Source organism: Ziziphus jujuba, chromosome 2, assembly GCF_031755915.1.
Source record: "Ziziphus jujuba cultivar Dongzao chromosome 2, ASM3175591v1".
In the NCBI taxonomy this organism is placed as follows: domain Eukaryota; kingdom Viridiplantae; phylum Streptophyta; class Magnoliopsida; order Rosales; family Rhamnaceae; genus Ziziphus; species Ziziphus jujuba.
Genome location: NC_083380.1, coordinates 30,114,308 through 30,186,396, shown reverse-complemented (window position 1 = coordinate 30,186,396; position 72,089 = coordinate 30,114,308). Strand labels below are relative to the sequence as shown.

Sequence of the window (72,089 nt, the reverse complement as noted above, 5' to 3'; positions counted from 1 at the left end):
AATTGGGTTCATGCAACTTGAATACATTCCCTGATTTTCTTAGGCATCAGAATGAACTCAAGGTGTTGGTACTTCAAAATAACAAGATAAGGGGTGAAATACCTGAATGGATGTGGAATACAAGTATAGACACTTTTCGTCTCTTGAACATTGCCAACAACTTCTTAACAAGCTCTCAACCTACAGTTCTTCCTTGGGTTAACTTGCAAGTATACATTGTTTCATTTAACATGTTGCAAGGAGTACTACCAATTCCTCCCCCATCCATCTTGAGTTATAATGCATCAAATAACATGATAAGTGGAGAAATCTCACCTATGTTCTGCAATCCAAGCTATCTATACTTGACTTGTCTGATAACACCTTGACTGGTACAATTCCAAAATGTTTGGGAAACTTAAGCTATTCTTTGGATGTGTTAAGTTTAAGAAACAACTTCTTTCAGGGCACCATTCCTAAAATATGCAGCAACAGTGCAAGGAACTTGAGAATAATTGATCTCAGTTACAATAAGTTGCAGGGGTAGCTACCACGAACACTGTCCAATTGTATGATGCTTGAAGGTATTTTTGTCTCGAACAATCAACTTAGGGATGTTTTTCCATCTTGGTTGGGATCTCTTCCGGTGTTGAAGATTCTCATATTGCAGCATAATGGGTTCTACGGTGTGATTGGGCAACCCCAAAACTACTTGGAGTTCCCCAAGTTGCAAGTAATTGATATCTCTTTTAATAATTTCACAGGTGAATTGCCATCAGATTACATTTTCAGCTGGAATGCCATGAAGGGTATCAATCCCAGTCCTTTGAAATATTTGAGTGTAATGCTGAACTATACTTTTGCTGAAATTGGTTTGACCCATGTTGAAAATCGTTATACAATCACAATCATCTCCAAAGGGGTAAAGAGATACTATGGTGCCATCCTAGATATCTTTACTTTTATTGATATGTCAAGCAATAGATTTGAAGGAGAGATTTCTGAATTGTTTGGAAACCTAAAAGGCCTTTACTCGTTAAACCTTTCAAATGACAGTTCTAGAATCATTGGACCTCTCTCAAAACAAGCTCTCATGGCATATCCCTCAACAACTAAAGGAACTAGGATTTCTTGAACGCTTCAATGTTTCTCATAACAATCTTATGGGGCCTATACCTCAAGGGAAACAGTTTAGTGCTTTTGAGACTAGTTACTTTCAAGGAAACCCAGGATTGTGTGGTGATCTACTGCTTAAGAAATGTGGTGATTTAGATCCCCCATCACTGACACCTTCAGTGTTTGAAGAAAATGATAATTCAGAGTCTTTATTTGAATTTGAATGGAAAGTTGTGTTGATAGGACTCATAAGTGGGCTAGTTGCTGGAGTGGCTCTTGGTGATATGGTGATCATAACGAGGCATGGATGGCTGGTTAAGATGCATTGCACAAGGAGACAGCGGAGGACATATCGAAGAAATTGAAGATAGAAAGTTGTGGAATTTTCTCTGCTATGCTTGTTAGTTTTCTTTTTTCTTGTTTATTATATATGTACATATGTTTTAGTTTCGAACTTGGTCTCTTTTTTTTCCTTCTCTTTTTTGCCTTTCTTTTCTATGCTTGTAATCTTAGACTTGAATAAACATGGTAGAAGAAATACTATAGCTTTAATTTACTATTTCAGAATATTTCCAAAAGCTCTTACAGTACTTGCATAACCAGCTCTATAGCTTACGACCAGGAACTAAATAGAGACATAAACAGAGGCATGGTAGATGTACTGAATATAAATATAGCTACTACTGAAATCATAAAGCCAGTTACAAACCCAAATTTGTAAGAATCATCCAATTCTCTTTCATGGCGATGGCAGGATTCCAAATGCCCCCAGCAACATAGTTGTGCATTGTTTGTATAGCCCTCAGGCCTAACTTTAGCTGTAATGAAATAAGGAGCTTTAGCTGTAATGAAATAAGGAACTTGTCTTGTCATATGCTATTGTTTAAGCATAGGATGATTTTTTTCAACTGCCAATGCAATGGAATTGACAATGTCTTATAAAAGATCATGATTTGAACTACTAAGAATAACAGGGGAATTTTAAAGTGAATGCCTTGAAAAAATAATCGTTGATATTGTTGAATACAAAACATCCATGGTAAGTTACAATATTCTCTATTATATATGTTTACTGAGTTTGATGAGTAATGATCCTTGCAAGAAATTTTAATGCATATCTTTTTACAAATATATATGTGTTTTCATACATGAAGAACATTTAGAGGATATAATTTGTTCCAAAGGATTGTGATTAAATCACCCCTCCCCAATTTATTAAAAAAAAAACAATTTAAAAAAAAAAGACTAAAAATCCAATGCGAAATGTGAATCAATAATAGTAGTCAATTTAAATTGTTATGTCTATGTGTTTCCCAGTAATAATAATAAATAGCATTTTTCTATATTTTATGTCATATTGATTTGCTGTAGTCTTTTTTATGAGTTCTCTATTTGTTAAACTATATGGGGTGTAAACTTTTATGTGTTTGTTTAATGGATCCTTGATGAAATCGTGCAGATGGTAGATGTTTGATATATTGTCTCTCTTATCTTTTGTACCACATCATATAAATATATATATATATATATATATATATGTATAGAGAGATTCTATGGTCAGGTCCGACTTGATCAAAATGGTGCGGTCTAAAAACGTGAGAAAAATGACCAGCCATTAGATTTTAACTTATTCAATGAACGGCTTAGATACTTTCTTGTCACACATGAAAAATTGCAACTTTAAAAAAATTTCCTTCAACCTACCTGCTTCAAAATATCATTTTCTTTCCCGCTTGCACCACTTTTTCACACAAACTTTACCATTTCAAAATTTCCAAATAAAATTCACCATCTCTCACCATTTCAAAATTCCCAAATAAAATACACTATCTCCACCATTCCAACCCCAGATATCCTTCTATTACTTCCACTGCCTAGGTCTTCTCCTCGACAATCCAAAATCCATTTAGAGCTTGGGTTAAAGGTTAGTATTTTTGAGCCATTGGCTTTTTTTTTTTTTTTTTGAGAGCCTTTGGTTTTCTTTTTTTTTTTTAAGTGTGAACAAAAAACCAAAAAAAAAAGAAATAAAAAAAAATGACATCGATAACCTGCAAAACGCCACCGGCTTATGTACCAAACAAGTAGGCATTTTCCTTCAGATTAAACGCTGCTCTTACTCGGTGGTTCAAACTAGTCTCGATGTGGCCGAGAGCGAAGTCCCAGTGGTGATTGTATCGCTGTATAGAGTAGAAAGGGTGTCTATGGCCTTGATCATCGAGTCTCATTTGGCTGGGTTATTTTGAGCTTTAAGGCCCCGATCTTGATTGAATATGAGGTTGATGAGTTCCTACTTGGAGAGTTTCGATTAAGTTGTGAGAGACGAGTAGGCGATCATAGAGGAGTTAGAGTGGTGGGGTTTAAGAAAACAAAAATTGAAATGGTGGTGTTGTGGTTTGAATTGAATATTGGAAAGAATGAGGTTTGAGGACGTAGAGTTCTGGAAAATTTTTTTTTTTAATTCCTTTGTAACTTTTTTATATTTTTGCAAGTATCATTCAAAATAATAAAATTCAAATTTAACAAAAACAATTGAGGACCAATTGAAAATTATAAAATTGAAAAGATAATAAAAAAAAATTGGGAGACCAAAGCCAACGCTATTACATCATAGCGTTGGCTTTGGTCCCCCATTTTTTTTTTAATTTTGTATTATTTTTTTTTAATTCCTTGGTAATTTTTTTTTATATTTTTGCTAGTATAATTCAAAATAATAAAATTCAAACATAACAAATAACTCAAAATTATAAAATTCAAACATAACAAAAAAAATTGAGGACCAATTGATAATTACAAAATTGAAAAGATAATAAAAAAAAAAGGAGACCAAAGGCAACGCTATTACATCCCAGCAGTGTTGGCTTTGGTCCACTAATTTTTTATTATTTTTTTTTCTTAATTCCTTTGTAATTTTTTTTTATATTTTTGCAAGTATCATTTAAAATAATAAAATTCAAACTTTACAAAAACATTTGAGGACTAATTGAAAATTACAAAATTGAAAAGATAACAAAAAAATATTGGAGGAAAAATTAAAAGTATTGGCTTTGGTTTCCCAATTTTTTAAAATTTTTTATTATATCTTTTTAATTCCTTTGTTATTTTTTTATATTTTTACAAGTGTCACTCAAAATAATAAAATTCAAACTTAGCAAAAAAATTGAGGACAATTTGATAATTACCAAATTGAAAAGATAATAAAAAAAATTAGAAGACCAAAGTCAATGCTATTACATTCCAGCAGCATTGGCTTTGGTCCCCCAATTTTTTAAAATTTTTTATTATTATTATTTTTTTAATTCCTTTGCAATTTTTTTAATATTTTTGCAAGTATTATTTAAAATAACAAAATTCAAATATAATAAAAAAAATTGAGGACCAATTGATAATTACAAAATTGAAAAGATAATAAAAAATAAATTCGGGGACCAAAGCCAACGCTATTACATCCCAATAGCGTTGGCTTTGGTGTCCCAAATTTTTAAAATTTTTTATTATTTTCTTTTTTTTTTAATTCCTTTGTAATTTTTTTTTATGTTTTTGCAAGTATTATTTAAAATAATAAAATTCAAAGTTTACAAAAAAGATTGAAGACCAATTGAAAATTACAAAATTGAAAAGATAAAAAAAAAATATTGGGGGAAAAATTAAAAGCATTGGCTTTGGTCCCCTAATTTTTAGAAAATTTTTATTATATTTTTTTAATTCCTTTGTAATTTTTTTATATTTTTACAAGTATCATTCAAAATAATAAAATTCAAACTTAACAAAAAAATTGAGGACCAATTGATAATTACAAAATTGAAATGATAATAAAAAAAATTTGGGGACCCAAAACCAACGCTATTACATCCCAGCAGCGTTGGCTTTGATCAGCAATTTTTTAAAATTTTTTATCATTTTCTTTTTTATTTTTTTAATTTTTTTGTAATTTTTTTTATATTTTTACAAGTATTATTCAAAATAATAAATTCAAACTTAATAAAAAAAAATTGAGGACCAATTGATAATTACAAAATTGAAATGATAATAAAAAAAAATTGGGGGACCAAAACCAAAGCTATTACATCCCAGCAGCGTTGGTTTTGATCAGCAATTTTTTAAAATTTTTTATCATTTTCTTTTTTATTTTTGTTAATTTCTTTATAATTTTTTTTTATATACTTTTACAAGTATCACTTAAAATAATAAAATTCAAACTTAACAAAAAAAATTGAGGACCAATTCAAAATTACAAAATTGAAAAAATAACAAAAATAAAATTGGGGGACCAAAACCAATACTTTTACATCCTAAAAGCCTTGGCTTTGGTCCTCCAATTTTTTAAATTTATTATTATTATTTTTTTTAGTTTCTTTGATAAAAATATGATAATGAACAAAAAAAAAAAAAGGGATTTGAAAAAAAACTTTTGATGAAAATATGATAATTAACAAAAAAAAGGGGTTTGTTCTCAAAATTGGACCAAAAAAAAGAGGAAATTTTTTTTGATGAATGGTAACATTTTGTGTTTTTATTTTCCAGTCCAATTTTAAACACAAACCCTCTTTAATTTTTTTCATCATTATATTTTCATAAAAAACAATTTTCTCTTTTTTTTTAGATCCAATTTTAAAGATAAGCCCTCTTTTTTTTTTTTTTTTACCCATCTTTTTTTGTTCATTATAATATTTTCATCAAAAGTTTTTTCCTCTTTTTTTTTGTCCAATTTTCATCAAAGGAATTAAAAAATAAAAAATAAAAAAAGAAAATAATAAAAAAAAATTTAAAAATTAGGGGACCAAAGTCAAGGCTTTTAGAATGTAAAAGTGTTGGCATTGGTCCCCTAATTTTTTTAATTTTTTTATTACTTTCAATTTTGTATTTTCAATTGGTCCTTAATTTTTTTGTTAAGTTTGAATTTTATTATTTTGAATGATACTTATAAAAATATTAAAAAATTACCAAGGAATTAAAAAAAATAAATAATAAAATAATAAAAATTTTGAAAAATTGTGGGATCAAAGCCAACATTGCTGGGATATAATAGCATTGACTTTGGTCCCTCAATATATATATATATAGTTTTTATCTTTTCAATTTTGTAATTTTCAATTGGTCCTCAATTTTTTTTGTTAAGTTTGAATTTTATTATTTTGAATGATATTTGCAAAAATATAAAAAAAGTAAAAATAAAAAAGAAAATAATAAAAACTTGGGGGACCAAAGCCATCACTACTGGGATATAATAGCGTTGGCTTTGGTCCTCCAATTTGTTTTTTTATTATCTTTTCAATTTTATAATTTTCAATTGGTTTTTAATTTTTTTTGTTAAGTTTGAATTTCATTATTTTGAATGATACTTACAAAAATATAAAGGAATTAAAAAACAAAAATAATAAAAAAAATTTAAAAATTAGGGGACCAAAGTCAAGGATTTTAGGATGTAAAAGTGTTGACTTTGGTTCGTTAACTTTTTTATTATTTTCAATTGGTCCTCAATTTTTTTGTTAAGTTTGAATTTTATTATTTTGAATGATACTTATAAAAATATTAAAAAATTACAAAAGAATTAAAAAAATAATAAAAAATTTCAAAAATTGTGGGATCAAAGCCAACGTTGCTGGGATGTAATAGCATTGACTTTGGTCCCCCAATTTATACATATATAGTTTTTATCTTTTCAATTTTGTAATTTTCAATTGGTCCTCAATTTGTTTTGTTAAGTTTGAATTTTGTTATTTTGAATGATATTTGCAAAAATATAAAAAAAGTATAAAGGAATTAAAAAAATAAAAATAAAAAAGAAAATAATAAAAACTTGGGGGACCAAAGCCATCACTGCTGGGATATAATAGCGTTGGCTTTGGTCCTCCAATTTGTTTTTTTATTATCTTTTCAATTTTATAATTCTCAATTGATTTTCAATTTTTTTTGTTAAGTTTGAATTTTATTATTTTGAATGATACTTACAAAAATATAAAGGAATTAAAAAACGAAAATAAAAAAAATTTAAAAATTGAGGGACCAACGCTAACGCTAGTGGAATGTAATAGCGTTGGTTTTGGTCCCTCAATATTTTTTTTTTATTATCTTTTCAATTTAGTAACTTTCAATTAGTCCTCAATTTTTTTTGTTAAGTTTGAATTTTATTTGTCAGGACCCGTCCAAAATTCCTCACTGGAACCCTAAACAAGCCCTGATTCTAGGGAAACCCTACCGGACCCTCCAATGGAAAATCCGGCAGAACCTCCCCTAAGGGTTGGACTTACCACAAATTTCCTGCACTGAAAACACACTTCTATATTCATCCCCTTATGCCTCCCACAATACTACAATTTGATTCCACAAATTTACAGCCCTCCAATTGAATAACAATAATCCAGTGCATAATTAATGCATAAATGTCCGAGACCGTATACAGAGCCTCATGAAGTACTATTAAGTATAGAAATTACACAACAAGGATGAAAGGAATATTACAATAAAATAAATGAAGACGAGGAGGACTTCTCGATTTACGACAGCGATGAAGATCAAGTTCGCTCCGGATGAATTCCGACAAAACCTGGTACCTAGAGGAACAGAATTTAAAAAAATATGAGATACTAATCATCTCAGTGAGTGACCCTATCTACTGTACAATTATAATACCACGATAATTAAGTAGATAAATAATAATTACTTGAAAATAATATTTTCTCTCAAAACCCTTACGATTCTCTCGGTTGGAAAAGTTCCCCTTTTAAAACATTTTCACAAAACCCTTTATTCGTATTCCCCGAAAACCAAGAAATCAATTTATTCAACTAAATATCAAATAAAATATAATAAATCAAGCATTCAAAATTTATAATTAAAAGAAATTAATTTATTGAATAATTAAGTAAAGGGAAAATTAAATCAATTTAAAATCCCCATTCAAATAAATAATAAAAACAGCATTAATTATATTCTTAATTCCAATACAATTTCAAATATTTATTTTAAAATCCCAGTTCTGAAAATCACTTGATGCACCCATTATATACCAGTGGCGCCAATAGTACACAGCATGTAACATCCCACATCGGTTGGAGAGGGGCACAAAGCGGTCTTCATAAAGCTGTGGATACCTCTCCCTTCAAGACGAGTTTTGACAAAACCTTGAGGCCAGGGGGGAGAGAGGGAGTGAACCCTGGGCTAAAGAGGATAATATCTTGATGCGGGTGGTATTGGGCCGTGACAGTGGTATCAGAGCCAGACCCAGATCGGTGTTCCAGCGAGGACGCTGGGCCCCAAGGGGGGAGGATTGTAACATCCCACATTGGTTGGAGAGGGGCACGAAGCGGTCTTCATAAGGCTGTGGATACCTCTCCCTTCAAGACGCGTTTTGACAAAACCTTGAGGCTAGGGGGGAGAGAGGGAGTGAACCCTGAGCCAAAGAGGACAATATCTTAATGCGGGTGGTACTGGGCCGTGACAATATCACTGCCCAAAGCAGAAAGGGTGCCTACGGCCTTGATAATTGAGACTCGTTTGGTTGGGTTCTTTTGAGTCTTAAGGCCTCGATCTTGATCAGATATGAGGCTGAGGAGTTCCTACTTGGAGAGTTTCGATTGAGCTATGAGGGATGAGCAGGTGAGCATAGAGGAATTAGAGTGGTGGGGTTTCAGAGAATAAGAATTGAAATGGTGGTATTGTGAGTTGAATTGAATATTGGAAAGAAAGAGGTTTGAGGACGTAGAGTTCTGAAAATTTTCTTTTTTTAATTCCATTGTAATTTTTTTATATTTTTTCAAGTATTATTCAAAATAATAATGTAACACCCCGTCCCAAACTACATCGAAATTCTTGCACGTTGACCGAGTGGGTCAAAAGTTAACTTTTTGTTCCGGTTGAAATTTCTAGTTGACCGTGATGCCGTGGCGAAGTACATGATGCCCCGAGTTCTTAGACTAGTAGCACGTTGAAAAGGAGCTACAGTTTGAAAGTTATGGGCAAAACAAGTCAAGGTACAAACTGTCCAAAAGGTGTCGGGAGTTGGCTTTTTATCATTGTAGAATTTTGTTTTGACTTTCATATGGTTGTAAAGTACTCGTCAATACGAGTTCATAGACTAGCGGCACGTTTAAATTGGACATTTGGTTAAAAAGTTATGAACATGTGAAATTTTCCGAATACCGTAATATTTTATTATATCTGGCTTAAGTGCACAGTGACGCCACATGTCGACATTTGAGTGGTCCACATGGGTGAACAGTGTTGCCCACGGTGGCTTTTATTTGGCAAAACGATGGGGGAGGAGAGAGAAAGAGAGAGAGAAGAGAGAGAGGGAGAGAGAGAATCACCGGCCACCGAAGTTGTGAAATTTTCCAACCGATTCTTGCCACACGCACTGGCTAGACTGGAGCGCCTCCCCATTCCTGGCCAAACCCCAAAATTTCAAGGCCAACCGACCGGCGACGGGCCCGGATCGGGGCTTTTTCTAGCGGTGGTGCCGATTCCTTCAACCACCGAGATCTCCACATTCCGGCATCCATTTTTGTCACCGCCAGTACCGTTGAGACCCTCTCCCTTCAAGCTACAAAACCTCCAAAAATCTCGGCCATCAGCCACCGTACGCACCGCTCGCGGTGACGGTTGCCGGTGACCGCGATGGCTCGCTGGAGAAATCCTTATTCCGGCAAGTACCCAGTCCCGTCTCCGGTCCCTCCCCACTAATTCCGACCCCCTGAATCCAAATCCGGGATCCTTTTCCTCCAATTCATGATGGTTTGATGGTTTGAGACAATCGAAGAGTTGAATCCCGAAAACTTTCCGGCGAGATTCTGGCCACCACCGGTCCGATCTCCAGGAAGTAAGACTGGATTTGTAATCCTCGTCGCTCAAGCTTCGATTCGATATATTACTCATCAATTTTGGTTGTCGTTTGTGTTTGCTCCCCGGGAGCCCATTTGGGAGTTACCCGATTAAAATATTAATATAATTGGTTTGGTGTATTGTGGATGTTTTAGGTGCATGTGTCGGTAGTGGAGTCGATCCTGCGGAGGATCGTGATTGATATACGTGCTTAAAGTGAGTGACCCACCTTTAAATTATTTTGGGGTGATTAATTATATTTATTTTGTATTAATTTGATATCCAGAATTATGCTCATGTGGTGGAAATTGAATTTAATTGTGGAAAAAATATTATTTTATATGTATACATCTGTTTATTGCTGCTAAATGAAAAGTTGGGTTAGAAATGAATTTCTAATTTTTATTGTGATTTAATTGTATTTATCACGCATGAGCAAGGTGGTTTCAATTAATTAATTATATTTGGAGTTTAATATTATTTCTGGGCATGATTTGGTTTTCAAATATTTCAAGGAAAATATTTGTTTAAGTTGGTGGCTTCAATTTTTATAATTATGCCCATGGAATATTATGTGAATTAATTTATTATATTTCAAAAATATTTATGTCATTGGAAAAATTTGAATATTTAAATTGGTGGAAATTGAGAGCTGGTGGATTTGAAAATTATGGTATTTATGCGATGAATTTATGGCGATGATTATAAAGGAATTGTGGAAAATTTACGAGTTTAATTGGATGGAATAAACCCGGTATGTTTATGGAAAATCTGAGATTTTTAGATATAAAATAAATATGTGGGTTTTATGATTTTTAGATGCACCATACACGTACTGGTGTTCTGTATATATGGATGTGATTAGTGCACACATGGATATGATTAGTGCACAGGTGGGTGTGAGTAGTGCGCAAGTGATTTATGGGATTGTCTTGTGTGTGCCATCGGATGAGGGTAGGCCGCCCCTCCATGGCCGGGACACCTGTTTGCAGCGGCGCGATGGGACGCCACGCGACCGTATGCCGGTTTCTCTCTATAACCTCCTGTCTGGCGGTACCTCGGGATGTTGTGTCACGGCCCAGTACCACCCGCATCAAGATATTGTCCTCTTTGGCCCAGGGTTCACTCCCTCTCTCCCCCCTGGCCTCAAGGTTTTGTCAAAATGCGTCTTGAAGGGAGAGGTATCCACAGCCTTATGAAGACCGCTTCGTGCCCCTCTCCAACCGATGTGGGATGTTACAATCCTCCCCCCTTGGGGCCCAGCGTCCTCGCTGGCACACTGATCCGGGTCTGGCTCTGATACCACTGTCACGGCCCAGTACCACCTGCATCAAGATATTGTCCTCTTTGGCCCAGGGTTCACTCCCTCTCTCCCCCCTGGCCTCAAGGTTTTGTCAAAACGCGTCTTGAAGGGAGAGGTATCCACAGCCTTATGAAGACCGCTTCGTGCCCCTCTCCAACCGATGTGGGATGTTACAGATATAGTCACCACTAGGACTTCGCTTTTAGCCACATCAAGACTACTCTGAATCACCAACATAGGGAAGCCCTTAATCTGGAGGAAAATCCCTACTTGTTTGGTACCTAAGCTGGTGACGTTTTGCAGGATGTCATTGTTTTTTTTGTTTTTTGGTTTTTTGTTCACGCTTAAAAAACCAAAAATAAAGCTCAAAAAAAAAAAACCAATGGCTCACAAATATTAACCTTTAACCCAAGCTCTAAATGGATTTTGGATTGTCGAGGAGAAGGCCCGAGCGGTGGAAGCAATAGAAAAATGTCTGGAGCTGAAATTGTGGATTTTATTTGAGAATTTTGAAATGGTGAGAGATGGAGGATTTTATTTGGTAATTTTAAAATGGTAAAGTCTGTGTGAAACAGTGGTGCTAGCAGGAAAGAAAATGATATTTTGAAGCGGGAAGGTTGAAGGAAATTTTTCTGAAGTTGCAATCTTCTCAAGTGTGATAGAAAAATATCTGAGCCGTTCATTGGATAAGTTGAAATCTAATGGCTGGTCATTTTTTCACGTTTTTGGACCGCATCATTTTCGTCAGGTCGATCCTGACCATAGAAGGACTCTATATGTGTGTGTCTATATATATATATATATATATAGTGCACGTGAATTTTAAGTATTACATGTTCTTATCTGTTTCTTAGATCATGAAATTATTATGTCAGCGAATTGACAGAAAACTTTAAAATAATATTCAACATATATTTATTGTTGAAAAAGATAGTACGATGTTTGCTCTGTTATTTCAGACTTTATTCTGTGACTACTGTAACTTTTTTTGGTTTTGGAAAATTTGTGTTTTTGTTTTTGTCTTTTTTTAGCCTTTCCAATATATAATTCAAGAAATTTGAGAAACCTAGGTCCTTCACATAGAAAGGTGCAAATGGCTTCCAAAATGGGAAACCATGACGTGTGACGTTGCATGGTGAATTAAACTTTGGTAAATAAGTCTCTCACATATGTTCAACATAGCAAATGAAAAAATTGCCCTATCAAATTCGTTATTGTTTGTTGTTCGCTTTTTTGGAGATCATATTTTTGTTCAAGTGTTGGCATTTTTTCCTAGAGACGACTTGACTTAATAATTATTTCGTTCAACTAAAAGTGCATGTTAGATTTATCAAAAAGAAAAAGAAAAAAGTGTAACTTGGGAAACGAAAAATATATGTCACAAACACTATACTATTCTGTATATAATCATATGTTTCTCTCATTCTATCTCCGAAATACAAGAAATATATACATTTTCTACTATACAAGAAGCTTTTTTACTATACTAGAAGAAATATTACATTTTTTCAACTATTCTACACATATGCTGCTGATTTAAGCATAATTTGTTGTTTTTCAACTACCAATGTAATGGAATTGACAATGTATTATAAAAGATCATGATTTTAACTGCTAAGAATTAGAGGGGAGTTTTATGGTGAATGCGTTGAAAAGATAATCAGTAACTGTAAATAAAATAAATGAGTAATTGAAAAGTGGAGAAAAGGCAGCACCCTTTTCTGTTCTAGCTGCTCTCCAATTAATTCCTAGCTAGCTAGCTAGATGACTCATTAACCTTAATTTTGTAATCTTTATATGCGTGTTTTTTGTTATTATTATTTTAAAAAAGTATATTCAAATGAACTTGATAGTTGATAGTCCATGGTTGTCTTTTCTTCCATAATTATTAAGTAATTAAAACGAGTAGTACTAACTTTGACTACAAAATTATACTTAATACAACCAATGACGAATTATCATTTATATTATTTTATACATATTCTACTTAATATTTTACTTAAAAGATGTTTTCATTCTTGAGAGCCTGAATTCCATCCATGAGGAAATTTTAGAGGATATAATTTGTCACAAGAGATAGTACTAATTAATCCTTTTATCTTTAGTTCACTCTTCATATTCCTTTGATGAAGGCAACTTGGTCATTTTCTTGGACCTGACTTAGCACATAAGCTTTGTCTTCTCTATTGATTTCTCTGTGGAATTCAAGACAAAGGTGGGATTTCTTCTTGTTCATTTCTCTGTTTGGTAATATTTTGTATCTTGTTGATTTGATGCAGTTTATTTCTGTGCTCTCTTTTTACTAAACTTTATCCGGTGAAAATGTGCTTATTTGTTAGATGTTAAGTGGTCCTCACTAAATGTTTGATATAGTTTTCATTTGAAGGGAACCAATTTAATGCATTTGAGAGCATCTCGTTTGAAAGAAATCCAGGATTGTGTGGTGATCTGTTGCTTAAGAAATGTGGTGCTTTAGAGGCCCAATCACTGCCACCTTCAGTTTATGAAGAAAATGATGATTCTGAGTCCTTATTGTAATTAGATTAGAAAGTTGTGCTGATAGGATTCATAAGTGGGCTAGTTGCTGGAGTAGCCCTTGGTGACATTGTGATCATAAGGAGGCATGGGTGGTTGGTTAGGATGCAGTGTAAAAGGAGAAGGCGGGGGTCATATGAAAGCAATTGAGGTGGAAGACTAATGAACTATTTATATATGCTTGTCGGTTTGTTTCCTTTTTTTTTATTATATATTTTTTTATCCTTTTCAGCTACTATATATGTAATTTATATTTTTACCCCTTTATCTATTAGTACCATAGTAATCTCTTTATCAGTATCCAACATCTATAATGTCTGTCAGGAATAGCATGGTAATTTTCTAAGGCCTCAATGCTGGCATTTTTATTTATTTACCAAACCAGCCTTTATGATGCATGTTCAGGAATTACAGTAATTCCTAAGACTGGAAATTAGCAAATTAAATTTATTTATCAATATCCATGATACCTTTTGGGAATACCCACAGTAATTCATTTAAGCTGGAGTATTAGTAAACAAATCTAAAGAGTTAATTTGGAAAAAAAAAAGAAAAAAAAAAGAAAGAAATGTAGAAGAAAGAAGATAATCACCTTTTTTTCTTATATATATATATATATATTTTTTTTTTTTCCATCTAAAAACCCTCTCTCTCTCTTTTATTTTTTTTATTTTTTTATAAGCTTCTGCACTTTCCTCTTTTTTCTTTTTTTTCTTTTTTTAGTCTTTTCTCACTATTTTTCCGGCCTCTTTAAACTTATTAATTCCCTAGCTATTTATAGAAGAGAGGAATCCAGATAAAACAATTTGAATTTCAATTTGTATCTGAAATTCAATTTTAAACTTTAAAATTTAATTTATTTTTGAAAATCAATTTTGATTTTGAACATAGATAAAGACTTTGATTTGGGATTAACTGATTTCCACAAATGTCTCTGATTATCTATTGCCTTTTTTTTTTTTTTAAATTTATTGTTCAACAATTCACATAGCAAAAACTTAAATACAATCATTCTGTTGGTGATATAGTACAATATACTATTCATAAATAGACATTCAATAAATATTTTGTAAAGTCTACATTTTTTGTCATCAATTGACGCTGTCAATATTAGGCCCAAACTTTTCTCCATTCACATAGAAATTAGTAAGCGATCTAAGATGGAAAAAAACATGGTTGGAGGGTGAAGTCTTTGGCAGATGTCTCAGTGATGTTGCCAATATTGGGCCAAAGTTTGTCTTTTTCTCCATTCACATAGAAATTAAAGAGCCATCTAAAATGGAAGACCAAAACATAGTTGGAGGGTGAAGTCTTTGGCAGATAGTCTCAGTGATGTTGCCATTACTGGACCAAAGTTTTTCTCCATTCACATAGAAATTAAAGAGCCATCTAAAATGGAAGACCAAAACATGGTTGGAAGTGTTTCTCAGTTTAACTAGAATATATATATATATATATATATAAGCTATCTAAGGTGGTGATTATTGAGTTTGCGGTGATCCTTAGGGGCTGAGAGATTTGAAACTCAAGCCATTGTCTGAAACAATGTTTTTAACTACTGGATTGCCATTGTAGAAAGAAAAACATGTGTATATAAGTGGCACTAGATCAGCAGGTACCACTTTAACTAACTTAATGTCATGTATTAAAAACTTGCTCTGGCAGTTAAAGTTGGCCAGCTAACTTATCTTGTCATTTGATATCTTTGACTTTGCTAAAGAAATAAAAATAAAAGTAAAATTAAAATTAAAAATCACTTGCACCAAAGACATTTCATATTCATCTCACCTTTTCTTTTTTAAATTTTTTTTAACTGAACAGATTTGAAGTTTATTATAATAGCAAGAGCGGAAGAAACCCTTTCTCTAAATCGATGACGGGAAAGTCTGGCAAATAGGGGTCCACTGTATTCGTATCAAAGGATGACACCTTTTCTTTAAATTGATTTTTTAGGAGGCAAAAAGACTGTCCGAGAAACCCTCTTTATGCCAATTTCTCAATGGTAAAGGATATATGATCATGAAGAGAAGCCATAACTACCTTATTTGTAGATAAACCCTGGAGATATATATTTTATTTTTCATTTTTTAATTTTGAAAGCCATAAACCATAGTTTTTTAAGGTCTTATTTCGCATAGCTTCTAATAAGCCAAAAATAGTTTTTGAAGCTTAAAAACTACTTGTGAAAGTGTTTGTATAATTTTTAGGAAGTGCTTTGGAAGAGCTTCTGATTTTTAGAAAGACTTCTAACCAATATAATTGAAAAATAACTTCTTCAAAACGTGCTTATGGAGAATTAGAAATAGAAGTTATGCCAAACAAGATTTAACACCTGTATTTAGCTACCGAATGGATATATAACATTCAAACCTCAAGCTTCAAGCTTTAGCTTGCCCGAAAACCCATGGTGTTTACCCTTCAAGCTTTAGCTAATTACAGAAGTCTATACATCAAAGGGGAATTAGAAAATGTCTAAGAGAAAATTAAATGACAAGTTAAGTGAGCTGGCCAATTTTAAATGACGTAGTTGGAGAGATTGCTGCTGGCCCAGTACCATTGATGCGTACAAGTTTTTCTCCACCGTAGGATGCTTTTCTTTTCTTTTAAGAAATGCTTAAATTATTTCTAGCTATTTGAGTTATCTTTGGAGGCTGCAATGTCCCAGTGCAGTTATATGTCCATTAAAACTTTTAATAGCCTATGACTTGACCATAAAAGAAGCTTTATGTAACAAGCTAAAGAGCTTTCTAAAATGGAATACCAAAACATGGTCAGTCTTTGACAGTTTAATTAGGATAAATATATAAGGTATTTAAGAAGTGATTGTTAAGTTTGTGGTGATCATTAGGGGTTGGAAGATTCGGAACTCAGACCATTATGCCAAACAATGCTTTTTATTGATGGATTGCCATTATCTCAGTCATCAATCATGCATACAAGTTAGATTCTCTTTTCTTTTAAGATAAGGCTAACTTAATCAGTCCCAATCTGATTAACTGCTTGGGAACCTAAACGGCCTATACTCTTTAAACCTTTCAAACAACATGATCATTGGTGGTATACCATCATCTTTAGGGAATTTAACAGCACTGGAATCATTGGACCTTTCTCAAAACAATCTCCCAGGAGAGATCCCTCAACGATTGAAACAGCTTACGTTAGGCTTCAATGTATCTCATAACAATCTTAGAGGTCTTATACATCGAGGGAATCAATTTAATTCATTTGAGAGTAGCTACTTTTAGGGAATTCCAAGATTGTGTTGTAACACCCCGTCCCAAAGTACAATGGAAATTTTCCAACTTTGACCGAGGTTGACCGTTGACGAAGGGGTCAAAAGTTGATTTTTTGACTCGGATGGAATTCTAGGTTGACTGAGGTACCGTTACAAAGTACACGTTGGCACGAGTTGCTAGACTAGTAGCACGTTGAAAAGGGAGCTACGGTTTGAAAGTTACGAGCAAAACAAGTTGGGGTCCAAACTGTCCAAGGGATGCCGGAGTTGACTTTTTATTCATGCAAAGTTGAGCTTTGACTCATGTATGGTTGTGAAGTACTAGTCGATACGAGTTCATAGACTAGTGGCACGTTTATATTTGGACATGTGGTTTGAAAGTTATGGACCTATAGAGTTTTTCAAACACTGTATTATTTTAATATTATTTTTAAACGTGTAACAATGTGCCACGTGTGACTTAATAAATGTGACCATGTGTGACCATGATGAAATGCCACATGTCAACCATGCTTAATACCATATTATTATATTATTGTTATTTTATATAATAATATTATTTTTAATATTATTTGACTAATTTTAATTTATTTCTTTTTATTTCCTTTTCTTTTTTTTTCTTTTTCTTAATTTCCCCCATGTGGGAAAAAAGGGCCACGGGTCCCTCTTTTCTTTCTTCTTCTTCTTCTTCCTTCTTCTCCTTCTTTCTTCATTTTTCTCCCTCCCACCGATACATCTCTCTCCCTGCTGCACATTTTCCGGCCACCGGAACGACTCATGCATTGGCCAACGTGGAAGCTCCCAGCTGGGCGACACCGACGGCCAAATCTCCGGCTGAATGGCTAGCGGACGCGCCGGGATCGGCCTCCAACGCCGGAGGTCAGTGTGTCGCTGGTTTGCCCGTTTTCCGGCAGCCACTAGTCGTGCAACTGGTCCTTTCCCACTAAATTGGACCCTCTAATTCCGATTCTGAGCTCCAATTAACTCAACTCCCATCGATTTGCGAGATACAAGGAGATCAAGACTGGCCGAAGCTTTCCGACCAAATTCTGGCCACCGCCGGTTGAGTTGAGCTCAATGGAGGTCGGTAATGTGATCCTCATCTCACAAGCTTTCCATAGACATATAATTTGTCAATTTTGGTTAACGTTTGTGTTAGACCCCCCGGGTACCAGGTATTATTTACCTGAATAAAATATTAATTTATTTGAGATGCGTAATGTTGTTGTTCTTGGAGCACGGGTGAGTCGTGGAATTGATCCCATGGAGGATCTTAGGTTAATTGCGTGTTCCAGGTGAGTGACCCACCTTTAAAATATTTTGGGGTAATTAATTATATTTATTTTGTGTTAAATTGATATTTGGAATTTATGCTCATGTGGTGGAATTTGAATATAATCGGGAAAAAATTATTATTTTATATATATATTTACCCATTGATGCTAAATGGAATTTTGGGTTATTAAGAAATTCTCGATTTTTATTATTGTGATTTAATTGTATTTATTACACATGAGCAAGGTATTTTCGCAAATTAATTGTGTCTGGATTTTTAATATTATTTTTGGGCATAATTGGTTTGAATATTTCAAGAAAAATATTTGTTTAATTGGTGGTTTAAATTTTATAATTATGCCCGTGGAATATTATTTGTTAGACCTCGTGTTACGAGAAAAATTATTTTTATATCGTTATCGATGGTTTCGTACCGGGTATGTTAAAGGAAAATATGTGGGATGGTGAATTTGAAAATTTGTATATTTCCCACGGTGATTTTAGAAAATCGGTACGGTAATAATTAATTTAATAATTATTTTAGACGCACTCATACAGTATTGGTATTCCGGTGTATATGTGGTTAGCGCGCAAGTTATTATGTCTCCCGTGAGTTGCCATTGGACCGAGGGCAGGCAAGTTTTATATAGTGCACATAGCCGCCCCCCTCCTTGGCCGGGATGATGGTTTTAGCAGCGGTACTGTCGGGACGCCGAAGTGCCATATGCAAGTTTCTCTCTTTAATCTCCCCGCCAGTCAGTGCTCGGGACGCTGGGTATCGAAGGGCATCACTGGTATATGATATGGTGCGTCAAGTATAAATTTTCGGATAGAAATTTCAAACCCCAAAGAGTTCAAAAATTATTTATTATATTTTATTACATTTTATTTATATTTGGGGTATTTATTTATTATTTATTAAATTAATTGATTCCTTGGTTTTCGGAAAATACGAATATTGGGTTTTGGAAAATGTTTTAAAAGGGGAACATTTCCAACGGAGTGAATAGTGAGGGTTTTGAGAGAAATAATTATTTTCCAATTAATTATTAATTATTAATTTATTATTCTTAAGTGATCAAGTGTACTATAATTATCGTGGCTTTATAATTGTGCAGTAGTTAGGGTCATTCACTGTAACACCCCGTCCCAAACCACATCGGAATTTGTGCACGTTGACCGAGTGGGTCAAAAGTTAACTTTTTGTTCCAGTTGAAATTTCGAGTTGACCAGGGTACCGTGGCGAAGTGCATGATGCCTCGAGTTCGTAGACTAGTAGCACGCCGAAAACAGAGCTACGGTTTGAAAGTTATGGGCAAAACAAATCGTGGTGCAAACTGTCCAAAAGGTGTCGGGAGTTGACTTTTTATCGTTGTATAATTTTGCTTTGACTTTTATATGGTTGTAAAGTACTCGTCGATACGAGTTCATAGACTAGTGGCACGCTTAAATCGGACATCTGGTTAAAAAGTTATAGACGTGAGAAGTTTGCTGGATACTGTAATATTTTATTATATCTGGCTTAAGTGCACAGTAACGCCATGTGTCGACACCTGATTGGTCCACGTGGGTGAATAGTGTCACCCACGGTGGCTTTTATTTGGAAAAAACGATGGGGAAGAGAGAGAAAGAGAGAGAGGATAGAGAGAGGGAGAGAGAGAAACGACCGGCTGCCGGAATCGTCACATTTTTTGGCCGATCCTTGCTACACGCACCGGCCAGACGGGACCCCCTCCCCATTTCCGGCCAAACCCCAAAATCTCACTACCGCCGGTCGCCGGACGCGCCCAGATCGAGCCGGCGAAGCTCGACGGCGATTTTCCCATCCACCGCCGGCCACCGCCGTTTGACCCCTTTTCTGCCACTTTCAGGCCACACGCTCCAGCCACCCCTCACCACCTCCTTATTTCCAGCCAGCCACCAAATGTCACGGCCACCAGACCTCCGACGAGTCGGGATCGGAGCGTTTTCCGGCGAGGCGCCGAAAACCTTCAAACCCCGATTTCTTCGCCGTCCGGCCTCCGTTTGCCTCACCCCCCGTCCCGTTGGGTCCTCTCCTCTCGATCTACAAAACCCCCAAAAATCTCAGCCAACGGCCACCGTACGCGCCGCCGCCGGCGACGGTTGCCGGTGACCACGGTGGCTTGCCGGAAGTCACTGTTCCGGCGAGTACCCATTTGCACCGCCGGTCCTTGTCCACTGATTCCGACCTCCTCAATCCAAATCCAGCGTCCTTTTCCTCCAATTCGCGATGGTTTGGGAGAATTGAGGAATCGAATCCCGAAGGCTTTCCGGCAAGATTCCGGCCACCTCGGGTCCGATCTCCAGAAAGTAAGACCGAATCCGTGATTCTCATCACCCAAGCTTCGATTCGGTATATTACTCGTAATTTTTAGTTGTCGTTTGTGTTCGCTCCCCGGGTACCCATTTGGGAGTTACCCAATTAAAATATTAATATTTTTGGTTTGGTGTATTGTGGATGTTTTAGGTGCACGTGCGAGTAGTGGAGTCGATCCTGCGGAGGATCTTGATTGAGATACGTGCTTAAGGTGAGTGACCCACCTTCACATTAATTTCGTGAATTAAATTTGTGAATATTTGTGTGAATTGAATATTTGAAATTTATATTCTATGTGTCAAATATTTAATTGATTTATTGTGGAAATTATTGGTCGATTTATTTTGATTAAAGAAAATATGCATTATATAAATTTATGCCATGTGAAAATCATTTTATGGTATTGAGAATTGTGGAATTCAATTATATATGAAATTCTTGTGGTTTTAACATTATTTTGGGCATGATTTGATTTTCAAATATTTCAAGGAAAATATTTGTTTATGTTGGTGACTTCAATTTTTATAAGTATGCCCATGGAATGTTATGCGATTTAATTTAATATATTTCAAAAATATTTATGCTATTGGAAAAAATTGAATTTTTAAATTGGTGGATTTGAGAGCTGGTGGATTTGAAAATTATGGAATTTATGCGATGAATTTATGACGATGATTATAAAGGAATTGTGGAAAAAGTACGGGTTTAATTGGATGGGATAAACCCGGGATATTTATGGAAAAATTGAAATTTTGAGATGTATTGATTTATGATTTTTAGATGCACCATACATGTACTGGTGTTCTGTTTATATGTGATATGGTTAGTGTGCACACGGATGTGATTAGCGCGCGGGTGGGTGTGAGTAGCGCGCAGGTGATATTATGGGGTTGTCCTGTGTTTGCCATCGGATGAGGGTAGGCCGCCCCTCCATGGCCGGGACACCTGTTTGCAGCGGCGCAGTGGGACGCCACCCGACCGTATGCCGGTTTCTCTCTATAACCTCCTGTCTGGCGGTACCTTGGGACGCTGGGTACTGTTGGTGCCACTGGTATATAGTGGGTGCATCAAGTGATTTTCAGAACTGGGATTTTAAAATAAATATTTTGAATTGTATTGGAATTAAGAATATAATTAATACTGTTTTTATTATTTATTTGAATGGGGATTTTAAGTTGATTTAATTTTCCCTTTACATAATTATTCAATAAATTAATTTCCTTTAAATTATAAATTTTGGATGCTTGACTTATTATATTTTATTTGATATTTATTTGAATGAATTGATGTCTTGGTTTTCGGGGAATACGAGTAAAGGGTTTTGTGAAAATGTTTTAAAAGGCGAACTTTTCCAACCGAGAGAATTGTAAGGGTTTTGAGAGAAGTTATTATTTCCAATTAATTATTATTTATCTACTTAATTATCGTGGTATTATAATTGTATAGTAGATAGGGTCACTCACTGAGATGATTAGCATCTCATATTTTTAAATTATGTTCCTCTAGGTATCAGGTTTGTCGGTATTCATCCGGAGCGGACTTGATCTTCATTGCTGTCTTAGTTCGAGAAGTACCCTGTTCTTCATTTATTGAAATTGTAATATTTCTTTCATCCATGTTGTATTCTATACTTAATAGTACTTCATGAAGCTTTGTATACTGTCTCGAACATTTATGTATTATCTATGCACTGAGTTACTGTTATTCTTTTGGAGTGCTGCAAATTTTTGGAATTAACTTGTAGTAATGTGGGAGGAATAAGGGGATGAATATAGAAGTGTGTTTTCAGTGCAGGAAATTGTGGTAAGTGCAACCCTTAGGGCAGGTTCTGCCGGATTTTCCATTGGAGGGTCCGGTAGGGTTTCCCTGGGATCAGGGCTTATTTAGGGTTCCGGTGAGTAATTTTGGACGGGTCCTGACAGCCTAAGGGACTGTGCATTGCTGTACAGCCCATCCGTAAATTTCTTCCTTTTGTAATCGTGCTTAAGTGTCTCTGTTTCTAAACTCTTGTTTGTTTCCTCAGAATTTACTACGATGAGTAGGCGGGACACACGTAGAACTCGGGAACGCTCGGCTGAGAGTTCCGGGAGTCGATCTAGCCTTAGGCAACTTGTCTCTCAACTAACTCGAGTCTTAGGAGGTTTAAGCTCTAGTAATCGATCCGTGGATCAGGCTCGATGTTTGGGAGCAGTGAATTTCGATGGAAGCCAAGGCCCAGCTGCAGCCCCACAGCCTGTTGGGCCAAGCAGTGGTAGAGGACGGAGGCCCCAGCAAACAGGTCAGGGTCGAGTGTTCGCGATGACGCAGCAGGAAGCCCTAGCTACACTGGATGTGGTGACAGGTACATTGAATATATTCGGTAATGATGCACTTGTACTTATAGACCAGGGAGCAACACATTCATTCATCTCAAAGGAATTCGTCACTCGGGTCGATATGACCCCTACTCCTTTAGGATGTCTATTAGAGATAGCCACTCCTGCAGGAGAATCCTTGTGGCCAAGCCAGTTGATCAAGGAGTGTTTCTTCTGTATCGAAGATCAGGTGATGGAAGCGGACTTGATCCTATTGGATCTATCCAAACTTGATGTAATCTTGGGCATGGATTGGTTGTCAAGGAACCATGCATCCGTAGATTGTTTTAGCAAAGAAGTTACTTTCAGGAGGCCAGGTTTGCCTGAAGTGGTATTCCGTGGGGAAGTTGGAAGGCCTTTGCCGAGATTGATATCTACCCTTACCGCCAAGAAGCTACTAAATAAGGGTTGCCGAGGGTATTTGGCTCATGTGATAGATACCCGAGTAAGTGGGGTCAGGTTGGAAGACATGCCCGTTGTGAGGGATTTTCCGGATGTGTTTCCTGAGGAGTTACCAGGATTGCCTCCAGAAAGGGAAGTTGACTTTCCCATTGAATTAATTCCGTGCACCATGCCTATTTCTCTACCACCGTATCGGATGGCTCCAGCGGAGTTAAGGGAGCTAAAGGTCCAATTGCAAGATTTGGTAGATAAGGGGTTTATTAGACCAAGTATATCGCCTTGGGGAGCTCCAGTTTTGTTTGTGAAGAAGAAAGATGGTAGTCTAAGACTGTGCATCGACTACCGACAACTTAATAAGGTAATCATCCCTAATCGCTATCCGTTGCCAAGGATAGATGATCTATTTGACCAACTCCAAGGTGCCAAGGTGTTTTCCAAGATCGACTTGAGATCTGGATACCATCAGTTAAGGATCCGAGAGTTGGACATTCCTAAGAGTGCCTTTAGGACGAGGTACGGACATTATGAATTCCTAGTGATGTCGTTCGGACTCACCAATGCCCCAGCAGCTTTTATGGATTTGATGAATCGGGTGTTTAGTCCGTACTTGGATCGTTTTGTCATTGTATTTATAGATGACATCCTGATCTGTTCTAGTAGCCAAGAAGAGCACTTGAGGCATTTGAAGAGAGTGCTCCAAACTCTAAGGCAGCATCAGCTATATGCTAAATTCGACAAGTGTGAGTTCTGGTTGAATCAAGTGGGTTTTCTCGGACATATCGTGTCAGCCGAAGGCATCTATGTGGACCCTGATAAGGTGAAAGTAGTGTTGAGTTGGGAGCGCCCTACCACTGTGAGGGAAGTATGAAGTTTTCTTGGATTAGCTGGACGGACAGGTGTGAACAGAGCTTTCAAGAGTTGAAGCAAAGGTTAACATCCGCACCTGTCTTAACTTTACCTAATGGGAATGAAGGTTTTGAAGTCTATTGTGATGCATCCCATCAAAGGTTGGGTTGCGTGCTAATGCAGAATCAAAGGATGGTAGCGTACGAATCACAGCAATTGAAGCAGCATGAACAGAATTACCCTACGCATGACTTAGAATTGGCGGCGGTAGTCTTTGCTCTAAAGAAATGGAGACACTACTTGTATGGGGCCACATGCCAAATTTATACCGACCACAAAAGCCTCAAGTACATTTTCACCCAAAAGGAATTAAATATGAGGCAAAGGAGATGGATGGAGTTATTGAAGGATTATGACTGTGTGATTGATTATCACCCAGGCAAGGCGAATGTAGTGGCAGATGCTTTGAGTAGGAAGGCTATCGGATCTCTTGCTCACATCCAAGCCATCCAACTACCTCTCATGGTGGAGTTAAAGAAAATGGGGGTGTTAATGCATATGCATCCTTCAGGAGTTCTTATGGCTAGTTTTCAGGTGCGACCGGTGTTGGTGGATCGTATAGTGAAGACCCAAATGGAAGATCCTAAATTGAGAACAATTAAGAGCAAGGTACAAGAAGGTCTTGATCCGGAGTTTTCCATAAGGAGGGATGGAGCCCTCGTGTATAAAGGACGACTTTGCGTTCCTGATAACCCAGAACTCAAAAAGGAGATTTTAGAAGAGGCGCATAGCTCGATGTATGCGATGCATCCTGGAAGTACCAAAATGTACCGAACGCTTGTTAAGTATTATTGGTGGATTGGCATGAAGAGAAAAGTGGCAGATTTTGTATCAAAGTGTTTGATTTGTCAACAGGTGAAGGCAGAAAGACATAAGCCTTCAGGGCTACTCCAACCCTTACCTATTCCCATGTGGAAGTGGGAAGAACTCAACATGGACTTCGTATTCAAGCTTCCTCCCACACCTAGAAGGTACTACGGCATTTGGGTGATCATCGATCGTCTTACCAAGTCAGCACACTTTCTACCTGTAAGATAGTGCTTCTCACCCGAGAAATTGGCCCAATTGTTCGTGCAACGTATTGTAAGTCTTCATGGAGTACCACTAGCCATCGTATCCGATCGAGATCCACGTTTTACTTCACGACTATGGCGGAAGTTGGCTGATGCATTAGGAGCAAGACTTAACTACAGCACCGCCTTTCACCCGCAATCTGATGGACAAGCTGAGCGCACAATTCAGACATTAGAAGACATGCTAAGGTCTTGTGTCATGCAATTTCATGGTAGCTGGGATGAACAATTGCCATTGATAGAATTTGTCTACAACAACAGTTATCAGGCGAGTATTGGGATGTCCCCGTATGGAGCTTTATATGGGAGGCAGTGTCGGACACCTTTATGCTGGAGTGAGGTAGGAGAAGAGAGACTCCTTGCAATGAATAATGCGGTTGGATCTGAGTATTTACGAATGACCTTGGACAAGGTGAAGATCATTAGGGATCGGTTGAAGGTTGCCCAAGATCGACAGAAGAGTTACGCCAATGTGCGTAGGAAGGATTTGGAATTCGAAGTAGGAGATTGGGTATTCCTAAAGTTATCTCCATGGAAAGGAGTAGTACGCTTTGGTCGACGAGGTAAGCTGGGTCCTCGTTATATTGGGCCTTACGAAATTACGGAGAGGATTGGCCCTATGGCTTATAGATTGGCATTACTGGAAGAGCTAGCCCGAGTGCACAATGTGTTTCATGTTTCGATGCTACGGAAATATATTGCAGACCCCTCACACGTACTCGAGAGTCCTGACATAGAATTAAGGGAAGATCTTTCGTATGTGGAGCAACCAGTGCAGGTTTTGGATCGCGAGGAGTGGGTGCTACGTAACAAGACTATTCCTCTAGTTAAAGTTTTATGGCAGAACCATTTAATCAAAGAAGCAACGTGGGAGCCCGAAAAATAGATGCATGATCAGTATCCTTATCTATTCCAGTGACGTGCGGAATTTTGAGGACAAAATTCTTATAAGGGGGAAAGGTTGTAACACCCCGTCCTAACCCACATCGGAATTCGTGCAAGTTGACCGAGGTTGACCGTTGACCGAGTGGGTCAAAATTTGACTTCTTGTTCCAGTTGAAATTTCGAGTTGACCAGGGTACCGTGGCAAAGTGCATGATGCCTCGAGTTCGTAAACTAGTAGCACATCGAAAACGGAGCTACGGTTTGAAAGTTATGGGCAAAACAAGTCGTGGTGCAAACTGTCCAAATGGTGTCGGGAGTTGACTTTTTATCGTTGTATAATTCTGTTTTGACTTTTGTATGGTTGTAAAGTACTCGTCGATACGAGTTTATAGACTAGTGGCACGCTTAAATCGGACATCTGGTTAAAAAGTTATAGACGTGAAAAGTTTGCCAGATACTGTAATATTTTATTATATCTGGCTTAAGTGCACAGTAACGCCATGTGTCGACACCTGATTGGTCCACGTGGGTGAATAGTATCACCCACGGTGGCTTTTATTTGGCAAAAACGATGGGGAAGAGAGAGAAAGAGAGAGAGGAGAGAGAGAGAGAGAGAGAGAAACGACCGGCCGCCGGAATCGTCACATTTTTCGGCCGATCCTTGCTACACGCACCGGCCAGACGGGACCCCCTCCCCATTTTCGGCCAAACCCCAAAATCTCACGACCGCCGGTCGCTGGACGCGCCCAGATCGAGCCGGCGAAGCTCGACGGCGATTTTCCCATCCACCGCTGTTTGACCCCTTTTCGGCCACTTTCAGGCCACACGCGCCAGCCACCCCTCACCACCTCCTTATTTCCAGCCAGCCCACCAAACCCCGATTTCTTCACCGTCCAGCCTCCATTTGCCTCACCCCCGGTCCCGTTGGAATCCTCTCCCCTCGATCTACAAAACCCCCAAAAATCTCAGCCAACGGCCACCGTATGCGCCGCCGCCGGCGACGATTGCCGGTGAGCGTGGTGGCTCGTTGGAAGTCACTGTTCCGGCGAGTACCCATTTGCACCGCCGGTCCTTGTCCACTGATTCCGACCTCTTCAATCCAAATCCAGCGTCCGTTTCCTCCAATTCGCGACGGTTTGGGAGAATTGAGGAGTCGAATCCCGAAAGCTTTCCGACGAGATTCCGGCCACCTCGGGTCCGGTCTCCGGAAAGTAAGACCAAATCCGTGATCCTCATCACTCAAGCTTCGATTCGGTATATTACTCGTAATTTTTAGTTGTCGTTTGTGTTCGCTCCCCGGGTACCCATTTGGGAGTTATCCGATTAAAATATTAATATTTTTGGTTTGGTGTATTGTGGATGTTTTAGGTGCACGTGCGAGTAGTGGAGTCGATCCTGCGGAGGATCTTGATTGAGATACGTGCTTAAGGTGAATGACCCACCTTCAAATTAATTTCGTGAATTAAATTTGTGAATATTTGTGTGAATTGAATATTTGAAATTTATATTCTATGTGTCAAATATTTAATTGATTTATTGTGGAAATTATTGGTCGATTTATTTTGATTAAAGAAAATATGCATTATATAAATTTATGCCATGTGAAAATCATTTTATGGTATTGAGAATTGTGGAATTCAATTATATATGAAATTCTTGTGGTTTTAACATTATTTTGGGCATGATTTGATTTTCAAATATTTCAAGGAAAATATTTGTTTATGTTGGTGACTTCAATTTTTATAAGTATGCCCATGGAATGTTATGCGATTTAATTTATTATATTTCAAAAATATTTATGCTATTGGAAAAAATTGAATATTTAAATTGGTGGATTTGAGAGCTGGTGGATTTGAAAATTATGGAATTTATGCGATGAATTTATGACGATGATTATAAAGGAATTGTGGAAAAATTACGGGTTTAATTGGATGGGATAAACCCGGGATATTTATGGAAAAATTAAAATTTTGAGATGTATTGATTTATGATTTTTAGATGCACCATACACATACTGGTGTTCTGTTTATATGTGATATGGTTAGTGTGCACACGGATGTGATTAGCGCGCGAGTGGGTGTGAGTAGCGCGCAGGTGATATTATGGGGTTGTCCTGTGTTTGCCATCGGATGAGGATAGGCCGCCCCTCCATGGCCGGGACACCTGTTTGCAGCGGCGCCGTGGGACGCCACGCGACCGTATGCCGGTTTCTCTCTATAACCTCCTGTCTGGCGGTACCTTGGGACGCTGGGTACTATTGGCGCCACTGGTATATAATGGGTACATCAAGTGATTTTCAGAACTGGGATTTTAAAATAAATATTTTGAATTGTATTGGAATTAAGAATATAATTAATACTGTTTTTATTATTTATTTGAATGGGGATTTTAAGTTGATTTAATTTTCCCTTTACATAATTATTCAATAAATTAATTTCCTTTAAATTATAAATTTTGGATGCTTGACTTATTATATTTTATTTGATATTTATTTGAATGAATTGATGTCTTGGTTTTCGGGGAATACGAGTAAAGGGTTTTGTGAAAATGTTTTAAAAGGGGAACTTTTCCAACCGAGAGAATTGTAAGCGTTTTGAGAGAATTTATTATTTCCAATTAATTATTATTTATCTACTTAATTATCGTGGTATTATAATTGTATAGTTGATAGGGTCACTCATTGAGATGATTAGTATCTCATATTTTTAAATTCCGTTCCTCTAGGTACCAGGTTTGTCGGTATTCATCGGGAGCGGACTTGATCTTCATCGCTGTCTTAGTTCGAGAAGTACACTATTCTTCATTTATTGAAATTGTAATATTTCTTTCATCCATGTTGTATTCTATACTTAGTAGTACTTCATGAAGCTCTGTATACTGTTTCGGATATTTATGTATTATTTATGAACTGAGTTACTGTTATTCTTTTGCAGTGTTGCAAATTTGTGGAATCAACTTGTAGTAATGTGGGAGGAATAAGGGGATGAATATAGAAGTGTGTTTTCAGTGCAGGAAATTATGGTAAGTCCAATCCTTAGGGGAGGTTCTGCCGGATTTTCCATTGGAGGGTCCGGTAGGGTTTCCCTGGGATCAGGGCTTGTCTAGGGTTCCGGTGAGGAATTTTGAACGGGTCCTGACACTCACTGAGATGATTAGCATCTCACGTTTTTAAATTCTGTTCCCCTAGGTCCAGGTTGGGAGACGTTGATCGTCCGGGGCGGGCCCGATGTCTCGGTTCACTACCGAAAGTCCAAGAAGTATTTATTCCTTTTTTCCTCTACATCTTGTATTACTTCTTTATCTGTCGTCGTATTAATTCCACATTTATTTGTATAATGCTCTGTATACTGTATTGGACATGTAGTTATTATTTACGCACTGATTTACTGTTATTTATTTTGAAGTGCTGAAATTTGTGGAATCATATTGTAGTATTGTGGGAGGAATAAGGGGATGAATTTAGAAGTGCATTTTCAGTGCAAGAAATTTGTGGTAAGTCCAACCCTTAGGGGAGGTTCTGCCGGATTTTCCATTGGAGGGTCCGGTAAGGTTTCCCTGGGATCAAAGCTTGTCTAGGGTTCCGATGAGGAATTTTGGACGGGTCCTGATAGTGTGGTGATCCATTGCTTAAAAAATGTGCTGATTTGGAGTCCTCAACACTGTCACCACCAGTTTTTGAAGAAAATGATGATGCAGAGTCATTATTCAAACTGGACTGGAAATTTGTGCTGGCAGGATCCTAAAGTGGGCTGGTTGTTCGAGTAGTTCTTGGTGATGTGTGATCATAAGGAGGCGTCAATGGGTGGTTAAGATGCAATGCAAAAGGGGATATCAAAAAAATTGAAGATCTTACAAAGCTATGAAACTATCTCTGCTATGCATGCTGTTAGTGTTTTTTTCTTTTTTCTTTTTCTAACTCCTGTGTACATATATCCTGTTGTTGTAAACTTAGTGTAGCTTTTCTATTTAACTTCTTTTCATTTTCAATTATCTCTGTTGTTGCACATATATAAGTGGGCTGCTATGCTTGTTTTCTTTTCTTCTATTTTAAATATTATGTCATCTACCTCTTGGAATTTTGTTTCTTCACCATCTTGGAATTGCATGTACTAACTACGCATCTACTGAAATGAAAATGAAAATGGATTAGAATTGAGTACATCAGGGAGAATAAAACTATAGCTTTTATTTATGTTTTCAATATTTTGAAAAATTCTCATAGGACTTGCGGATAGCACACAAAAATTCCATAAGTAATGGGAACAATATCTATAGTGGTTCGAGCAAGATTGGAAAAACCTTAACTTTCATAAGTAAAACCAAGATATGAATACAGAGCAAGGTTACAACTATATTACAAGATATGCATGCAAAAAGAAGTGTTACAACTATTTTACTTGTGTACAAGTGCATGGCTATAGCAATCACCTTCCTTTCAAAGATCAATATTCAACATATATATTTCCTTTGTTGTTTAAGACTTTGGTTACGTTATACATTTTCTTTTTTGCTTAAAACTTTTTTTTTCTGCTTTGATTTTTTCCAACCTACAATTCAAGAAATTTCAAAAAGTCAGGTTGATCGCATAGAAATTAAGGTGTTTCTTGGAGATCATACATTGGTTAAAGTATTGGGATTTTCAAGCCTCCATGAGACGACTTGACTCGGTCTGTAAGCTGAAATCTCTAATAATTAGTTGACTCAAAGTCTATCTTGGAAAACAGAGAATATATATATATATATATAATACAAAAATCAACTATTTTGTAGATAATATTTCTCTCTTATCCTATATCTGGTATATACAATAAATAAATAAATTTTTGACTGCATAAGAAGCTGAGTAATAATCATCAAGGCATTTGGTTTACCTTTAGAGAAGGCACAACAGCATTAGCTTCCTCTACAGTTTCAGGCAACGATTCCCAAAGCACAGCAAGCTATAAAGTTTGATAAATATATGGTATAAAATAAGCTTGTAGTTTCAATATAAAAACCATAGCTTATAATTCCATATTTCAGCGGTGATGACTGATGAAAATGTACCTTATATTCAGCGACTGGTATCTACTAAGGACTCTGTAATTTAATTAGGTTACAAAAATCTAATCAAACAAATTTTTTACAAGTACATATAATCCAAGTCTACAAAGGAAACACGTAAAAAAATTCATTTGAACAACTTTTTCCTACCAGAGTTCTAGCTATAGAGATCACAAATACAAGACCTACAATTAAGTAAATAAATAAATGTCAGATTTCAAAAATCCAAAGGCGTTTGTTTCCGAAGAAGATGCAGTTACTAGGACATCATAATCACACTGAAACTTAGTACCAGTTAGTTAAACTAATGCTGGGACCACGTAACATTGTTGAAAGAAAAATGCATAGAAAATTTACCACGAAGATAAAAGAACATTGTGTTAAGATTGAAGAACAATCTTGAACTCGCTTTACAGCATCCTGATAGGCTGAAGTGTCTAACCTATTGCAGCACTTCTTTAAACAATCTGAACAACAAATTAGACTTTAATAATATGAGAAATCTTGAAAAATCAAAGCTGCAAGATATGGGTTGAAATGAAATATGAAGAATTCATATAAAGCAGCCTGCAATGCATTTTAAAAATCATACCAAGGACGTTGTTTCAATGAATTAGACATTTGGCCCTTAAGAAATCTGATAAAAACATAAATAAATAAGAGATTGACAGTCTAAACAAGAAACAGAAAATAAAGGAAACAATAAGATAAAAAAAATAAAAAATAAGAATTACACACTAAAATTCAATTTCTTTATAAAATTTCACCATTCAAAAAGATGCTTTTCAACTAAAGTCGGTTATAAAATTTCAACCTATAATTTATTGATCATATAATACTCTCCCAAGATGCATATTTACATGGGAGACAAATGAACCATATTGTTCATCTGACTTCTGACATGCTAAGGTTCATTTATGATATGAATCAATACATTTTGTTACACGAATTTGAGTTTCATGAAAGTGCTGGTCCCTATTATAACATTGTCAAGTTTGGTTGTACAGATTTGGAAGTGGAATGACATACAAATTTTTATATTTTTTTTTTTCAAGGTTCTTATTGTTGTCAAACTTCAGAACCGGTCATTCCTGAATACTGACTTTTATCAAATGAAGAGGAACAAATCTATCATTTTACTAAAGGAGGAACAATTCTTAAGCAAGTGAATTAATTTTGACAAAATAAAATTGATTTTCATTATTGTTCATATAATTTCTTAAATAATTACATTAAATAAAAGTATAAAATTGATATTTTATCATTATTTACCTAATTTTTAAAAATAATTACAATGTTCAAAATAATTAAATTTTTTTATTATTATGGTTAAGTATTTTAAATATTACATCACTCATAATATACTGAAAGTTATAAAAGAAAACAAAAAAAATGAAAGTGAAAATGAAAATGAAAACAAAGAAAAAAAAGAAGAAAAGAAAAAAGAGCAGCTTTTGAAAACAAAAAATAAAAAAAAAGGAAAAAGAGAAGATGAAATGGAAAACAAAATCCAACGCCCGTCTCACCACTCAAAAAATAATAATAATAATAATAAAAATCAGTTTTTTAAAAAATATATATATAAATAAATAAAATGGATGGAAAATAGGTGCCATCAGACTTTGTCCCAGCGTGACCCCACCCAGCCCCTAGGGTCAGATAGTGCAAGACTTCGTGCAAAATTGTGATGGGCCAGGGTTAATTTAAGGTGCCTTGGGAAACGTGGTGGTCAGCCAAACATGGATTTGCTTTAATGTATCACAACAAGAAGCTTATAGGGCCTATACCTTAAGGGAACCAATTCAGTGCATTTAAGAGCAGTTCGTTTGGGGAAAATCCAGGATTGTGTGGAGATCCATTGTTTAAGAAATGTAGTGATTTAAAGCCTTGTCACTGCCTTCTTTGGCTTTTGAAAAAAATAATGATTCAGAGTCTTTATTCGAATTAGATTGGAAATTTGTGTTGATAGGATTCATGAGTGGGCTAGTTGTTGGAGTAGCTCTTGGTGACAGTGTGATCATAAGGAGGCATGGATGGTTGGTTAAGATGCAATGCAAAGAAGAAGGCAAAGGAGATATCAAAGAAATTGAAGTGCTTCCAAGGCTATGGAACTATCTCTCCATTGTTGGTTTTCTTTATCTTTTTCCTCTCCTTTGTACACATTTATTTTTGCTCAAAACTCCTATGTACATTTGCTGTTGTTGTAAACATAATCTATAAATTTTTTATTTTTTATTTTTTATTTTTTTGGTTCCTGCCTTTTATTTTCAACCATATCTGGCCTTTTATTTTCAACCATCTCGGCTATTGTTAATAAGCATATAAGTGAGCTGCTATGCTTGTCTTCTTTTGTTCTGTCTTAAATATCATGTTCTCTGCTGCTTGAAATGTGATTTCTTCACCTTCTTTGAATTGCATGTACTAGCTGTGAATTTCCCCAGATGGAAATTAAAACGGCTTGGAATTAACTAAACCTGGTAGAATATAACCATAGCTTTAAGTTACTATTTTAGTATTTTGAAAAAAATTCTGGTAGGACTTGCATAAAACCCACAAAATTACCAAAAATAAAGTGAAATATATCAATGTAATGGAATCCAAGCTAGAATTATTTATCTAGAGAAAACAGAGTGGACAATAGGCAAGGAACAGAGAGGTTGATTAATTGACAAGAGGCATAACGTATTTGATCATGTTTTATGTTTTTGATGAAATCTATCAAGCTTATGCTCCTAATCAAATTTTCAAGCCTAGCTAGTAGTCTGTTGAAAGAGATCATATATAATAACTCTTCAATTTTCAAACTAAAAAGAATAATTTACATTCACCTTGGATATTTTTACTTAAATTATATACAGTAATAATCAATATAAACAGATGGATGGTCTCACAAAAGAAATGAAAAAATTGAAGAAAAGAATATTCACAAAAATTTACATTCACCTTCTATTAAAATATTTTTTCTTTCTGTTTGAGACTTTTAATCTTGTGACTCTTGTACATTTTCTTTGGATAGGTTGCATATTTTCTTTGTTGTTTGGCATTTTTTGTTTCGTCTTTTATTGTTTTTTCAACATACAATTCAATAAATTCAAGAAAGTCAAGTAATAAGAAAAATGTGGGACCAAAACGTGTGTGGTTGGACGTTGAAAGTACATTTTTGGTAGATAAGTCTGTCATATATGTTGAACATAGCTAGATGTGAGAAATGAATTGTTGAGTTTGTGGTGACCCATCTATTTATTAATTGCTTGTTTTTGCTTACTTGGAGATAATACAAGCCTCCCAGAGACGACTTGACTAAATCTAAAAGCATAAGCTCTTACATAATTATTTGACTCAAAGGACATATAGGACACAAACAAGCAACTACTTCGTAGATAATATGACTTAAAGGGCGTATACAAAAGATTAAGTAAATTTTTGACAATATATACCATAATCTTTTCCATGCTCCTCTATATAAGAAGTGCTTTATTCATTTGAGCCTCCATGCTTATCTAAGAGAAAGAGAAAGTGGACAGAAAAAAATCAAAGCATTATGGGGTGGTGTCTATTTTCGTTTTTGTGTCTATTTTTGAAACTTATGGTATTGGAGATTATGGTTGCTAACTCTTTTACTTCTGTACAACCAGCTTGTCACGAGGATGAAAGCTCTGCCTTGATGCAGTTCAAGGATAGCTTTGCCATTCACCAATCTGCTTCTCTATGTGATCCCAAGGTTCTGCAATGGAAATCTCATGGAGTAAATTCAAGCAATTGCTGCTCATGGGATGGAGTCCAATGTGATGGCAAGACTGGTCATGTGATTGGACTCGATCTTAGTAGTAGCTGTTTATCTGGCTCAATAAACTCCAACAGCACCCTTTTCAATCTTGTTCATCTTCAAAGCTTGAACCTCGCTGGTAATAACTTCAATTACTCTGAAATTCCTGTTTCTGTTGGTCAACTTATGAGCCTCACTTATCTCAACCTTTCTGGTTCTGCTTTTTCTGGACAAATTCCTTTAGAAATTTCAAACCTGTTTAAGCTAACACACCTTGACCTGTCTTTCAACTATGATGAAATTGCCAGAACGAAGCTTTTGAAACTTCAAAGTCCCAATATGAGTACCCTGCTACAGAATTTGACTAGCTTGGAAGTACTCGATCTCAGTGAAGTAGAGATATCATCCATGGTACCTGATTTTCTTGCAAATTTTACTTCTTTCATATCTATAATTCTTTATGATTGTGGGCTGCAGGGTGAATTTCCTGCAGCTATTTTTCAGTTGCCGAACCTAAGAATTCTAGATGTAGGTTCCAATGTTAATCTCAAGGGTTATTTTCCTAAATTCCACCATAAAAGTCCTCTTAAAGAACTGAGACTTGGTGGAAGTGGTTTTTCTGGAAGCTTACCTTCTTCAATCCAAATGCTTAACTCATTGCATATATTCGCTATTCATGACTGCAATTTTTCAGGGCCTATCCCTTCTTCACTAGGCAAGCTTACCAATCTTACTTATGTAAACCTTGGGGAGAACAACTTTAGTGGTCGCATTCCATCTTCTCTTCAGAATCTTACGAAGCTCACTTTTTTAAACATTTCTTCTAATCAAATAAGTGGTCCACTCCCAGCTTGGCTAGGAAACCTTACAAAACTAAATTTACTCAAACTTTCATGTAACCAGTTTCATGGTCTAGTTCCACAATCATTATCCAACCTCATGAACCTTGAGGGTCTTTATCTAGATGGTAACAATTTGGGTGGAACATTAAAATTTGACATGTTTTTTTAGGATGAAATGTCTCACATACCTAGATCTAAGTAAAAATAATTTTTCATTACACTTTGAAAAGGGAAACAGAAATGCAACAAGTTCAAAATTCAAGCATTTGGGATTGCGTTCATGCAACTTAATTGAAGTCCCAGATTTTATCAGGCATCAGAATGAGTTAGAGTGGTTGTCACTTTCTGAAAACAAGATCATTGGTGAAATACCAAAATGGATTTGGAATACAAGCCTAGACACTTTGGTTGGCTTTGGCATTGCCAACAACTTCTTAAAGGGCTTTCATCCTAAAGTTCTTCCCTGGGTTCACTTACGTCAATTTCGTATTACATTTAACATGTTGCAAGGAGTACTCCCAATTCCTCCACCATCCATCGTGAGTTATAATGTCTCAAATAACTTACTAACTGGAGAAATTTCACATACATTTTGTAATCTGAGTTCTCTTTACTTCCTTGATTTGTCTGATAACACATTGGACGGCATCATTCCATCGTGTTTGGGAAACTTAAGCGGAACTCTGTATGTGTTGAGTTTAAAAAACAACTCCTTTCACGGCAACATTCCAGAACTATGCAGCAACAATGCAAGTAACTTGAGAATAATTGATCTCAGTTATAATAAGCTCCAGGGGCAGCTGCCACGATCATTTTCCAATTGCAAGATGCTTGAAGGTTTAGTTGTCTCGAACAATCAACTAAATGATGTTTTCCCATCTTGGTTGGGCTCCCTACCGAATTTGAAGCTTCTCATACTGCATCACAATGGTTTTTATGGTTTAATTGAGAAACCTAAAAACCATTCGGAGTTCCTAAAGTTGCAAGTGATTGATATTTCTTTCAATAATTTTACAGGTGAGTTGCCATCTCATTACATTTTGAGTTGGAATGCTATGAAGGCTGTCAACACCATTCCTTTCTCATATTTGAGTGTGATGTTGAACTTTTCTTGTGCTACAAAGACTGATTGGTTCCAAGTTGAAAATCGCTATACAATCAGAATAACATCCAAAGGGGTGAAGAGATACTATGAAGCCATCCAAGATATGTTTACTTTTATTGATATGTCGAGCAATAGATTTGAAGGAGAGATTTCTGAATTGTTTGGGAACCTAAAGGGCCTATACTCTTTAAACCTTTCAAACAACCTTCTCACTGGTTGCATACCATTGTCTTTAGGGAATTTAACAATGCTGGAATCATTGGACCTTTCTCAAAACAATCTCTCAGGAGAGATCCCTCTACAACTCAAGCAACTTGGGTTTCTTGGAAGCTTCAATGTATCTCATAACAATCTTAGGGGGCCTATACCTCAAGGGAAGCAGTTTAATTCATTTGAAAGCAGTTCATTTCAGGGAAATCCAGGATTGTGTGGTGATCCATTGCTTAAAAAATGTGGTGATTTGGAGTCCTCAACACTGCCACCACCAGTTTCTGAAGAAAATGATGATGGAGAGTCATTATTTAAATTAGATTGGAAATTTGTGTTGATAGGATACTCAAGTGGGCTGGTCGTTGGAGTAGCTCTTAGTGACATTGTGATCATAAGGAGGCATGGATGCTTGGTTAAGATGCAACCCAAAGGAAGAAGGTGGAGGAGATATCGAAGAAATTGAAGATCTTACAAAGCTATGAAACTATCTCTGCTATGCATATTGTTAGTTTTGTTCTTTTTTTTCTAACTCCTGTGTACATATGCTGTTGTTGTAAACTTAGTGTAGCTTTTCTATTTTAACTTCTTTTCATTTTCACTTATCTTTGTTGTTGCACGTATATTAGTGGGCTGCTATGCTTGTTTTCTTTTCTTCTATCTTAAATATTATGTTATCTACCTCTTGGAATTTTGTTTCTTCACCATCTTGGAATTGCATGTACTAACTACGCATCTGCTGAAATGAAAATGAAAATGGATTAGAATTGAGTACACCAGGGAGAATAAAACTATAGCTTTTATTTATGTTTTCAATATTTTGAAAAATTCTCATAGGACTTGCATATAACACACAAAAATTCCATAAGTAATGGGGGACAATATCTAAGAGATTCAAGCAAGATTGGAAAAAGCTTAACTTTCGTTAAGTAAAACCAAGATATGAATGCAGAGCAAGGTTACAACTGTATTACAAGATATGCACGCAAAGAGAACTGCTACAACTAATTTGCTGTGTACAAGTGCATGGCGAAGATTAATATTCAACATATATATTTTCTTTGTTGTTTGAGACTTTGGTTACGTTGTACAATTTCTTTGTCGTTTAAAACTTTTTGTTTCTGCTTGTCTTATTTAATTTTTTCAACTTACAATTCAAGAAACTTGAAAAAGTCAGGTCAATCGCATAGAAATTAAGGTGCATGTGAATATCGAAAATGGAGGACCGAAACGTGTGTGGTTCGGATGTTGAAGGACTACATTTTTGGTAGACAAATCTCTCTCACATGTGTTGAAAATAGCTTAGCTTAAGAAATGAATTATTAAGAGTTTGTTGTACTAATCAATCTGTTTATTGATTGTTTGGTTTTTCTTTCTTGGAGATCATACATTGGTTAAAGTATTGGCATTTTCAAGCCTCCATGAGACGACTTGACTAGGTCTGTAAGATGAACTCTCCAGCAGTTAGTTGACTCAAAGTGTATCTTGGGAAACAGAGAATATATATATATATATATATATAATACGATGCTGTTTTGTTAATTGGATCCATCTCTGCCATGCTTCGTTAGTTTTAGCATTTTTTTTTTTCAAGCTACTATATACGTACATTTGCAGTTGTATTAAAGTTGTTTTAGTTTGTTTTTGTTATCTACACCTACATAGTGTTGCAAATTGACTAACTCTCCCTCTGTTGAGGTGGAAGAAAAATAACGTTCTAATTTATTACTATTTTTGGTTTTTGGAAAAACCTTAGGACTTAAGTGGGTCCCACAAAAAACGAAAAACCAAGAATGGAGGAAGTATATAAATTCAATGAAACCAATCTAGACAAGAAGAGCAATGTAGTGGACTTGCTAGGATTAATTAAGAAGAAAACCCAAACTGAAAAGTAAAAGCCTAGAAAAAATAATTGTTGATATTATGAAAAACATAGTAAATGTGTAAGAACAGCAATAAGAAAATTAAATAGGCAAATAGGGAACATAACTTAGACTCTGCTCTTTTATGGGAAATTCAATCCAAGCATCCCTTTTCAAATTGCTCAACAGCCAACTATAAATAAATTATTCACACTAATAATACACCAAAATATGTGATGAAAAATGAGTGATAAATAATTTAACAAAGAGATAGCAAACACCCGAAATGAGTGATAATAATAATCTTCGAGTGTTTATTTTTATTTTCTATTCTATATTTATTGTTCTCATAACCTAAAAAATAAAAAAATAAAAATACGTTACTGTCTTTGCAATTGATTGTCATTCATTAATGTCCTAGCGACAGACTCTGACCATTTTCTAAGAAACATTATTATCCTTTCCGGAACAATAAAAAATACTACAACTATATGAATTATATAAAGATAAATACGGGCAATAATAAAAAAAATTTAAAAGCTGAAAAAAAAAATTGGTAACAAGTTGAAAGAAGCATTGAATAAAAAAAATCAGAATTTTTGTTTACCAATTTGGTTCCCTCACCATGCTTTGTCCCCGCTGTATAATCGATGTAGTTTGCTGTTGACGACGATGGAAGGTATGCATCTCTGCTGACGACGATGTTGTTTTCTGTTGACGACGATGTGGTTTTGCTCCTTTTCTTGTATGCATTTATCATTCCTACTTGAAAGATGGAGACTCTGTTTCATGCCCTCTTCCAAATTCAACCCCTAGGTCTAGGTGGGTAGAGATATTGCATGCTCATTATTGATTTTTATAAACCCATAATTTTTAGTAGGATAGTTTTTTTTTGGTGCTCTTAGTTAGAATTAACTTTTTGGAAGAGTGGTAATTCAACATGGTAATAGAGTTGAAAATCTATCAGATCATCTATTGAAAACTTTACAAGTCCAAAAACTAGAGTTGAAAATCTATGAGATCATCTATTGAAAACTTTACGAGTCCAAAAGCACACATAAGGATCCAATTGAGCCTGCAAGGCCTATATTGAGAAAATATTAGCCATCTCCTTGTAGCTTACGCTTTTAGAGGAAGAGGGATGGTAAGTTGAAAACTAATGAGAAATGGGTCATCGTAGGGTTTATATTATCTTTAACACTCCCCTTTCACATGTAAGCCACGATTAAGTTCATTTTGGGTATTTGCATGTGCTTTTTTGGCAGGAGTTGTCAAGTTTTGAACATAGGATCTCATACATCTTTGGCTTTGATACTAAATTGAATTATTAATTTTCCTAAAAGCTTAACACTCTTAGAACATTAGCAGTTAATTATTAGAATTTTACTTATCTGATGCTTAATTTGCTGCCTTCTTTCGTCTTGATAAACAGTTTTGAAAAACTCTGTTTCTGCTCTGAACCAGTTTATCGCAGATAGATACTCTTCAAATCATTCTGTTTCAAACTATAATGTGTATGACTTCTTCAAGGTAGTTCTTACAAACCTTGACTGGTTTGCACTGTCTGAAACCGACGTCAGGAGAAAGTGATTGGTATCTGTAGTTTTTCTATTAGGATTCACTATAATTCTTTGTAATTAGTAGCTAGTTCAGTTGCCCTTGAATTTTCAAAGTTATCTGGATTAGATCTGATGCCAATGCTGCACTGCAACTTGGCTAATGCATACTGATGACATTGTTGAGTTTAGTTTTGGAAAATTTTTCACTTATGTGGATAATTGCTGATGAATTCTGCATTCTGTTACAGATATGGAACTATTCTGGTTATAGAGGTATTCCTTTGATGAACTGTTTTCCATGCTTAAAAAATTGCTTCTTTGGCTTTAAATAACAAGTTAATGTTCAAGTTTTATGTGTGTTTCATTGAATGTACATTGAAATTGTCTTGCTCCAACATAAATATGATTAGATTAGAGATTTTATGCATTTTTGTTTAGAGAATGCTTAGAATATATCTTGCTCTACCATAAACATGGTTAGAGATTGTTTTATAATACTTTTGCTGCACTGTATTTTATGCTGAGTGGTGGCTCACCATCCCCTTATTTTGTGTAGTTGTGATCAGTGGATTGTTTAAATATTTTCCTTTGTCGTGACAGCTGCTTTTCGCAAATATGTATTCTTCAAGACATCGCATTTCAAGACGGGGATCCACTGTATTCCAGGCTCTTAGAAGGCTCTTCATAAACTGTCAACATTTGGTAATCTCTCTGTTTGTAACTTGTGTATGACAGTATGAGTAGCAAAACTTATATAAAGAAGACCTTTTAACTTGCATCATCTAACTTGATCTTTTGAAAAAAAACCAAAATATATCCATCAATAGGTCTATGTAGAACACTATCAAGGATCATACAGTCGCTCTAAATGGAGAGTTGAGGCTAAATCAGAAGTATGCAGGTATTCTTAACCACTTTGATCAGAAATGTTTTACAAGTAGCATGCATAGTGTTGTTATTAAAACCGAGTCTATCGATGAACAGCCCCTTGTGACTAAAGCATCTTCTTCAATCCAAATGCTTGACTCATTGAATGTATAAAATCCAAAGGGTTTAATGTAATATTTTCTTAGGTGTATTCATCGTGGAGATGTTTGATATGGAAGTCAGGTCCTAAAAGCTCAAGCTGTTTGATAGGCTTCTTTCTATGGAGGAGAGAAAATCGACCAGAGGCAGGAAGCAGAGAGGTTTTTTTAATTATATACCGTGGCATAACTTTCTTTAATGCCTAGCTGGCTAGTAGACACTTTGACCTTACTTTTATGATCTTCTTGTTTAATTTTTATTTTGCTCTACAATATTATTTTTACAATATACTATTGAGCTTGATGGTCTATGTTTATGTTTTCTTGCAAATTATTAAATGATTTTGAGCAAATAAAAATGTGGTGCCAACTTTGGCCAGAAAAGTATCCATGATAGGCTACAATATTCCACTTAATTCAACCAATGATGAATCCTCATTTGTAGTATTTGCTTGTATATGTTTACTGTACCTGATGACTAACGACCCTTAGAAGAAGTTTTCATACATATCTTTACCAATGATGACCTGAGTTTTCATACATATCTTTAACAGTAGAAAGGTTTTTCAAAATGACCCTCATTTTATAAAGAGTTTGAAATGGTTTCCTATTTACTGATTTTTTTTTTTTTTTTTCTCCCTCCTTAAGCTTGTAGCTAGTCAAACCTTACCATCATTTGAAGCATATATAAGCCAATTCTAAGTAATTAGAGTAAAACCTTTCAGGAAAAACCAAAAACATAAACGTTATCAAACAAGTGGTTAATTAGCACAGTTTATCACAGTTTTTATAGGGTTTCAGCAATATTCTTGGTTCACTGTGGATTCCCTCTCTCCCAAAAAACAGCTTATATTCTTTTTTATCAGTAATATTCTTGTTCACTGTGGATTCCCTCTCTTCCAAAAAACAGCTTATATTCTTTTTTATATACTTCAATTATTGTTGGCCTTTGATATGGAAATAGAGCTGGATACTCTGATGCAATTCTAAGGAACTGCCAGATGTCACTATTAAATCCATTCCCAATCAAAGAAGCACTTCCATCCAAAATGGGAGACCGAAACCCGTTTGGATGGTGAAGTTTTTGGAGGTAAGTCTCTGTCAGTATTTGTATCTATTTCATTTTTAATTTGTGTTTTGGAAGGTGACATTAGATTGGTTAAATTCTTTTTGTTCTTGTATTATTAAATTGGTTAAAGTATTAATAGCTCATAAAATGGTTAAAATATTTTTTTTTGGTATGATTAAATTGGTTGAGTCTTAATAGGACATAAACGTAGTGACATTTTGTAGCCTCCAGAGATGACTTGACTTGTATTTATTGACCATTTGTAAGCAGTAAGTAGTAACCAATGGTTTACTACTAAAAATAAAGTAGTAGCTTCCAGAGTAATGACTATTTGTAATAAGTTGAACTGAAAAAATAAAAGTGTCCATTTCGTGAGAAATTATTCACTAGGCCAGGTTTACCAGGTCATATATTGTCCTAACCAATGGTAAACTGCCGAACTCATTTAAAAATATAACACAAACACTCAATTTAATTTGATGGATAAATAGTCTCCCTGCTTTGTTTTGCTCAAAATCTTTAGGATATAATTTACAATTTGTATTTGTCTTTAATTGCCGACTTCTTAGACTATATAAATATACGAAGCTTCCATGCTCCTCTATCTAAGAAGCAGCTTTTTAATTAGTTGAACCTCAATACTTGTGAGTGAGAGAGAGAGAGAGAGAGAGACCAAAGCATTATGGGGTTATCATTGTTGTTTTTTTCTCTGTTCATGAAACTTTTGTTGTTGGAGATTGTGGTTGCTAACTCTTTTACTTCTTTTCAGCCATCTTGCTATGATGATGAGAGGACCGCCTTGTTGCAGTTCAAGGAAAGCTTTGTCATTAGCAAATCTGCTTCTGCTTATGAATTTAGTTATCCCAAGGTTTTACAATGGCAATCTCAAGGAGTAAATGGCAACAACTGCTGCACATGGGATGGAGTCCAGTGTAATGAGGAGACTGGTAACGTGATTGGCCTTGGTCTTGGTAGTAGTTGTTTATTTGGCTCTATCAACTCCAATATCACCCTTTTCAATCTTGTTCATCTTCAAAGCTTGAACCTTGCTGATAAAAGATTTCAATTACTCTCAAATTCCTGTTGCTGTTGGGAAACTTTTGGGCCTTACTTATCTCAACCTCTCTAAGTCTTTTTTTTTTGGGGGTCAAATTCCATGGGAAATTTCACACTTGTTTATCCCTTCTTGACCTGTCTTTCAATTGCGATGAAGATGTTGAGGAAAAGTTTTTGAAACTTAGAAGTCCCAATCTAGGTAGCCTACTAGAAAATCTAACTAATTTAGAAGTACTTGATCTCAGTGAAGTAGATTTATTATCCATGGTACCCGATTTTCTTGCTAATTTTAATTCTTTGGCATCTATAATTCTTTCTGATTGTGGGTTGCATGGTGAATTTCCTACAGAAGTTTTTCAATTGCCAAACCTTACAATTCTAGATGTTAGTTCCAACCGCAATCTCAAGGGTTATTTTCCTGAATTCCATCATAAAAGTCCTCTCAAAGAATTGAGACTTGCCAAAAGTGGTTTCTCTGGAAGCTTACCATCTTCAATCCAAATGCTTGACTCATTGGATATATTAGCCGTTTATGGCTGAAAATTTTCAGGACCTCTTCCATCTTCACTAGGCAAGCTTAACAAACTTACTTATCTAAACCCTGGGGGTAACACCTTTAGTGGTCAAATTCCGTGTTCTCTTCAAAATCTTACCCACCTCACAAAATTATCTCTTTATTCTAACTAAATAAGTGGTACAATCCCATCTTGGCTAGGAAACCTTACTAATTTAAAGATTCTAGATTATTCATACAACCATTTGCATGGTCTTGTTCCACAATCATTATCTAACCCTATGAATCTTGAGACTCTTTATCTAAATACTAACAAAATAAATGGAACTTTGAAATTCGACATGTTTTTTAGCATGGAATGTCTTGCATGCCTAGATCTTGGTTAATGTAATTTGTCATTACTTTTTACCAAAGGAAACAAAAATTCAACAAGTTCAAAATTCAAGCTTTTGGGACTCAAATCATGCAACTTAAGTGAATTCCCATATTTTATTAGGCATCAAAATGAGCTAGAGTGGTTGATGCTTGCTGAAAACCAGATCTGCTGTGAAATGCCTGAATCGATGTGGAACACAAGCATAAACACTTTGGTCGCCTTTGGTATTGCCAACAACTTCCTAGCAGGCATTCATCCTAAAGTTCTTCTGTGGGTTAACCTACGTCTATATAGTGTTTCATTTAACAAGTTTCAAGGAGCACTACCAATTCCTCCATCATCCATTGTGTCTTATAATGTCTTAGATAACCTGCTAAGTGGAGACATGCCACATATGTTCTGCAACCTAAGTTCTCTTTACTTGATTTGTCTGATAACATGTTGGGTGGGAAGATTCCACATTGTTTGGGAAACTTGAGTACTTCTTTGTATGTGTTGAATTTAAGAAACAATTCCTTTTATGGCAACATTCCTGAAATATGCAGCAACAATGCAAGTAAATACCTGAGAATAATTGATCTCAGTTACAATAAGTTGCAGGGGAAGCTACCGCGATCATTTTCCAATTGTAAGATGCTTGAAGGTATTGTTGTCTCCAACAATCGACTGCATGATGTTTTTCCATCTTGGTTGGGGTCCCTTCCATTCTTTAAGCTTCTCATACTGCAGTCCAATGGGTTGTATGGTGTCATTGAGAAACCTAAAAGTCATTCAGAGTTTCCCAAGTTGCAAGTGATTGATATATCTTTCAATAATTCCACTGGTGAGTTGCCATCACATTACATTGTCAGTTGGAATGCTATGAAGTCCATCGACCCCGATCCTTTTACATACTTAAGTGTGAGTTTGAACTGTCTTGTTTCAAAAGCTTATCTGTTTCAAGTTGAAAATCGTTATTCAATCAGACTAACATCCAAAGGGGTGAAAAGACACTATGGAGCCATCCAAGATATCTAGGCTTTTATTGATCTGTCAAGCAATATATTTGAAGGAGAGATTTCTGAATTGTTTGGGAACCTAAAGGCCCTTTACTCGTTGAATCTCCCAAACAACATGCTCACTGGCTGCATCGCATCTTCTCTGGGTAATTTAACAGCACTTGAATCATTGGACCTTTCTCAAAACAATCTCTCTGGCGAGATTCCTCAAGAGCTTAAAGCAACTTGGATTCCTTAAAAATTTCAATGTATCTCATAACAATCTTACAGGGCCTATACCTGTGGGGAATCAATTTAATGCATTCGAGAGCAGCTCATTTGAGGGAAACCCAGGATTGTGTGGTGATCTGTTGTTTAAGAAATGTGGTGATTTTGTCTCCTCATCACTGCCACCTTTGGTTTTTCAAGAAAATGATGATTCAGAGTCTTCAGTCAAATTTGATTGGAAATTTGTGGTGACAGGATTCAAAAGCGGTCTAGTTCTTGGAGTTGTTCTTAGTGACATTGTGATCATAAGGAGGCATGGATGGTCTGTCACGTTGCTGTGCAAAAGGAGATGGCGGAGTAGAAATCAAAGAAATCGAAGATGCAATGCTATGGAACTTTCTCTGTTGTGTCTCTGTCTTGGTCTTTTTCAACTACTATGCACAAATGCAGTCTTAAGCTTAATCAGGATGGTTTTTAGCTTCTTCTTTCCCCCCCCCTTTTTTTAAAGAATTCCATTTTGTTTTCTTTTCTTCCATTTAAATACTATCGGAATGGCATTTTCTGATTATATGCATTAGACAAGATCATGATTTGAAATGCTAAGAACAAAAAATTTTGAAGTGGAGGCCTTGAAAAAAATAATTTTTCATATTATTAAAAGGAAAAAAAAAAAAGAAAAGAAAGAAGCATACGTATGATACAGCATATAAAATAAATAAATAAATAATTTATGTAAACAATAAATGTGAATAGAATAAGTAACGCAAAAGTGGAAATGGTCATCCCTGTTTTGTTCACGAGCTAGTTGACTCATCAACCTTATTTTTGTCATCTTCTTGTGCAATTTTTTTTTTGGTTTTTCTCTTTATAGTATTTGCTTTATTCATGCATGCAGCTTTATTCATGGATCAGTTTGGATTCTATTAAAACTGCTTATTTGTGTACTTAAAACATTATAGGCTTTTGATATTGCAAAAAGGCTGGACAAAGTCTGATACAACTCAAAATTGCAATTCAAAGATTTATCAATGATGTCGTTTAGAATGGAAGAACAAGTGCCTACTTGGAAGATGATCAATCATTCATCCAAAATCTTGTGATACAACTAGAAGGAGGACTAGACAATGTTTCTCTTTCTGTAATGAGCTCAAGAAGCACACTTCCACATGGTTTTAAACATCCTCGTTGACAAAATATGACATCATGACCCCCACCATTTACAAACAAGTTTGTATGGGTGTCCTTTTGATACACTTTCATTGCTCCTCCATGGTTTCATATAATCCAAGTTCCCAAAATTCGATATGTTTGGCTCAAACTAATGATCGAGTAAGATACAATTGGTTGCCATGTTACGATGGACTACCTGAAATTTGCATTTGTGATGAAGCCATATTACCAATCCTGACACTATGGATACTATGACATGGTGATTTTGATCGTCGGAGAGAACTTTTTGTTCTTTCCTATTCTAAAGCCCAGCAGGGGATTTAGTTTTCATACCTCGATGCACTCATAGCCAATAGCTTAGATATGAATTGGCTCACAAATTGTTGGCAGTCATTTCATAACCTCTTAAGTACTGCAAGAAACCAAATATTTGTAATAAAGTATTGGCAAATAATAAAGATAATTTCTTTTCTGTTTGTCCTCTTTGAAATATGCATTGAATTTTTCAAAAGTATATCACCTTTAGATTTGGTTTTCTTTGATGTATGGGGGTCCTGCTCTTTTTGATTTCTATGGAGGGATAAAATATTTATTGTTTAAAGATAATTCTTCAAGGTTTTCTTTGGATATGTCCTTTCAAACTTAAATTAGAACTTAAAAATATTTTTCTAGAGTTTAAAAAATGGAAGAAAATCTTTTCCAAAGAAAAATTAAAAATTTTCATATTAAAAATTTTCAATATGATTGGGGAGGAGAATACTGACCTCTTGCACCTATTTTATCTGAGTTTGGAATAATTTTTCAGCACCCATAACCACACACACACAATCAAATGGCAAAGTTTAACATCAATAGCGACATATTACAGAAACAACTTTATCATTGCTTGCCCATAATTCTATGCCACTTTCATATTGATGGGATGCTTGTTACATTGCAAACTTTTTTTTATAAATAGATTGCTAAGCAAGATTCTAAATAATAGATCTCCTATACAAAAATTATTCAAAAAGGATTTTGATTTTTCCATACTAAAATATTCTGGTGCGAGTGTTTACCTTTTTTAAGGCCATATCAATCAAAAAAATTCTCCTGAGAGATGTATTTTTCTAAGTTATAGTTCTTTACATAAGCTTTATAAACGCAAAAGCTTTAACCCTGGAAAAATATTTGTTAGCACTAAGGTAATTTTTAATGAATCATGTTTTCCATGTGGTAGATCACAAACTGGACCCTCAACACGAGACAATTCGAATCATATATCTAATCCTCCAATAAATTCTCTTTCTATGCTATCACTGTTTGATCATGATACAGGGACCTCCAATCACACGCCATCTAATGGGTTCCCCAGTGGTGCAAAGTGGAACGAACGCAACTAGTGCCTTACTCCCTCAGCAGTCATCAAAACAGTCAGACGCTCCTGCATGCGTCGAAGAAATCAGGGGACTTCAAAATCAACACCCACCGGTCTCACATCAGCTCACTTGTTTAGACTCTTTCACAAACAGTTCAAGAAATGTGAGAAAGCCTTTTGGGTCTTTTACATAGAAATTAATGTGCAAATGAATGACTATCCAAAATGGAATGTAAAGTCTCTAACATGTGATGTTGAACATGGCCACATATAAGAAATGAATTATTAACTTTGCTGGGATCATTGTTTGATTTCATCTAAGTTCGATAGATCATTCAGTGTTAAAGTCCTAGAATTTTCCCAGTGATGATTTAACTAAATCGGTAAGCATCAACCTTTTAATTAATTAGTTGGAAGTCTGATAAGTATATCTTGGAAATCAGAAAATAAATGGGGACACACAATCAACAATTTTTGTAGAGAATATGCCTCCTCGATCTATATAAGAAGCTCTTTATTCAGTTGAAACTCCATACTTATCTAAGAGAAGGTGATAGAGAAGACCCAAAAAAAAAAAAAAGAAAAAAAAAAAAAGAAAAGCATCATGGGGTTATCTTTGTGTTCAGTTTTGTTTTTGTGTCTAAATTTGAAACTTTTGATGTTGGAGATAGTGATTGCTAACTATTTTTGTGTTCAGTCATCTTGTCACAATGATGAAAGATCTGCCTTGTTGCAGTTCAAGGAAAGCTTTGTCACTATCCACAAATCTGCTTCTCTATGTGATCCCAAGCTTCTACGGTAGGTACCTCATGGAGTAAATTCAAGCAATTGCTGCTCATGGGATGGAGTCCAATGTGATGGTAAGACCGGTCATGTGATTCGTCTCAATCTTAGCAGTAGCTGTTTGTTTGGCTCTAACAACTCCAACAATGCCCCTTTTCAATCTTGTTCATCTTCAAAGCTTGAACCTTGCTGATAATAACTTCAGTTACTCTGAAATTCCTGTTTCTATTGGTCAACATTTTGGTCTCACTTATCTCAACCTTTCTGGCTCCGCTTTTCCTAGTCAAATTCTAAAATAAATTTCACACCTGCTTAAGCTGTAACACCTCGACCTGTCTTTCAATTATAATGAAAATGCCCAGAAAAGGCTTTTGAAGCTTAAAAGTCCCAAAGTGAGTACCCTGCTGTAGAATTTTGACCAGTTTAGAAGTACTTAATCTCAGTCAAGTAGATATATCATCTATGGTACCTGGTTTTCTTGCAAATTTTACTTCTTTGGCATTTGTAATTCTTTATGATTGTGGATTGCAGGGTGAATTTCCTGCAGCCATTTTTCAATTGCAGAATCTAAGAGTTCTATATGTAAGTTCCAATGCAATGGCAATCTCAAGAGTTATTTTCTTGAATTTCAACAAAAAAGTCCTCTAAAAGATTTGAGACTTAGTGGAAGTAGTTTTTCTAGAAGATTTCCTTATTCAATCCAAATGCTTGAATCATCGGATGCATTAGTCGTTTATGACTGCAATTTTTCAGGGCCTATTCCATCTTCACTAGGCAAGCTTACCAATCTTACTTATATAGACCTTGGGGAGAACAGCTTCAGTGGTGACCTTCCATCTTCTCTTCAAAATCTTACCAAACTCACTTTTTTAAACATTTCTTAAAATCAAATAAATGGCCCACTTCTAGCTTGGCTAGGAAATGTTACAAAACTAAATATGCTTGATGTAACACCCCATCCCAAATCGCACCGGAATCCGTGCACGTTAACCGAGGTTGACCGTTGCCCGAACGGGTCAAAAGTTGACTTTTTGTTCCAGTTGGAATTCTAGGTTGACTGAGGTACCATTACGAAGTATACGTTGGGACGAGTTTGTAGACTAGTAGCACGTTGAAAACGGAGCTACGGTTTGAAAGTTATGAGAAAAACAAGTTGAGGTCCAAATTGTCCAAGGGGTGCCGGAGTTGACTTTTTATTTATGGGGAAATGAGCTTTGACTCATGCATGGTTGTGAAGTGCTCGTCGATACGAGTTCACAGACTAGCGGCACGCTTAAAACGGACATCCGGTTAAAAAGTTATGGACTCGTGAAGTTTGCCGGATACCGTAATATTTTAATGTTTTTGAGTCGATGAACAGTGAAATGCCACGTGTCGTCACCTGATTGGTCCACGTTGATGAAAAGTGTCACCACTATGGCTTTTATTTGACAAAAATCTCGGGGAAGAGAGAGAAAGAGAGAGAGAGTCCGACCGGCCGCCAAAGTTTTTCAAATTTTCCAGCCGATTTACCTTACACGCGTCGGCCAGGCGGACGCCCCTCCCCATTTCCGGCAAAACCCCAAAATTTCACAGCCATTGGCCGCCGGACGCGCCTGGATCGAGGCGGCGAATATCGGCGGCGATTTTTCCCTCCACCGCCGGCCACCGCTGATTGATCCCTTTCCGGCCATTTTCCGGCCACACGCGCCAGCCACCCCTCACCACCTCCTCAAGTCCGGCCTACCCACCAAATTTCACGGCCACCAGACCTCCGACGCACCGGGATCGGAGCTTTTTCCGGCGAGGGGCCGAAATTCTTCAAACCCCGATTTCTCCGCCGTCCGGCCTCCGTTTGCCTCACCGTCGGTCCCGTTGGATTCCTCTCCCCTCGATCTACAAATCTGCAAAAAATCTCAGCCAACGGCCACCGCACGCGCAGCCGCCGGCGACGGTTGCCGGTGACGGCGGCGGCTCGCCGGAAATTATTGTTCCGGCGAGTACCCAATTACACCGCCAATCCCTCCCGACTGTGTTCGACCTCCTGAACCCGAATCCGGCATCCGTTTCCTCCAATTCGCGATGGTTTGGGAGAATTACGAAGTCGAAACCCGAAAGCTTTCCGGCGAGATTCCGACCACCTCGGGTCCGATCACTAGAAAATAAGACCGGATCCGTCATCCTCATCACTCGAGCTTCGATTCGGTATATCACTCGTAACTTTTAGATATCGTTTGGTGTTCGCTCCCTGGGTACCCATTTGGGAATTACCCGAATAAAATATTAATATATTTGGTTGGTATACTGTGGATGTTTTAGGTGCGCGTACGAGTAGTGGAGTTGATCCTGCGGAGGATCTTAGCTGATTTACGCGCTTAAGGTGAGTGACCCACCTTCAAAAATATTTTGGGCAATTAATTATGTTTAATTGGTATTTGAATCATGCTCATGTGGTATGATGTAATTATTATTTTATTGTGGTTTAATTTATTATTTATGCATGAGCAAAGTATATTTCGGTAATAATCGTACGAGGTTTTAAGTATTATTTCCGGGCATAATTGGGTTAATTATTTTATGAAAATATTCGTTTAAATTGCATAAATTATGCCCGCGGTATTTTAATTGTTGCACCTCGTGTTACGAGAAAATTATGGTTTATTTGTTATTGATGTTTTCGTACCGGATTGTGAAAAGGAAATATGAGGGATGGTATTTTGTGAAAATTTGGTATATTTCCCACGGTAATTTTGGAAAACGGTACAGTTGGTTTAATAATTATTTTAGACGCATTCACACAGTATTGGTGTTCTGGTATATGTATATGTGGTTCAGCGCGCAAGTATTATTATTTCACCCGTGAGTTGCCATTGGACCGTGGGCAGGCAAGTCTTGTATAGTGCACATAGCCGCCCCCCTCCTTGGCTGGGATGATGGTTTCAGCAGCGGTACTATCGGAACGCCGAAGTGCCATTTGCAAGTTTCTCTCTTTAATCCCCCCGCCAGTCGGTGCTCAGGAAGCTGGGTATCGGAGGGCATCACTGGTATATGGTGTGGTGCGTCAAGTGTAGTTTTCAAATAAAGTTTCAAACCCCAAAGGTGTTCAAAAAATTTTTTATTATAATTTAGTACATTTTAATTATATTGGGGTATTTATTTATTTATTTACTGTTTCTCAAATGGTTTGATTTCTTGGTTTTCGGGAAGTACGAATATTGGGTTTTGTGAAAAGGTTTTAAAAAGGGAACATTTCCAACGGAGTGATTAGTGAGAGTTTTGAGGGAAAATTTATCATTTCCAACTATTATTATTATTTATTTATTAATTGTTGGTATTAATTCAATTCTCTATTTGTTACTATTATTATTAAAAGTGTTCAGTAGTTAGGGTCACTCATTGAGATGATTAGTATCTCACGTTTTTAAGTTCCGTTCCCTTAGGTGCAAGAGGTGGTAGACGTTCTTCCGGAGCGAACCAATTTTCCGCTGCTATCGTGTTTCGAGAAGTACCTTTGTACTCATTCATTTTAGTGTATTATTTCTTTCATCTTTGTTGTATTTCTGTTGACTAGCACTTCATAAAGCTTTGTATACTATTTGGACACTTATGTTTTTATTTATGCACTGGGTTGCTGTTATTGTTGTGAAGTGCTGTAATTTGTGGAACAACTTGTAGTTTTGCGGGAGGAATAAGGGGGTGATTATAGAAGTGTGTTTTCAGTGCAGGTAATTTTTGGTAAGTCCTACCCTTAGGGGAGGTGCTGCCAGATTTTCGGTTGGAAGGTTCGGTGGTATTTCCCTGGGATCAGGGCTTGTCTAGGGTTCCGGGGAGGAATTCTGGACGGGTCCTAACACTTGATCTTTCATATAACCAACTTCATGGTCTATTTTCACATTCATTATCTAACCTCATGAATCTTGAGACCCTTTATCTACATTACAACAATTTGGCTGGAACTTTGAAATTTGACATGTTTTTTAGCATGAAATGCCTCAAATACCTAGATCTTGCTGAAAATAATCTATCGTTACACATTGGAGAGGGAACAAAAAATGCAACAAGTTCAAAATTCAAGCATTTGGGATTGCGTTCATGCAACTTAATTGAAGTCCCAGATTTTATTAGGCATCAAAAAGAACTTGGGTGGTTGTCACTTTCTGAAAACAAGATCAGTGGTGAAATACCTAAATTGTTAGTGTAATGTCCCTTTTGTTACTGTCATAAGTTGCTTTATGATGATTAGTTACTGTACTTTCAGTTTTTAGTAAAAAAAAAAACTGTTGTATTAGGTAGCCAAAGTATGGCTTGTCTTTTGGCAATATGATTACTGCAATAGTAGGTGAAAATTAGGTGGTTTACTGTTTCTAAAAACTTGTGTTTATATGTTTTGTCCAAAAATGAACGAGGGGGTTCACCACACCAGTTGAAGCTTCTTTCTCTTTCGTTTTTTCTGTGTTTTTTGTTCTAAAAATCTTGCAAATGGTATCAGAGCGCTAATGATCTTAGTGAGGCTGTGAGTGAAATAGCAAAAAATATAGAAACCTTCCTTCTACCTTTCCTTCCTTTTTTAAATGGCTTCAACTCATTTTTCTGCTCTATCACCTCCTATATTTTCTAGAAAAAATTATGTCATGTGGTCTATAAAAATGAAAGCTTACCTTCAAGCTTTTGACTTGTGGGAAGTAGTAGAGACCGAAAAAAATCCTCCTCCCTTGACACCAAATCCCACTATCACTCAAATAAATCAACGTAGTGAGGAGGTTGCTAAAGTTTAAGACTTTATCTGCCTTACATACTGGTGTTTCAGAAGTGATGTTCACCAGAATTATGGCTTGTACTACAGCTAAAGAAGTCTGGGACAAGCTGAAAGAAGAGTTCCAGGGAAGTGTAAGAACAAGACAAATGCAGGTATTGAACTTAAGGAGGGAGTTCGAAACTTTAAGAATAAAGGATTCTGAGTTGGTAAAAGACTTCATTGACAGACTCATGAAGGTAGTAAACCAAATCAGAATTCTTGGAGAGGAGCTGAGTGACAGACGAGTGGTGGAGAAAGTGCTGGTCAACTTACCAGAAAAGTTCGAAGCAAAGATTTCATCCTTGGAGGAGTCAAAAGACCTAAATCAGATTTCTTTGTCAGAGCTTCTTAATGCTTTACAAGCAACACAAAAGGGTACAAAGTATATCATTTGAAGACTAACATGCTAATTGTTAGTAGGAATGTTAAAGTTGATGAAGCTACTGTTTGGAATTGGGAAAAGAGTGAAGTTCAAGCCTCAGAAAAGAATTTTATCCAAGAACATGATGAGATTCAGGAGGAGACCGATTCAAATGATGAAGATGCTATTGGAATCCGAGGTACAAGATCCTTGACTGATATATATGAGAAAAGCATCCGAGATACAAGACCTCTCACTGATGCATCCGAGAGAAGCATCCAAGGTACAAGACCCTTCACTGATGCATCCGAGAGAAGCATCCGAAGTACAAGACCCTTCAGTGATGCATCCGAGAGAAGTGTCCGAGATACAAGACACCTATCTGATATCCAAGATACAAGACCCCTCTTGTCCGATGTCCGAGATACAAGACCCTTATCCGATGTCTGAGCTATAAGACCCCTATTCGATGTTCGAGATACAAGACCCATATCCGATGTCTGAGATACAAGATTCATGTCCGATGTCCAAGGTACAAGACCCCTGTTTAATGTCCGAGATACAAGACCTCTGTCTAACGTCAGAGATACAAGCTGTCCGATGTCCGAGCTATAAGACCCCTGTCCGATGTCCAAGATACAAAACCCATGTCCGATGTCCAAGGTACAAGACCCCTGTCCGATGTCTAACATACAAAACTCATGTTCGATGTCCGAGATACAGGACTCCTGTATGATGTCTGAGATACAAGACTCATGTCCGATGTCCGAGATGCAAGACTCCTATCCGATGTCCGAGATACAAGATTCCTGTCTGATGTTCAAGCTACAAAACCCATGTCCGATGTTCAAGGTACAAAACCCTTGATTGATGTACATGAAAGATGCAACCTAGCATTCGGTGATCCAATCACTTTCTATGACTCAAATCAGTTCGAGACATGGAAAGAGGCCATGAAAACTGAAATTAATATGATAAACAAAAACAAAACTTGGGAATTGGTGAACAACCCCCAAGGAAAAAAGGCCATTGGAGTGAAATGGGTCTTTAGGACCAAGCTCAATGCAAATGGTACAATAAGTAAGCATAAAACAAGATTGGTAGTTAAAGGTTATGTGCAGAAACTTGGTATTAATTATGGAGATACGTTTGCACCAGTTGCAGATATGAGACAATCAGATTTCTACTAGCACTTACTGCTCAAAAAGGCTAGAACTTTTACCATTTAGATATGAAATCTGTATTTCTAAATGGTTACCTGCAGGAAGAAGCATATGTTTAACAACCTGAAGGATTTGTTGTTTAAGGAAGGAAGACTAAGTTTATAAACTACATAAGGCTCTTTATGGTTTAAACAAGCTCCTAAAGCTTGGTATAGCAGAATTGACTCACACCTTGTTAGAAAGGGATTTAAAAGGAGTGAAAATGAGCCTACTTTGTACGTGAAGTCAGGTTCAAATGATGAAAAATTGATTATTTCTCTATATGTTGATGACTTGTTTGTTACAGGAGGAGATTCACAAAGTGTGTTGGAGTTTAAATTTGAAATATCAGATTTAGGAGTGATGAACTACTTTCTTGGCATGGAGATATATCGATTTAGTCATGGCATTTTCTTATCCCAAAAGAAGTATGCTGTGGAACCACTCAAAAAGTTTGACATGGAGAAGTGTAATCCAGATGACACTCAAATGGTTTACAATAAAAAATTGGAACTCGAAGATGGTGCTGCCAAGATTGAAGTTTCAACCTATAGAAGCCTTATTGTAAGTTTGCTGTATTTATGTGCTTCTAGACTTGACATTATGTTTTCTGTGAGTTTTCTTTCTAGATTTATGCATGCTCCATCACATATGCATTATTCTACAGCTAAAAGAGTGTTAAGGTACATTAGAGGCACCATAGACTATGGTGTTTGGTTTTTGAAGCAAGATGGGCTATGTTGATAGTGATTGAGCTGGCAGCATGGAGGATTCAAAAAGTACTTTAGGGTACTTATTTTCTCTTGGTTTAGGTCCTTTTTCATGAAGCTCACAAAAATAAGGTTCAGTTGCTCAATCCACAGCTGAAGCTGAATATATTGCTGCTGCAGCTGCTTCAAATCAAGCTTTATGGCTAAGGAAGTTGCTTGTTGATTTAAATGAGAGGTAAGAAGAAGCTACCATTATATATTGTGACAACAAGTCTACAATTTCCATTGCTGAAAATCCATGTCAACATAGAAGAACAAAGCATATTCCAGTCAAATATCATGCTGTGATAGAAGCTAAAAGAAATTGTGAAGTGAAGCTGGTTCATTGCAGTTCTGAGTTCTAGCTTGCGGATATTTTGACAGAAGCTTTGCCAAGAAATAAGTTTAAAACATTAAGAAATGATCTTAGTGTTCCCAGCAAAAGTGCCAAGGAGGAATGTTAGTGTAATGTCACTTTTGTTGCTGTCATAGGTTGCTTTATGATGATTAGTTACTGTACTTTCAGTTTTTGGTAAAAACACTGTTGTATTAGATAGCCAAAGTATGGCTTGTCTTTTGGCAATATGATTACTGCAGTAGTAGGTGAAAATTAGGTGGTTTACTGTTTCTGAAAACTTGTGTTTATATGTTTTGTCCAAAAATGAACGAAGGGTTCACCACACCAGTTGAAGCTTCTTTCTCTTTCATTTTTGCTGTGTTTTTTGTTCTAAAGATCCTACATAAATGGATATGGAATACAAGCCTAGACAGTATGGTTGCCTTTGGCATAGCCAACAACTTTGTGAAAGGCTTTTATCCTGTAGTTCTTCCTTGGATTAACTTATGTATATTTCATTTTCATCTGACAAGTTGCAAGGAGTACTACCAATTCCTCCACCATCCATCTTGAATTATGATGTATCAAACAACCTATTTAATGGAGAAGTCTCACACACGTTCTACAATTTGAGCTCTCCCTACTCTCTTGATTTATCTGCTAATGCCTTGGATGGCATGATTCCTCAGTGTCTAGGAAACTTAAGCAATGCTTTGTATGTGTTGAATTTAAGAAACAACTTCTTCCATGGAAATATTCCTGAAATATGCAGCAACAATGCAAGTAACTTGAGAATAATTGATACTGGCTATAATAACCTGCAGGGATAGCTGCCAAGATCAATTTCCAACTGTAAGATGCTAGAAGGTATTGTTGTCTCTAATAATCAACTGAATGATGTGTTTCTATCTTGGTTAGGATCCCTTCCAACATTGAAGCTTCTCATACTGTAGCACAATGATTTCTATGGTTTAGTTGAAAAACCCAAAAACTATTTGGAGTTTCCAAAGTTGCAAGTAATTGATATATCTTTCAATACTTTCACATGTGAGTTGCCATCTCATTACATTTTCTATTGGCATGATATGAAGGCTATCAACCACAATCATTTTACATATTTGAGTGTGATTTTGAACTTTTCTGGTTCAACGATTGATTGATTCTGTAACACCCTGTCCTAAAGTATATCGGAAATTTTTCAAAATTGACCAAGGTTGACGGGGTTTGATCGTTGTTGACCGAGAAGGGGTCAAATGTTGACTTTTTGCTCCTGATGAAATTTCATGTTGACCGAGGTACCATTACGAAGTACACGTTGTCACGAGTTCATAGACTAGTAGCACGTTGAAAACGGAGCTACGGTTTGAAAGTTATGAGCAAAAAAAGTTGAGGTCCAAACTGTTCAAGGGGTGCCGAAGTTGACTTTTTATTCATCCAAAGTTGAGCTTTGACTCATGCATGGTTGTGAAGTACTCATCGATATTAGTCCGTAAACTAGCGGCACGTCCGATTTGGACGTGTGGTTTGAAAGTTATGGGCTTGTAAAATTTTTCAAATACAGTATTATTTTAATATTATTTTTAAATATGTGAACAGTGTGCCACGTGTGACTTAATAAAAGGTGTCATGTGTCACAACGGTGAGATGCCACATGTCAACTATGGTTAAATACCATATTATTTTATTATTATTTTATACAATAATATTATTTTATTATTATTTAATTATTTCTTTTATTTTCTTTTTTGTTTTCTTTTTCTTTCTTTTTCTTTTCTTTTTTTTCCTTTTTTTCCTTTCCCCCACATGGGAAAACACCCCCCCCAAGCTTTCTTCTTCTTCTTCTTCTTCTTCTTCCTCCTCCTTCTTCTTCCTTTCCTTTCCTTTTCTTCATCTCGGGTCCTCGCCGTTTCTCAGATTCCTGCCACACGCACCGGCCACCGATGAAGCCCCGTTCCCGGTGACCCCGACCTCCAAATTTCCCTGCGAGACGCCGCCGGACGAGCCCAGATCGGGCCGGTGAAGTCGACGGTGGCGGGTTGAGTTTTTCCGGCGATTCTTGCCGTTTTCGGCCAGCCCAGTCCTAATTGCCACCCCTTTTCCCTTATTTTGGGTCCTCTGAATTCAAATATGGTCTCCAATTGTTTAAATTCGAAGTGGTTCGGGAGTTATGAGGAGGTGAAGTTCGGCCAGTATTTCCCGGGCAAATTCCGACCACCACCGGCGGAATTGGGGTCAATGGAGGCCTGTAATGCAATTCTCGTTCCACAAACTTCAATTCGATATATTATTCGTCAATTTTGGTTAATATTTGTGTTAGTCTCCCTGGGTACCGGGTATTATTTACCCGAATAAAATATTAATTTATTTGAGTTGTGTAATATTTTTGTTCTAGGAGCACGTGTACGTCGTGGAATTGATCCCATTGGGGATCTTGGATTAATTGCGTGCTCGAGGTGAGTGACCCACTTTCAAACTTAATTTCGGGTGTTAAATTATATTTATTTTGTGATAATTAAATATTTGGATTTAATATTTATGTGTTAAATATTTAGCAAAATTATATTTGAAATTTTGATGGCACAAATTGAATAAATTGAAATGTATGATTTTTGATAAATTATGGAAATCTAGATTTTATGACAATTTGATATTTAAAGGAATTGTAAAAGTAATATTATTTGATTTATTGTGGAATTTATTTGTGAGTTTATTTTGATTAAAGAAAAAATGCATTTATATAAATTTATGCATTGTGGAAATTATTTTATGGTATTGAGGATTTGTGGAATTAAATTATATATGTTGATTTAATGGATTTTGAGGATTGGAGAAAAATATTGTTTTAAAGAATTATGTTTCAAAAATATTTATGCCATTGGAAAATTGTATATTCGAGTTAATGGAAATGAAAGTTGATGGATTTGAAAATTTTATAACTGTATCGATAGATTTTGTGTTATGAGAAAAATTATATATATTATCGAAATATTCATGTTGGTGATATTAAAGGAAAAATGTGAGATGTGAATTTGAAAAGTGGTATAATTCCCACGGTGAATTTTGGAAAAAATTACGTATTTTAATAATAAAGTTGGTTATTTGTTTTAGACACACTCATACAGTACTGGTGTTTTGTACTGTATATGTGGATGAGCGCGCGAGTTATAATGTCTCCCATGAGTTGCCATTGGACCGAGGGTAGGCAAGTTTGATATTAGTCATAAGCCGCCCCCCTCCATGGCCGGGATGACGGTTTAAGCAGCGGCACTGTCGGGACGCCGAAGCGACCGTATGCAAGTTTCTCTCTTTAACCTCCTGTTACACGGTGCTCGGGACGCTGGGTATCGTGGGACATCACTGGTATATAGTGTAGTGCGTCAAGTAATTATTTTTCTGATATAAATTTCAAATCCTAAAATTTTAAAGTAGTATTTAAATTAGAATGTATTTAATGTTGTTTTTATTATTTATTTCAATTGGAGATTTTAATACAAATTTTATGGAATTTTATTATATTTTTGATTACCTATTTATATTAGTGTTTTAACAATGCATTTCATCTTGATTTTACTATTTACATTGATTTGATGATTTTAAAGAGATCTTACTATGTTTTTACCATTTATTTTAAATTGAGGTTTTAATTTGGTTTAATTATTCCTTTATTTAATTGTTCAATTAATTCATTCATTCTAATTATTTTAATTATTTCTTGAATTGTTTTAATGTAAGTTTCATTAATATTTTTATATTATTTGTTAATGACATTATCGATCGTTTAGTAATTGTTACGAAATTATTTTTATTTATATTCCTATTTTATTTTCATTATAAATTTTGGATGCTTGATTTATTATATTTTATTTGATATTTAGTTAACTAATTGTTTCCTTGGTTTTCGGGGAATACAAATAACGGGTTTTACGAAAATGTTTTAAAAGGGAAACTTTTCCAACGGAGTGAATGGTGAGGGTTTTGAGAGAAAATATTATCTTCAATTAATTATTATTTATTTACTTATTTATTCTTAATTAATCAAGTGTACTATAATTATCGTGGCTTTATAATTGTACAGTAGATAGGGTCACTCACTGAGATGATTAGCATCTCATATTTTTAAATTCCGTTCCCCTAGGTACAAGGATTGGGAGACATTGATCGTCCGGGGTGAGTCCGACGTCTCAGTTCATTGCCGAAAGTTCAAGAAGCATTTCCTCCCTTTTTCCTCTTCATCTTGTATTGCTTCTGTATACTGTATTGGACGTTTAGTTATTAATTATGCACTGATTTACTGTTATTTATTTGGAGTACTGAAAATTTGTGGAATTAAATTGTAGTAATGTGGGAGGAATAAGGGGATGTATATAGAAGTGTGTTTTAAGTGCAGGAAATTTGTGGTAAGTCCAACCCTTAGGGGAGGTTCTGCCGGATTTTCCATTGGAAGGTCCGGTAGGGTTTCCCTGGGATCAGGGCTTGTCTAGGATTCCACCTGGAAAATTGTTATGCAATCACAATAACATCCAAATGTGTGAATTGATACTATGGCACCATCCAAGATATATTAGTATTTATGATATGTCAATCAATAGATTTGAAGGAGAGATTTCAAAACTGTTTGGCAACCTAAGGGGCCTTTACTCTTTAAACCTTTCAAATAACATGCTCATTGGTTGCATCCCGTCATCTTAGGGAATTTAACAATGCTGTAATCATTGGACCTTTCTCAAAACATGCTCTTTGGAGAGATTCCTCATCAGCTAAAGCAACTTGGATTTCTCAAACGCTTCAACGTATCTCATAACAATCTTAAAGGGCCAATACCTCAAGGGAACCAATTTAATACATTTGACAGCAGTTCTTTTAAGGGAAACCTAGGATTGTGTGGTGATCCATTGTTTAAGAAATGTGGCGGTTTAGAGTCATCATCACTGCCTCCTTCAGTTTTTGAAGAAAATGATGAATCAAAGTCTTTATTTGAATTTGATTGGAAGTTTGTATTGATGGGATTCATGAGTGGGTTAGTTGTTGGAGTAGTTCTTGGTGACATTGTGATCATAAGGAGGCATGGATGGCTTGTTAAGATGGGATGCAAAAGGAGAAGGTGAAGGAGATATCAAAGAAATTGAATATCTTACAAGGATATGGAACTATCTCTGCTATGGATCTTGTTAGTTTTTTTTTTTTTTTTCAAGTCCTATGTAATTATGCTGTTTTTGTAAACTTAGCCTAGCTTTTTTTTTTTCCCCTAGTTTTTTTCCCCTTCAACTTCGTTTCTATATTGCAGCTATCTTTGTTACTATACATATGCATAATGGGTTGCTATGCTTGTTTCTTTTTCTTTTGTCTGAAATATCATGTTATCTACTACTTGGGATTTGTTTCTTCACTTTCTTTGAATTGCTTGTACTAACGTGGCATTCTTGAGGGGGAAATAAAAATGGAAAAGAGTTGACTAAACCTGGTAGAGTAAAACTATAGCTTTAATTTATTATTTCAATATTTTGAAACATTCTTGTAGGAGTTGTGTAACATCCCACATCGGTTGGAGAGGGGCACGAAGCGGTCTTTATAAGGCTGTGGATACCTCTCCCTTCAAGACGCATTTCCAGCTTCCGCTGCGAAAGTAAAACCGTGAGGGGGGCTACGGCCTGGAATACCCCAAAGCGGACAATATCTTGATTGGGCCTGGGAGGCCCGGGCCAGTGGGACTGGCAGGTGTAGGGGTGGGACCCCTAACCATCAGGACTCGTTTTGTAAGCAAAACCTTGAGGCCAGGGGGGAGAGAGGGTGTGAACCCTGGGCCAAAGAGGACAATATCCTGATGCGGGTGGTCTGGGCTGTTACAGTGGTATCAGAGCCAGTACCCGGATCGGTGTGCCAGCGAGGACGCTGGGCCCCAAGGGGGGAGGATTGTAACATCCCACATCGGTTGGAGAGGGGCACGAAGCGGTCTTTATAAGGCTGTGGATACCTCTCCCTTCAAGACGCGTTTCCAGCTTCCGCTGCGAAAGTAAAACCGTGAGGGGGGCTACGGCCTGGAATACCCCAAAGCGGACAATATCTTGATTGGGCATGGGAGGCCCGGGCCAGTGGGACTGGCAGGTGTAGGGGTGGGACCCCTAACCATCAGGACGCGTTTTGTGAGGAAAACCTTGAGGCCAGGGGGGAGAGAGGGTGTGAACCCTGGGCCAAAGAGGACAATATCCTGATGCGGGTGGTCTAGGCTGTTACAAGTTGTATATAACACGTAAAAATACCAAAAATAAAGGGAAATATATTAATGCAATGGAAGCCAAGCTAGATTTCTTTCTTTAGAGAAAATAGAGTTGACAAGAGGCAAGAAACAGAGGTTGATTAATTGACAAAAGGCATAATGTATTCCATGTTAATTGGCATAATGTATCAACCTGGAATAGAAAGCATGATAAGCAATTATATTCTGCTTAATTCACCCAATGATGAATTCTCATTTATAAAATTTTCTTATGCATATATGTTTACAATTTACAGACTTTGATGAGCAATGTCTTGTAGAACTTTTCATGTATCTCTTCCAAGGAAATTGAATTTTCATGGGATTGTCACAATTAGTCTTTTGATAACATTGCAATGTACAAAAGGAACAACTTATTAACAAGAATTTGTAAACCAGAAAGTTTTCTTTTTAAGTATCCCATGAATGAATTGGCTTTGAAATTGTTGGAAGGCATTCTATAACCTCTTATGTACTGTAAGAAACCAACCAACTGGAAGTGTTGCTTTGATAAGTTATGTAACTCTTTGATTTTGAAAATAAAAGAAATATTTTCCACTCACCTTGTATATCTATTTATTAATATACTAAATACACTAACAAACAATATATACAGATGGATGATCTCATAAAAGAAACCAAACAATTGAAGAAAATAATATATGCATCATTTATAAATATTGATTAATCTGTAGTTCTTAATTTATCATGTACAAGTGAATGCCTATAGCAATCACCATTCATGTAAATTCACTTATAACTTTTCTTTAATTTGTAGTTCTTAAAGTGCATGGCTATAGCAATCACCTTCCTTTCAAAGATTAATATTCAGTATATATATTTTCTTTGTTGTTTTAAACTTTTTTGTTTCTATTTTGTACATTTAGTTTTTCAATTTACAATTCAACACATTTGAAAAAGTCAGGTCAATCACATAGAAAAGTGCAAATGGCTATCCAAAATGGAGGACCAACACGTGTGTGGTTTGGATGTTAAAGTACTACATTTTTGGTTGACAAATCTCTCTCACATGCATTGAAAATAGCTGGATATGTGTAACAGCCCAGACCACCTGTATGAGATATTGTCCGCTTTGGGCCCAGCCCGCCTGGTTTTGTCAAAACGCGTCTCAAGGGAAAGGTATCCACACCCTCTTATAAGGCATGCTTCGTTCCCCTTTCCAACCGATGTGGGACTTCACAATCCACCCTCCTTGGAGTCCAGCGTCCTCACTAACACACCGATCCAGGTACTGGCTCTAATACAACTGTAACAGCCCAAACGTGCATGAAATATTGTCCGATTTGGATCCAGCCTGCATGGTTTTGTCAAAACACGTATCAAGGAAAAGATATCCACACCCTCTTACAAGGCATGCTTCGTTCCCCTTTCTAACCAATGTGGAACTTCACAATATAAGAAATGAATTATTGAGAGTTTATGGCATTGATAGATCTGTTTCTAGATTGTTTGGTTTTGCTTTCTTGGAAACCATACATTGGTTCAAGTATTTGCATTTTCAAGCCTCCATGAGACGACTTGACTAAGTCTATAATCTAAACTCTTTAATAATTAGTTGACTCAAAGTATATCTTGGAAAAAAAATTATAACACAAAAAATCAACTATTTCGTAGATAATGCATCTTTCTTATTCTATATCTAGTATACAAGAAATAAATAAATTTTTGATTGCATAAGAAGCTGTGTAATAATCATAAAGCACTTGATTTACCTCTAGACAAGCAAAACAGCACTAGCTTCCTCTACAGTTTTCACGGCATAGATTTCAATGCAGAGCAAGCTATAAAATATGATAAATATATTGAATATACGGTACTAATTAAGCTTACACTTTCAATATAAAAACCATAGCTTATAATTCCATATTTCAGTGGTGAGGAAAAGTACCTCATATTCAGCCAACTGGTATGGTATCTACTAAGGATGTAAGTTGGTTGAGTAACAAAAGGCTGACCATCCAACTTTTTTACAAGTACATATAATCCAAGTCTACTAAAGAAACACATAAAAGAATTTATTTGAACAACTTTTTGCTACTCATCCTATGTGATAAACCAGAGCTCTAGCTATAGAGACCACAAACACAAGATATACAATTAAGTGAATAAATAAATGTCAGTTTCAATAATCCAGAGGCAATTGTTTCCGAAGAAGATGCAGTTACTACTTACTAGGACATCATAATCACATTGAAACTGAGGAACAGGCAGCTAAACTAGTCCTGGAACTATGCAACATTGTCCAAAGACAAATTCGCTACGCCAATTTGAGTTTCATGAAAGTGCTGTTTCTTATTAGAAAATTATCATGTTTGGTTGTAGATATTAGGAAGTTGAAAGACAAACAACTTTTTGTCTCCAAGTTCTTAATATTTCAAATTTCAGGACCTGTCAGTCCTTAAATCCAAATTTTTACCAAATGATAAGGAGGAAGAAACCTATCCTTTTAGTAAAATCAGGAAAAATTCTTTAAAAAGTGAATCAAACAAATAGTTTGAACAAGAATTTCAAACATAACAAAACTTTCCAACCAAATACAAACTTCAAAAGAAATTCACCATGTAAACAAAATTCTAAGCAAATCATGTTCATAAATCCTCATATTTGGTGTGACGAGAAGCTTTCTTTTAGTCCCTTTTCTCCTTGATGCTTCACAAGATTAAGAAACCAATTTTGGGGGTTATCTTCGAATATGGCAGAGATTATTTGAAAGAAAATGTTTATTTTTTTATTTATTTTTTATTTTACCACTTTAGTTAACTTAAAACCTTACAGTCTGTTATGTGGGAAAAAAGAATAATTATTATAGAAAATTGTATAAATAAATAATAGAATCTTAGAAAAAGAGATGTATGCTTTTTGCAGACTCTTTATATTGCAAAACAGAGAATAGTTTAATGGTTTGAAGTTGTTTGTAAATGTCATTTTTCATTCTACAAACTCAATTTCCTTTTTGGTCAATTCTAATATATATATTTACAATAATTTCTCTTCTCCAAACTCATAAACCCCCAAATATACATGCGAGTGACTAACTAACCGAAGTTTACCTCACTTGAACGACAAAATCCGAATTTGAAAATTATTATATACAGTAATTAGTTAACAAATAGATAATCAAGATCCAATTTTTATAAACCAACTTTAATTTATTTAATAAAAATATTGAAAAAGCAATAACTAAAGTCAAAACCAAAGGACCCACTGCAATTTTTCAAGATAAAACAAATAGAGAAGCTTTTTTGACAATTCCAAAAATATTCTTTATTATACCACTTTTTGTACACTACCATTTAAACATATAAAAAAAATAAAATAACTTTATATAATATTTTTAATACTTAAAATATCCACAAATTTATATAATCCAAAGTAAGCCAAGATCACTCCTTTTTCACAAATTGTTCACAAATGAAACACTACTGCATGTCAAATGGTAGTCGCGAATCTCGCGATTGGGCAATGAATCAAAACACTTTTGGGCACAATTGATAGTAATAGAAATTCTACGAAATTTTCTTTCTAGTTAAAATGCATTTGGGCAATGGAATATTGATAGTTGCGATTCAAGCTGAATGCTAAACATCTAACAGCCTTGCCATCAGCAAAAGCCATTATCCAATAGAGTTTCCTCCTTGTAGTGGCCAACCAAAAGCTTTTTCCCACAATCCCATTCTCACAGTTGCCATTTCCTCAATTTATTTTTAATCCCTCTTTCTCATATATATATATATATATATATATATATATGTATATATATATATATAATATTTTCTAATATATATATATATATATATAGATAATATTTTTTTAAGACTTTTGGGAGATTTTTTCTAGTTCTTGGGAGAAGTGGGTTTTGTAATTCAGCTATAATCTTTCTCCTTTGGCATTAAAATTTTTTTATCCCTTTTATAATTTTGTAGGGAGTCTATAGGTATAGATTTGACCTTCTTCCCATAAATTTGTCCTTAGTTGCAAATATATGTAATATTTACGGTCAACCCCTGTTGGTTAAACATACAAAACACGTTCAGCCATGCCGAACTAAAAGATCAACTAGACATTCAATTTCATACCGTCAAACAATCCAAAAATTATGAACATCTTACAATGGAAATCTCAAAAAGTAAATACAAGCAATACACCAATTGTATGATATATTGTGTCACTTGGATTTTGCACAAAATACACGTATATATAATACATGTATGTATATCGTACACTTGAATTTGAATTAGTACATGTTCTTCTGTGTTTCTATTAAATCATAATTTATTATATCAGGAAATGACAGAAAATTTTAATTAATGCGGTTACCTCTGTTTGCAAACAGAGTTAATCACATCCTATATTAATCACCTATCTTTCAAAGAATATTCAACATATATGGCTTATACAAAAGATATTTTCTTTGCTGTTTGAAACTTTAATGTGTGACTGTTGTATAATTTCTTTGGTGTTTGAACATTAATTTTTGTTTTTCTTTTTGTCGTTTTTTGGTTTTTTCAACACACAATTTTAGAAATATGACAAAGTGAGGTCATTCACAAAGAAAAGTCCAAATGGAAATCCAAAATAGAAGACCTAGACGTGTGTGGTTGGAAGTTGAAGTACACTTTGGTATATAAGTCACTTCCACATATGCTGAACATAGATAGATACAATAAATGAATTATCGAGTTCATTCATTGATCGATCTATTTCTTGACTGCTTCTTTTTGCGTTCTTGGAGATCATTCATTGGTTTATTAGTGTTGGCATTTTCAGAAAACTTTGACTAAATCTTTAACCGTGGAACTCTTTATGGTTACTTGAACTTAAAGTGTATATTTTCAAGATATAAAATGTCTCTATCAGTCTATAGTGGCCTAAAAGAATTAAATAAATTTTTGACTATATAAGAAGCTTTTCCCTGCCTCTATAAACTGTTCGATTAGTAGATCCACCAAACTCATTAAAAAAAAAAAAAAAAAACGAAAAAGAAAAAGAAAAAAGAAGTATTATGGAGTTGTCACCGTGTTTAGTATCATTTTTGTGTGTATTTTTGAAACTTTTGTTATAGATTGGTGGCTGTGTTTTTGCAAGATAAGCTATGCTGCAGTTCAAAGATAGCTTTGTCATTAACAAATATGATTCTATTTGTGAAATTTGTTATCCTAAGTTCTTACAGTGGAAATCTCAAGAAGTGAATACAAGCAATACACTAAATGTTTGATATATTGTGTCACTTGGATTTTGCACAAAATACATGTATATATAATACATGTATGTATATCGTACACTTGAATTTGAATTAGTACATGTTCTTCTCTGTTTTTATTAAATCATGAATTTATTATATCGGGAAACGACAGAAAATTTTAATTAAAGCGATTACCTCTGTTTGCAAACAGAGGTAATCACTTCCTATATTAATCACCTATCTTTCAAAGAATATTCAACATATATGCCTTGTACAAAAGATATTTTCTTTGTTGTTTGAAACTTTAATATGTGGCTGCTCTATAATTTCTCCGGTGTTTGAAAACTTTTGTTTTTATTTTTGTCTTTTTTTAGTTTTTTCAACACACAATTTTAGAAATTTGACAAAGTGAGGCCATTCATATAGAAAAGTCCAAATGAAAATCCAAAATAAAAGACCTAGGCGTGTGTGGTTGGAAGTTGAAGTACATTTTGGTCAATAAGTCACTCTCACGTATGTGGAATACAGCTAGATACAAGAAATGAATTATTGAGATCATTCTTGATCGATCTGTTTCTTGATTGTTTGGAGACCATTCATTGGTTTATTAGTGTTTGCATTTTCAGAAGACTTTGACTAAATCTTTAATCATCAAGCTCTTTATGATTACTTGAACTCAAAGTGTATCTAGGGAAACGAAAACTATGACACAGATACTCAACTGTCTCTATCAGTCTATATTGGTCTAAAAGAATTAAATGAATTTTTGACTATATAAGAAGCTTTTCCATGCCTCTATATAACAAACTCTTCGACTAATAGAACCATCAAACTCATAAAAAAGAAAAGAAAGAAAAAGAAAAAGAAAAAAGAAGTATTATGGAGTTATCACTGCGTCTCGTATCATTTTTGTGTGTACTTTTGAAACTTTTGGCGTTGGAGATAATGGTTGCTAATTCTTTTACGTCCTTTCAGCCATCTTGCCATGATTATGAGAGGTCTGCCTTGTTGCAGTTCAAGGAAAGCTTTGTCATTGTTAACAAATCTGCATCTCTATGTGATCCCAAGATTCTGCAATGGAATTCTTATGGAGTAAATACAAGCAATTGCTGCTTATGGGATGGAGTCCAGTGTGATGAGGTGACTGGTCATGTGATAGGCCTTGATCTTAGTAGGAGTTGTTTATTTGGCTCTATCAACTCCAACAGCACCTTGTTCAATCTTGTTCATCTTCAGAGGCTTAACCTTGCTGGTAATAACTTCAATTACTCTAAAATTCCTGTTGCTATAGGGACTCTTTTATCTTTAACTTATCTCAATCTCTCTGGTTCTGCTTTTTCGGGTCAAATTCCAATTGAAATTTCACACTTGTTTAAGTTATCACAGCTTGACTTGTCTTTCAATTACAATGGAAATGTTGAGCAAAAGGGTTTGGAACTAAAAAATCCAAATCTGAGTAGCCTACTACAGAATTTGACCAGTTTAGAAGTACTTGATCTCAGTTTTGTAAACATATCATCCATAGTACCCAATTTCCTTTCAACCTTCACTTCTTTGACATCACTTTCACTTACGAGTTGTGGGCTGCATGGTGAATTTCCTGCAGCCATTTTTCAGTTACCAAATCTAAGAATTCTTCAGGTGGGATCCAATAAGAATCTGAATGGTTATTTGCCTGAATTCCACCATAAGAGTCCTCTTAAAGAATTGATACTTTATGAAAGTTCATTTTCAGGAAGCCTGCCTTTTTCTATCCAAATGCTTGATTCATTGGATCTATTAGATGTTTTTGACTGCAATTTTTCAGGGCCTATTCCTTCTTCACTTGGAAAACTTACACAACTTACTACCATACACCTTGGGCATAACAACTTTAGTGGTTACCTTCCCTCATCTCTTCAAAATCTTAGCCAACTCACATCATTATATCTCTTCAATAATCATATAACTGGTCCAATCCCACCTTGGCTAGGAAACCTTACCAAACTAAATATTCTCCAACTTGCACATAACCAATTCTATGGTCTAGTTCCACAATCATTATCTAACCTCGTGAATCTTGATACTTTTTATCTACATACCAACAAATTAAATGGAACTTTGAAATTCGACATGTTTTTTAACATGAAATTTCTCACAAAGCTAGAACTGAGTGCAAATAATTTGTCACTACATTTTGAGATGGGAAACATAAATGCAACAAATTCAAAATTCATTGGTTTGGGATTAACTTCATGCAATCTAAGTGAATTCCCAGATTTTCTTAGGCATCAAAACCAAGTACGATGGATATCACTTTCTAATAACAAGATTAGCGGTGAAATACCTAAATGGATGTGGAATACAAGCACAGACACACTGGACTTCCTGCCCATCGCCAACAATTTCATTACAGGTTCTCAACCTGCAATTATTCCTTGGGTTAACATGAAGGTATACATTGTGTCCTTTAACATGTTGCAGGGAGTACCACCAATTCCTCCACCCTGCATCGAGAATTATAATGCATCAGAAAACATGCTAAGTGGAGAAATTTCAAATATGTTTTGCAATCTGAGTTCTCTCTACTTCCTTGATTTGTCTGGTAATGCCTTGAGTGGCATGATTCCGAAGTGTTGGGGAAACTTAAGCAATTCTTTGTATGTGTTGAGTTTAAAAAATAACTTCTTTCAAGGAATCATTCCGGAAATATGCAGCAACAGTGCAAGTAACTTGAGAATAATCGATCTCAGCTATAATAAGTTGCAGGGACAGCTACCACGATCACTGTCCAATTGTATGATGCTTGAAGGTATTGTTATCTCGAACAATCAACTCAAGGATGTTTTTCCATCTTGGTTGGGATCCCTTCCAGTGTTGAAGATTCTCACACTGCAGCAAAATGAGTTCTACGGTGTAATTGGGAAACCCAAAAACTACTTGGAGTTCCCCAAGTTGCAAGTAATTGATATATCCTTCAATTATTTCACGGGTGAGTTGCCATCTCATTACATTTTGTGCTGGAATGCTATGAAGGATATCGACCCCCATCCTTTGACGTATTTGAGTGTAACGTTAAACTATACTACTACCGACTTTGATTGGGTGCAAGTTGATAATCGTTATGCCATCACAATTACAACCAAAGGTGTGAAGAGATACTACGGAGCCATCCAAGATATCTTTACTTTTATTGATATGTCGAGCAATAGATTTGAAGGGCAGATTTCTGAATTGTTTGGGAATCTAAAGGGTCTTTACTCTTTAAACCTTTCAAATAACTTGCTCACTGGTTGCATACCGTCGTCTCTAGGGAATTTAACAGTGCTGGAATCATTGGACCTTTCTCAAAACAAGCTCTCAGGAGAGATCCCAAAGCAACTAAAGCAACTTGGATTCCTCGAACGCTTCAATGTATCTCATAACAATCTTACGGGCCGTATACCTCAAGGGAAACAATTTGATGCATTTGAGAGCAGTTCGTTTGAAGGGAATCCTGGATTGTGTGGTGATCCGTTGCTTAGGAAATGTGGTTATTCAGGGCCCCCATCACTGCCACCTTCAGTTTTTGAAGAAAACGATGATCCAGATTCTTTAATGGAATTGGATTGGAAAGTTGTGTTGATAGGATTCGTAAGTGGGGTAGTTGCTGGAGTAGCTCTTGGTGACATTGTGACCATAAGGAGGCACGGATGGTTGGTTAAATTGAGCTACAAAGGGAGACGGCAAAGGACACATCAAAGAAATTGGAGATAGAAGGCTGTGGAACCATCTCTACTATGCTTGTTAGTGTTTTTTATTTTTGTTTTTGTTTTTTTTTTTTTTTTGTTTTTTTTTTTTGTTTTTTTTTCTCTCGCCAGACTACTATTTATGTCTATGTAGTTATGAATAAAATATTGTAAACATAAATTTGAATTATTACATGCTCTTCTCTGTTTTAGTTGAAGCTTGAAATTATTACATGCTCTTCTCTGTTTCAGTTTAAGCTTTAAAAGAATTTTGGCGACTTTAGAATTTTAGAATTTGATTAATCTTATAACCTAAATATATTTGCTTAAGTTATTTGATTTGGAA

General features: G+C 35.7%; 5 protein-coding genes across 19 annotated transcripts; all 5 read left to right on the top strand.

Annotated features, from left to right (window-relative positions):
• Positions 1-553: 553 nt before the first annotated feature.
• On the top strand, positions 554-1,816 carry LOC132800785 (receptor-like protein 49). The gene is made up of 3 exons (XM_060815064.1): positions 554-917; positions 1,036-1,382; positions 1,661-1,816. Exons 1-3 carry the CDS (start codon positions 554-556, stop codon positions 1,814-1,816), a joined length of 867 nt encoding a protein of 288 aa, XP_060671047.1.
• A 32,835-nt stretch (positions 1,817-34,651) lies between these two features.
• Positions 34,652-37,862, top strand: LOC107419419 (receptor-like protein 7). Of its 4 annotated transcripts, XM_060814700.1 has the most exons (3): positions 34,719-35,166; positions 35,336-35,438; positions 36,887-37,862. In XM_060814700.1, exon 3 carries the CDS (start codon positions 36,925-36,927, stop codon positions 37,645-37,647), a length of 723 nt encoding a protein of 240 aa, XP_060670683.1. In that variant the 5' UTR covers positions 34,719-35,166; positions 35,336-35,438; positions 36,887-36,924; the 3' UTR covers positions 37,648-37,862. The 4 variants fall into 4 exon arrangements, with proteins under 4 accessions (XP_060670681.1, XP_060670684.1, XP_060670683.1 ...); XM_060814698.1 differs by having other exon boundaries at positions 34,652-34,807; positions 34,897-37,862; XM_060814701.1 differs by having other exon boundaries at positions 34,710-35,438.
• A 1,297-nt stretch (positions 37,863-39,159) lies between these two features.
• Positions 39,160-46,327, top strand: LOC107419443 (uncharacterized). Of its 12 annotated transcripts, none has more exons than XR_007240593.2 (7): positions 39,295-39,722; positions 40,476-40,573; positions 40,851-40,875; positions 41,203-41,304; positions 41,430-41,503; positions 41,676-42,717; positions 43,466-44,069. XR_007240593.2 is itself a non-coding variant. In XM_060814702.1 (6 exons), exons 1-5 carry the CDS (start codon positions 39,716-39,718, stop codon positions 41,698-41,700), a joined length of 306 nt encoding a protein of 101 aa, XP_060670685.1. In that variant the 5' UTR covers positions 39,160-39,715; the 3' UTR covers positions 41,701-41,789; positions 44,763-45,169. The 12 variants fall into 12 exon arrangements, 2 of the variants coding, with proteins under 2 accessions (XP_060670685.1, XP_048328867.1); XR_007240594.2 differs by having other exon boundaries at positions 39,316-39,722; positions 40,508-40,573; XM_060814702.1 differs by lacking the exons at positions 40,851-40,875; positions 43,466-44,069 and adding an exon at positions 44,763-45,169 and having other exon boundaries at positions 39,160-39,722; positions 41,676-41,789.
• Positions 46,328-61,310: 14,983 nt separating this feature from the next.
• On the top strand, positions 61,311-61,685 carry LOC132800784 (putative receptor like protein 25). Its single transcript, XM_060815063.1, has one exon. The coding sequence runs from the start codon at positions 61,311-61,313 to the stop codon at positions 61,683-61,685; it is 375 nt and encodes a 124-aa protein (XP_060671046.1).
• A 7,153-nt stretch (positions 61,686-68,838) lies between these two features.
• On the top strand, positions 68,839-71,975 carry LOC107434782 (receptor like protein 27-like). The gene is made up of 2 exons (XM_048472923.2): positions 68,839-69,288; positions 70,294-71,975. Exons 1-2 carry the CDS (start codon positions 68,916-68,918, stop codon positions 71,769-71,771), a joined length of 1,851 nt encoding a protein of 616 aa, XP_048328880.2. The 5' UTR covers positions 68,839-68,915; the 3' UTR covers positions 71,772-71,975.
• Positions 71,976-72,089: the final 114 nt, after the last annotated feature.

Bases quoted from the DNA above. Each gene is read 5' to 3' on its own strand.
- LOC132800785 (XM_060815064.1), top strand. From the start codon at position 554: ATGCTTGAAGGTATTTTTGTCTCGAACAATCAACTTAGGGATGTTTTT. The intron at 918-1,035 runs GTGCCATCCTAG...TTCAAATGACAG, and splicing joins AGGGGTAAAGAGATACTATG to TTCTAGAATCATTGGACCTC. The intron at 1,383-1,660 runs GTGATCATAACG...TTACTATTTCAG, and splicing joins GAGTGGCTCTTGGTGATATG to AATATTTCCAAAAGCTCTTA.
- LOC107419419 (XM_060814698.1), top strand. From the start codon at position 34,926: ATGCAGTTCAAGGATAGCTTTGCCATTCACCAATCTGCTTCTCTATGT.
- LOC107419443 (XM_060814702.1), top strand. The intron at 40,574-41,202 runs GTAGTTCTTACA...TTGTCGTGACAG, and splicing joins ATGTGTATGACTTCTTCAAG to CTGCTTTTCGCAAATATGTA. The intron at 41,504-41,675 runs GTATTCTTAACC...ATATTTTCTTAG, and splicing joins GCTAAATCAGAAGTATGCAG to GTGTATTCATCGTGGAGATG.
- LOC132800784 (XM_060815063.1), top strand. From the start codon at position 61,311: ATGCTCTTTGGAGAGATTCCTCATCAGCTAAAGCAACTTGGATTTCTC.
- LOC107434782 (XM_048472923.2), top strand. From the start codon at position 68,916: ATGGAGTTATCACTGCGTCTCGTATCATTTTTGTGTGTACTTTTGAAA. The intron at 69,289-70,293 runs GTAATAACTTCA...GTGAATTCCCAG, and splicing joins TCAGAGGCTTAACCTTGCTG to ATTTTCTTAGGCATCAAAAC.